Source organism: Callospermophilus lateralis, chromosome X (genome assembly GCF_048772815.1).
Source record: "Callospermophilus lateralis isolate mCalLat2 chromosome X, mCalLat2.hap1, whole genome shotgun sequence".
NCBI lineage: Eukaryota > Metazoa > Chordata > Mammalia > Rodentia > Sciuridae > Callospermophilus > Callospermophilus lateralis.
Genome location: NC_135325.1, coordinates 67,436,656 through 67,497,603, shown reverse-complemented (window position 1 = coordinate 67,497,603; position 60,948 = coordinate 67,436,656). Strand labels below are relative to the sequence as shown.

Sequence of the window (60,948 nt, the reverse complement as noted above, 5' to 3'; positions counted from 1 at the left end):
CTGCTCATTTCATGATAGCCAGGACAGACAAGAGGGCCAGAAGTAAGGGTTGTGAAACAAGATCCTTCCAGGCCACACCCCCAGCAACCTATTTCCTCCATACAGGTCCTCCCTCCCAATAACACATTCAAATTATTAATCCATCAAATTATTAACCCACTGATGAGGTTACAGCCTTCATGATCTAATCATTTACTAAAAGCCTTTCCTTCATCTTGTTGTCCTGGGGACCAAGGGTTTAAGTACATGAGCCTTTGAGGAAAGTTCCAGATCCAAATCATAACACTTGGTTGCTTCTCTTCACTGACCAATTTGCTGAGAATTTTCTAATATTTGTTATCACCTCCATTGCCTGAGTACTGTCCACTGAAGCAGGATGTAAAAGTTGTTGGAATATGAATATATGATTAAATTTGACCTGAGACATGGCAGGGACCATAATTCTGAAAGTTTTCTATACCTATCAATCAAATTCATAGAAGGCCAAGACCAGACACAGTTTAGGAGAATTTCTAGTAATGGGCTGAGCCTGGTAAATGATCATAGGGTGTTACATGCCCACAGTATCCATGTGACATTCACTGAGAATGCTGAGCCTCAGAGGACTGTGATGGCCATAAGGGGACAGTATCCTCATGACACATTGTGGTTCAGAGCCTACATTTTTCACCTGATAGTGCTCAACCCCTCTAATGAATACAGGGGAACACATGATCATAGTGCTAATATCTGAATATTAGTGTCCTCGAAAAATTTATATGATGAAGTCTTAACCTCCAAGGTGATGGTATCAGGAAATGGGTGTTGGGATGCAAATCAAGTCAAGATGGCGCCTGGCACTTTGCCAGGAGAAGTGGTTTGTGAAGCCAGCGAGCCATTAAGATGATGAGGATTCCTTATTGGCTGACTGCTGTATCTAGATGATTTTAATTAAGTCAAGCTGTGTGTAATTAGTTAAGCATATCTACCTCTGCTGTCCAGCAGAGAAGCGGCTCCTGCTATCTCGGGTGCCCGCTACCTTGATTTCTCGCCCAGTTCCTGCTGAGTTCACTCGCAATAAAGTAGTTCCCGCTTCAACCTTCAAGTTGCTTGTCACCTCCCGGTCGTTTGCCCAGCCGGACTACGGAAAGTGGGACCTTAAGATGGCTATTAGGTATCAATGGCATAACCTCATGAATGCAATTAGTTCCTTTATAAAAAGAGAGCCAATAGAAGTCCCTTGCTCATTCTTCCATATAAGGTTACAGTAATATGGCCAGGATCCTCATCAGACATTGAATCCGCTGGTGCCTTGATCTTGGACTTCCCAGCCTCCAGAACAGTAAGAAGTAAATTTCTGTTTTTTTATAAGCCACTGATTTATGATATCTTTTAGCAGTTCAAACAATCTAAAGACATATAGAATCCACATTATCAATGGCAGTAGTATACCTATACTGCTGAAAGGACTGTGAGTGCTTTACTTGTTACATGATGATGGCTGCAGTACACACATGATGCACAGCATTAGGAACCTGTAATATTCATTTGCCTGGAAAGGTTGTTGCTGCCTTATGACAATAGTGTTCAGTGACAATAGAGTCCTAATGATCTGGTGTAGGAGTCCATTCTTTTCATAAGACCTGTAGATCTTAGATTACTCACAGTTCACATTACTGCACTTCCCAGTGTTGGTGGTGCCTCCAGGTGACATTTGACAATACATAAGCTTAGATTTTAGCCCCCCCCCCATCACCTCATTCCCTTTTTGTAGTGTTGAGGATCAAATACAGGACCTTGTACATGCTGTGCAAGGGCTCTACCACTGAGCTACACTCCAGCTCTCCCATGTGTTCTTAAAAATTTTTTTATTTGTTCTAATTAGTTATCCATGACAGTAGAATGCATTTTGACATATTGTACACAAATGGAGCACGACTTCTCATTCCTCTGGCTGTGTATGGTGCAGAGTCACTCCCGTAGTGTAATTGTACATGTATATAGGGTAATAATGTCTGTCTTATTCTACTGTCCTTCCATCCCTACAGCCCCACCTCTCCCCTCACTCTCCTCTGCACAATACAATTTTTCTTCATTCTTCCCTACCCTGCCCCCAACCCCCCTATGGATCAGCATCCACTAATCAGAGGAAACATTCAGCTTTTGTTTTTGGGAGGATTGGATTATTTTACTTAGCATGGTATTCTTTAGTTCCATCCATTTACCTGCAAATGCTATCATTTCATTCTTCTTTAAGGCTGAGTAATATTCCACTGTGTATAACTACCACATTTTCTTTATCCATTCATCTGTTGAACGACGGCTAGGTTATTCCCATAGCTTAGATATTGTGAACCAACAATAGAGCTGCTATAAACATTGAAGTTGCTATGTCACTGTAGTATGCTGATTTTGAGTCCTTTGGGTATAAACCAAGAAGTGGAACAGTTGGGTCAATTGATGGTTCTATTCCAAGTTTTCTGAGGAATCTTCATACTGATTTTCAAAGTGGTTGCACCAATTTGCAGTCCCACCAGCAATGTATGAGTGAACATTTTTCCCCACATTCTTGCCAAAAATTTTTGTTGCTTGTATTGTTGATGATTGCCATTCTGAATGGAGTAAGATGGAATCTCAGTGTAGTTTTGATTTCATGTCTTTAATTCCTAGAGATATTGAACATTTTTTCATGTATTTTTGATTAATTATATTTCTTCTGTGAAGCATCTTTTCAGTTCCTTAGCCCATTATTGATTGGGTTATTTGTTTTTCTGGTGATAAGTTTTTTTAAGTTCTTTATATATCCTGGAGATTAGTGCTCTCTGAAGTGCATGTGGTAATGATTTTTTTTTCCCATTCTGTAGACTCTCTCATCATGTTATTGTTTCCTTTGCTGAGAAGAAGTTTTTCAGTTTGAATCCATTCCATTTATTGATTCTTGATTTTACTTCTTGCATTTTAGGAATATTGTTAAGGAAGTCAGGTCCTGAGCCAACATGATGAAGATTTGGGCCTACTTTTTTTTCTATTAGGCGCAGGGTCTCTGTTTTAGGGCTTAAGTCTTTGATCCACTTTGAGTTTATTTTTGTGTATGTTGAGAAATAGATGTTTAATTTCATTTTGCTACATATGGATTTTCAGTTTTCCCAGCACCATTTGTTGAATAGGCTATCTTTTCTCCAGAGTGTTTTTATCACCTTTGTCTGGTATGAGATAAATGTATTTGTGTGGATTTGTCTCTGTGTATTCTATTTTGTACCATTGATATACATGTCTATTTTGGTGCCAATACCATGCCACTTTTATTACTATTGCTCTGTAGTAAGTTTATGGTCTGGTATTGTGAGGCTTCCTGCTTTACTCTTGCTGAGAATTGCTTTGGCTATTCTGGGTTACTTATTATTTCCAAATGAATTTCATGATTGCTTTTTCTAGTTCTGTGAAAAATGTCATTGGGATTTTAATAGGAATTGCATTGAATCTGTATATGGTAGTATGGCCATTTTGACTATATTAATTCTGCCTATCCAAGAGCATGGGAGATCTTTCTGTTTTCTAAGGTCTTCTTCAATTTATTTCTTTAGTGTTCTGTAGTTTTTATTGTAGAGGTCTTTCACCTTTTTTGTTAGATTGATTCCCAAGTATTTTATTTTTTTGAAGCTATTGTGAATGGAGTGGTTTTCCTAATTTCTCTTGCAGTGGATTAATCACTGATGTATAGAAATGCATTTTGATTTATTGGTATTGATTTTACATCCTGCTACTTTGCTGAATTCATTTATCAGTTCTAGAAGTTTTCTGGTGGAATTTTTTGGATTTTATAAATATAGAATCATGTCCTTGGCAAATATTGATAGTTTGAATTCTTCTTTTCCTATTTGTATCCCTTTAATTTCTTTCATCTGTCTGATTACTTTAGCTAGAATTTTTAGGACTAAGTTGAATAGAAGTAGTGAAAGAGGGAATTCCTGTCTTGTTCCAGTTTTTAGAGGGAATGTTTTCAATTTTTCTCCATTTAGAATGATGTTGGCCTTGGGCTTAGCATAGATACCTTTTATAATGTTTTGGTGTATTCCTACTATCCCTACTTTTTCTAGTGTTTTGAACATGAAAAGGTGCTGTATGTTGTGAACTGCTTTCTCTTCCTCTGTTGAGATAATCATGTTTTTTGTCTTTAAGTCTATTGATGTGATGTATTATGTTTATTGATTTCTGTATGTTGAACCAACCTTGCATCCCTGGGATGAACCCCACTTGATCATGGTGCACTATCTTTTAATGTTTTTGTATGAAATTTGCCAGAATTTTATTGAGAATTTTCACATCAATGTTTCATCAGAGATTTTGGTCTGAAATTTTCTTTCCTTGACATGTCTTTGTCTAGTTTTGGTTACTGGGTGATACTAGCCTCACCAGAATGAGTTTAGAAGGATTCTCTCCTTTTCTATTTCATGGAATACTTTAAGAAATATTGGTGTTAATTCTTCTTTGAAGGTCTTGTAGAACTCAGCTGAGAATGCATCTTGTCCTGTGCTTTCCTTGGTTGGTAGGCTTTTGATGGCATTTTCTATTTCCTTGATTGAAATTGATGTGTTTAAATTGTGTATGTTCTCCTGGTTCTGTCTGGGCAGATCAGATGCCTCTATAAATTTGTTGGTGTCTTCAAGATTTTCTGTTTTACTGGAGTATAAATTTTCAAAATAGTTTCTAATTATCTTCTGTATTTCAATAGTGTCCATCATGATATTTTCTTTTTCATCATGAATTTTAGTATTTTGAGTTTTCTCTGTCCTTTTTGTTAGGGTGGCTAAGGGTTTATCAACTTTTTAAAAAAATATATTTAGTTATTTTTTTAGTTTTCGGTGGACACAACATTTTATTTTATTTTTATGTGGTGCTGACAATCGAACCCAGCACAACGCACATGCCAGGTGAGCGCGCTACTGCTTATGCCACATCCCCAGCCCCAGGGTTTATCAACTTTATTTGGTTTTTCAAAGAACCAACTTTTTGTTTTGTCAATTTTTTCAATTGTTTCTTTCATTTCAATTTTATTGTTTTCAGCCCTGATTTTAATTATTTCCTGTCTTCTACTGCTTTCAGTGTTGATTAGCTCTTCTTTTTCTAAAGCTTTGAGAGGTAATGTCAGATCATTTATTTGTTATCTTTTTATTCTTTTAAAAAATATTTTCTTAGATGTTGATGGACCTTTATTTTATTCATTTATTTATATGTGGTGCTAAGAATAAAAACCAGTGCCTCACACATGCTAGGCAAGTGCTCTACCACTGAGCCACAACCCAAGCCCCATTCTTCTTTTTTTTAATACTGAGGACTGAACTCAGGGGCACTTGACCACTGAGCCACATCCCCAGACCTATTTTGTATTTTATTTATAGACAGGGTCTTTCTGAGTTGCTTAGTGCCTTGCCATTGTTGAGGCTGGCTTTGAACTTGTGATCCTCCTGCCTCTGCCTCCTGAACTGCTGAGATTACAGGTGGGTGCCACCACACCAGGCTGACTTTTTATTATTTTAATGAATGAGCTCAATGCCACAAACTTCCCTCTTAGTACTGCCTTCATAGTGACCCAGAGATTTTGATATGTTGTATCAGAGTTCTCATTTACCTCTAAGAATTTTTTTAAATTTTTATTTTTTTTTAGTCATACATGACAGCAGAATGTATTTTGACATATAATACATACATGGAATGTATATACATCAATCATATTGTCTCTTCTGCTGCCCTTCCTATCCTCCCTACTCCTCCCCTCCTCTCCCATCCTTTCTCTCTATCCAATCTAATGTGACACACTTTTTTCCCCTTTTTCTCATTACAGCATCATATATGTATTCTGTATAACAAGAAGGTTCTCATTCCATCTTCTGTGCAACTCCCCTTCTTCCTCTTTTTCCCTCCCACTTCTCTTCCCTATTTAGTGGTAGTCTTTTTCTCATGCTCTTCCTCCCTATCCCATTTTGAGTCACCCCCCCTTATATCAGAGAAGACATTCGGCATTTGTTTTTTTTAGGGATTGGCTAACTTCACTTAGCATAATCTGCTCTAATGCCATCCATTTGCCTGTAAATGCCATGATTTTATTATTTTTTAGTGCTGAGTAAAAAAAATATTCCATTGTGTATAAATGCCACATTTTAAAATCCATTCATCTATTGAAGGGCATCTAGGTTGGTTCCACATTCTAGCTATTGTGAATTGTGCTGCTATAAACACTGATGTGGCTGTGTCCCTGTAGTATGCTCTTCTTAGATCTTTTGGGTATAGTCCGAGAAGGGGAATAGCTGGGTCAAATGGTGGTTCCATTCCCAGCTTTCCAAGGAATCTCCATACTGCTTTCCAAATTGGCTGCACCAATTTGCAGTCCCACCAGCAATGTATGAGTGTACCTTTTCCCCCACATCCTCACCAGCACTTATTGTTGTTTGACTTCATAATGGCTGTCATTCTTATTGGAGTGAGATGGTATCTAAGAATTTTTTAAACCTTCTCCCTGATGTCTTCTGTTATCCATGCATAATTCAATAGCATATTGTTTTGTCTCCAGGTGTTGGAGTAGCTTTTATTTTATCATTGACTTCTAATTTCATTCCATTATGGTCTAATGGAATGCAGGGTATATCTCTATTTTTTTGTATTTGTTAAGACTTGCTTTGTAGCATAGCATATGGTCTATTTTAGAGTTCTATTTAGAATTCTGTATAGTTCTATTTAGAGTATTTTAGAGTTTATTTATGTGCTGCTGACAAAAAAAAGTGTATTCACTTGTTGATGGATGAAAAATTCTATATATGTCTGTTAAGTCTAAATTATTGATTGTATTATTTATTTCTACAATTTCTTTGTTTTTGTTTGGAAGGTCTATCCAGTGGTAAAAGAGATGTGCTAAAGTCACCCAGTGTTATTGTGTTGTGGTCTATTTGATTCATTCTTGATATTGAGAAGAATTTTTTTAATATGCGTAGATGCTCCATTGTTTGGGGCATAGATATTTATGTTATGTCTTGTTGATGTGATTCCCTTAAGCGGTATGAAATGACCTTCTTTATCCCTTCTGACTAACTTTGATTTGAAGTCCACTTTATCTGATATGAAGATGGAATCTCTTGCTTGTTTATGTAGTCAATGTGAGTGATATGTTTTTTTCCCATCCTTTCACCTTCAGTCTATGGATATATTTTCCTATGGAATGAGTCTCTTAAAGGCAGAATATTTGGGGTATTTTTTAAAAATCCAATCTGACAGTTTGTGTCTTTTAATTGATGAGTTTAGGCCATTCATATTCAGGGTTATTCTTGAAATATGTTTTTTATTCCTGGTCATTTTGGTTTATTTTTGGTTTCTAACTTGACCTGGTTTTTCCTTTGGTTGGCTTTTACTTTAGTGTAGTTCCTCCCTTTGCTAATTTTCATTGTTGTTTTTCATTTTCTCCTCCTGGAATGTTTTGCTGAGAATATTCTGTAGTGCAGGCTTTCTCATTTGTAAATTCTTTTAACTTTTGTTTATCATGGGAGGTTTTTATTTTCTATCAAATACGAAGCTTAATTTTGCTGCATATAAGATTCTTGGTTTTGGCATCCATTTTCTCTCAGAGGTTGGTATATGTTTTTCTAGGACCTCCTAGTTTTGAGAGTCTGGGTTGAAAAATCTGCTGAGATCCAAATTGTTTTCCCCCTATATGTAATCAGAAACTTTTCTCTTGGGACTTTTAAGATTCTATCCTTATTCTATATGCTAAACATTTTCATTATAATGTGGCTTGGTGTGTATCTGTTGTAATTTTGTGCATTTTGTGCCTGTAAGCCTCTTGTATTTGATTTTCTGATTCATTCTTCATGTGTGGGAAATTTTCTGATATTATTTCATTGACGAGATTGTTCATTCCTTTGGTTTGTATCTCTATGTCTTTCTCTATCCCAATAATTCTTAAATTTTGTCTTTTCATGTTATCCCATAATTCTTGGAGCTTCGGTTCATAGTTTCTTACCATTTTCACCATGTGATCAACTTTATTTCAAGATTATATATTTGTCTTCATTGTCTGAGGTTCTGTCTTCCAAGTGATCTAGTCTGTTGGTGATGCTTTCTATTAAATTTTTTATTTGGTTTATTGTTTCATTTCAAGGATTCTCTTTGATTTTTTTTAGAATCTGTATCTCTTTCTTGAAGTAATATTTTGCTAGCTGTATTTGCTCTCTTATGTCTTTGTTGGATTGATCAATTGTTGCCTGTATTTGTTCTCTTATATCATTCTCTGCTTTGCAGATCATTTTAAGTATGTACATTCTGAACTCCTTCTCTGGCATTTCATCTTCTGTAATGTTGATGGATTCTATTATTGCAGCATGTTGGTTTGTTTACGGTACTTTTTTCCCTTTTTTTTTTTCATGTTGTCCATATGTCTTCCTCTCTGGCAGTGTGAATCCAAGGTATTAGAGTTTCTACCCTATAATCTTGTAGTATCCCTACAGGTTACCATTACCTCACCTTTAAAAGGGAGATCAATATTTACAGCACCCAATACAACAGTATGCAGCCTTTAACCAAAAAGCTCCTATTTAGACAATTACAGTTTTGTTGCAATGGACAGAAATTATGTGTTTAATTAATATCTACAATATAAATAGTAGGTTTGCATAAGGGCCTACAGTTTCTAATTGAGGACAAAGAGAGAGTCAGGGGGAAGGTGGGGCATAGGATGTGGGGTTTATGAGGTAGGAGGTGAGAATGTAGATGTATTAGATCATACAAAGAGTGAAAGAGGAATCAAGAGAAGTAGGCTAGCAGGGATGCCTCTGGTGTCACCAAGCCTGCAGGGCCCTTGATGATGGTCTTCTAGGTCCTGGCTATTGTGTCTAAATGGAAGTGGGCATGTTCCTACTTGGTGGTGTCAGTCCTGTAGTTACCTTGATGTTAGGCTTCCAGGCCCTAGCCAATGTTCTGAGATGGATGCTTCCCCAACTGGTAGTGGTGGCAGTGGAGGTAACCCAAGATGGCAGTGGAAGTGTCCCAAGATGGAGGTGACTTCTTTCAGAGATGAGGCTGAGAGGGTAGACTGTGTGGTGGTTTTGGGCAGCCTGTTTGCTGATGCAGCACTGTGGCATGCAATGCTGTGGTGGACTACTGCCTTCAGTCCCTGTCCATTGTCCCAAGGTGGAGGCTAACATGTGTGTGTGGGGGGGTTATGGAGGTGACTGCCCCCCCCCATTATTTTTTGTGGTGCTGGAGATTGAACCCAGTGCCTGTACATTCAAGGCAAGTGCTCTACCAATTGAGCTATATCCCCAGCCCCCCATCCATTTTTAATGTGAAAATTTTGTGGTTTTTTTCCTATGAACATTAAACTTAATGTATAGAAAATTAAGATTTAATAGTAAACAGTATCTTTCTAAAAATACAATCACAAAATAGGAAGTATTGCAAGAATCAAAGACATTGGTTCACAAATGTATTGTCAATTTAATTTTATGTAGGCTTAGAGGAAATTAAAGCAAACCTAATAAGTCATTTTAAATTATTATTTTGAAAAAAGTATATGATGATTACTCTAGGTACTTAAATATTTTTTTAAAGAGAGAGAGAGGGGGAGAGAGAGAGAGAGAGAGAGAGAGAGAGAGAGAGAGAGAGAGAATGAATTTTTTTTTAATATTTATTTTTTAGTTTTCGGCGGACACAACATCTTTGTTTGTATGTGGTGCTGAGGATCGAACCCAGGCCGCACGCATGCCAGGCGAGCGCGCCACTGCTTGAGCCACATCCCTAGCCCAGGTACTTAAATATTAACTCATTTAATTGTGTTAATTTTAGAATATACTATTTCAATTTTACAGATGACAAAGTTGAATCATGGAAATGTTAGATCTTAGCTAAGAGGTTACCAAGAATATGTGAAATGAAGTAGATTTGTCTCCAGTTAGCCTGACTCTACACTCTCTGTCTTAATTATCCAATAAGTACCCAGGATTGAATTTATATAAATTTATACTTACTAATTTAAACTAATGGGAAAGTCAGCCCCAGTTTCTAAAAATTTGAAATCATAAAATATCTCTTTGAAATGCCATTTAAATAACTTCAATAACAGTAATTTAATCAAAGTTGAATCTAAGAATCACAGAAAATTTGTTTTAATGTACAGATATAAATTTATCATCACAATATGAAATATTTGTATATAAAAGGGATATAAAATGCTTGACATTTAGTTAAAACAATTCTTTTAAAAAAAAATAAACACTAAAACCAGAAATATTACAAAGTTTAAAAGGAATACCTGGTTATCACGATTGTAAAAATATAAGGAATAGAATCTATATTAATTATATTTTACTGCATTTATGTTCTATTTATGCCACTCCAGAAAGAACAGGAAAAGGAGGAGAATGAATATTCACTGCAGATTTTTTTAAAGCTGAAATTTTAGCAATGCCTCTTTTTCTGATTTGGTGAGGAATCTGCAGCTTTGTAAATTCAAAGTAAACTTGTTGTCATCTTTCTAATTTGTTTCATTAGAATTCTGTACAAGTGATGGGATTATTGATTACTAAAATGTGTCAGATGCAAAAATAGCTGCGGAAAACTTAAAAAAAAAAACAGTTGTAACCACAGACCAATATCAGTATACTACTAGGGACAACAGACTATGTTTACTGTTTCATGTCTACTGAAGAAAAAGTCTCAAATATTGTTGAAATGAAACTTGGAAGATAAGACATTAGTTTAAAATCTGTGGGTTTCTGATAATTTTGGGACATTATTTATGAAATTCATGTAAAATACAAGTTATAAAAATGTAGTCACACATTTACATTATAACCTATTATGAAACTTTAGTTTGAATTTAGCATGTATCTACACATGGTCATAGGATGGAATCACATCCTATGTATTTAATCTTTATTTCTATAATTACATGCCTATAGATACATCAGCAGTGAAAGATATAGAATTATATCTAGGTCACCAATGCCCAAGTGAGCCTTAAAGAATATTGATGGTAATTGGGATTAACTTTCTAAATTGAGAAATTATTCATGTATGATTAAATTTACTATTAAAGAATGTTCAGTTTTGAATAATGTTACTATCAACATTTGTGTACAAGTTTAATGTGGATATTATGTTTTCAATTCTCTGGCATCCATGTTGAAGAGTAAAATTGCTAGATCATATAGTAACTATACATTTAGTCATTTGAGAAATTGCCAGACATTTTCTGATGTATCCACACTATATTACATTACCATTAGCAGTTTATGAGGACTCCAATTTCATCATTTTAACATGAGAGACAATATTTATCATGTTTCTTTCATAGTAATGAGGATTGAGCTCAGGTACCTTCTGCCACTGAGATACATTTTAGCCCTTTTTATTTTGAGTCTGGGTCTCACTAAATTGCCCAGAATGGCCTAAAATTTTTAATCTTGCTGCCTCAGCCTGACAAGTTTCTGGGATTATAGGAATGCAACATCAAGCAAAGTCTCTAGCTGTGGTTTTGATTTACATTTTCTTAATGACTAATGAGGTTTAACATTTTTATGTGCTTGTTGGGTATTTGTATTTTTCTTTATAGGAATATCTACTCGAAATTATTGCTCAATTTTAATCATTTTTATAATGTATTATAAGAATTATTTAGATATTCTAGGTATTAGACTTTTATCCCATAAAATATTTGTATTTTCTCCCATTCTGTAGGTTGTGCTTTCATTGTCTTTCTGGTGTTCTTTGATGTATAAAAGTTTTAAATTTTGATGAAGTAAATATGTTTTTTCTTTGGTTTCTTGCATTTTGATATTATATCTGTTATGGAATGAATTTTTGTGTCCTCTCAAATTCATATTTTGAAATCCTGACTCACCAGTGTATACTTGGAAGAGAGAACTCAGGAAGTCATTGGATCAAGAGGGTGGAACCCTCATGAATGAGATTAATGTCCCTGTAAGAAGAGACACATGAGGAGCTTACTCTCTGTCCTCCACTGTGTGAGGTTACAATAAGTTGGCAGTTTGCACCTATAAGAGGGCCTTTTCCAGAACATGAACTTGTTGGCATTGAAGACACTATTTGTGATGGATGTAGCTCTTGGTACAACCTTTAAAATCAGTCTTAGTGCCTTTGGGCTGAGTTTTCTCATAGCACCACTTTGCAAGCAGGCAAGCTAGGGAGTGAGAAAGAGGAAGAACAAGAGTGATAGTGAGAGATCTCTTACTCAAGACCAGGAAATCCTTTGAAGTGCTTCTAGGGCACTGCTGCCCTTTGATGCCACTTTCCTAGGTTTCAGGAAAAATCCTATGTCAGGAACCTAAAATGCCCTCTGTACTTTGCAGCCCATACTTTATTCTTTGTCAACTTAAAAGACTCTTGCTGGTGCGGAGATAAATGAAAACTAATCAAGGACAATAAACAATGAGTATTTATTCAGAGCTTACTATAGCAAGGAGTCAACCACCATTACTTGTGTTCTGGCAGGGACTAAAATGCAGGTAGAGGAGTGGGAATGTTTTATAGTGGGGAAAAGGGAAGGCAGCAGGTGTGCACAACTGGAAGCTGTTGGTATGGGGAAGCATGGGATAATTCTACATCATTGTTTAGGGAGATAATTGGTTTTCTCTGGTTGGTCCCCAAATTAGGGCATCTGTCAGTGATTGTTTTTGTCATATTTTTTGCTATTGTGACAAAAAGACACAATATGGAGAATGGATGAACCCCTGGTCATTGGTTGATCCTGCATTGTCAGCAAAAGCCAAGCCTGGGAAAGATTTCTTGCCAAAAGGCAAGGGTTTTAACAGCCTTGACACTCAGCTCTGATGTTAACAGTTATCAGATATTCCAATACAATGGGCTTCCTGGGTGCAGCAGGATAATAGCAGGATGTTCCTAGCTCTGTAATAGTAAGATAGCTGCAAAAATGTTTCTAGCTCTAACATTTTAGTGCACAAAGAAGTCTCTTGAAAACTGACAAGCTTTGAACAATTTATAATGCCCCTATAGTTTAATTTACTGATTATGAGACAGTATATAATAATAATAAACTTGCCAAGATAGTTCTGGGTCATTGTTTCTCCATCAGAGGGCAATGTCCCACCTGACCCCAGCTTTCCTTAAAAATGTCTGTATTTTCTTTGTTTTTTCCATCTCCCATCACCCTACTAGAGATCTTTTGTTGATGCTGTGTGTGTTAGGACAAAATGCTGAAAGAAATCTCTGGAGACAGAGTCTCATGCTCAGAAAGGAAAGTTTATTAACATATAAAGCCTATCAGGCTTCCCAGTAGAGTGGCACAGCAGTCAGAGTTACTTGAATAGTGTTTTTATATCTTTTTAAACAAGGAACAAGAGCAAGCTGGAAATGGCCATAAGTGCAGCAAGCTAGAATTGATCTTGAGTGCAGGTGGTTGGTTAATAACAGAATTTTGTATTTAGGGACGTTGGAGTAGAGTGTTATGGGAATAGGGTATCTTAAGTTTCTTTTTCTTGCAGTTTATAAGCCCTGGCCCTGGGCTAAGATGTAGTTCCAGAATCAAAATGGAGTCACTGATGTTCAGGATATCCCATTATACGCGCCCCCCCTTTTGTTTTATTATGGCAGAGGGCTGAAGGAAATGGAGAGGCTTAAATTGAGTTAGCAGACATCCCAAAGGGGAGTCAGAGGAAATTTGGATGGACTTGTTCCCATGGTGAGTCTAAACACTAGGAGGAGGAAAGCTAAGTGTCCTTGTGTCTCTGAGTCCTAGTAGAGTTAATGGAAGCAGCCCAGCAAGGGTCATCAACTGTCTTTGAGAGTTTCCGCACTTGGACTTACCCCAGCGGAAACTCTTCCAGGGGTGGTCCTGTGGAAGTCTAGACGCAGCACCAGGGTTTCCCACTGTGTGAGAGAGGGGAGAGAACTAGACTCCAGGCACAAGGGAAGACTCATCAGGGGATAGTCCATCTGGAGATCAATTAACCAGTGTTGGATGAGTGACTGAAGTGCTCCAAAGAAAGAAGGAGGAGACTTCCTGAGAGATTTGAGTGCCCTATTTGAATTGGGGATTCACCAAAGCAGCTCAGATCCCCAGAGGGACAGCAGGGTTAATGGTGAGATGTTCCCGATTCCTGGCCAATACATCAAATGCTAGGGCAGAATGCTCAAAGAAATCTCTGGAGACAGAGTCTCATGCTCAGAAAGGACAATTTATTGACACATAAAGTCTGCCAGGCTGCCTAGTAGAGTGGCACAGCAGCCAGAGTTACTTGAATAGTTTTTTTTTTTAATTATATTTTTAGTTGTAGTTGGACAAAATACCTTTATTTTATTTATTTTTACATGGTGCTGAGGATTGAACCCAGGGCCTCACATGTGCCAGGTGAGCATTCTACCACTGAGCCACAATCCCAGCCGTTGAATAGGGTTTTTATATGTTTTTTAAATAAGGAACACGAGCAAACTGGAAATGGCCTTGAGTGCATCAAGCTAAATTGACCTTGAGAGCAGGTGGCTGGTTAATAGCAGAATTTTGTATATAGGGAGCTTGGAGTGGGGGGTTATAGGAACAGGGTATCTTAGGTTTCTATTTCTTGTCAGCTTATAGGCCCAGAACCTATAGTTCCAGAACCAAAATGGAGTCACTAATGTTCAGGATATCTCATTAGCATGGGTCACAGCAACCCAATAAGAAAAATATTAGAGGAGGAAAAGTTTATTTGACACTCCTGGTTTCAGAGCTCTCAGTCTATAGACAGTTGATTCCATTGCTATGGCTCAGGGTGAGGCAGAACATCATGGCAGAAAGGTGCAGAGGATTATACCAGCTCAGGATATGGTAAATAGGAAGCAGAGAGAGACTAAACTCTGCTCAGTAATTGTGGGGAGCCATTCATGAAAAACACATGAGGATCTTCTCTTAACATGAAGCCAGGGAGATTTTAGGTTTAACCTTGAGAACTATCCGTGGCCCTCCAACAAAACAGATTGCCCAAGGCACATGCACTTTATCTTCCCTCTCCTAGAAAGAGCTCTCATGGTCACTGGGAAGATGGGCATAACCTGTTGGGAACTGGACAGCTCATCTTTAACCCTTTTTAGAGAACATTCTCTGGAAGGCCTTTGGTGTCCCCCCAATATAAATAAAGTAGGCGTGGGCTCCATTTTGCCATAGTATAGAAGCTTGATCCATATGATTGGCCTGCCTGCCATGCCTCCATTTTTTGAAATTATTTTCTGTGTCCTGTGTTTTTTTTCATCCTATTTTTCTTAGCTTTTATTTCTCGGCCAGCCCATTCCACCGAGGGGAACCCCATTCCCACTGCCCACACGGCATGCAGGCAGTATTCTGTGTAGAGACAGATGATATTTTGTACTCATTTAATAAGCAAACAAACTAGTGATAAGAGAGATTAGGTAAATAATGTGTTCAGAAATCAAGTTAGGGTAAAAGAGAGAGATGGAATAGTGTAGTGTGGTAACATATTTTTAAAAAACCCAAAACTGTAAACAGACCAATTAAGTGTCTTCATATCAGTATGGTAACCATCCAGTGGAATGACAATAAAGACAAAGACTAAAACTTAAGAAACACAAGACCCTAGGCTTGTCTATTCCAGCATCCTCTGATTATACATCACTTCCTATGTGAATAATTAGATTGTAATGGAGAACATGCCAGGAATTCAGGTGGAAGAACCCAAACCAAAATTTAAGTTCTCAATCTGGCTTAGAATCTTGATCGTTCACTACATAAATTCTATAACCAGCCCTTTAAAATTATTCTTGGTTTTTATATTTGTAAAAGGAGAGTTATATCACCTCACCTCTCTGATCTTGGGTGGATTTGCTTACCTAAATGAAAAAAAGAAATTAAACAATTCTAGAATTTGTAATTGTGCTGGCCCTTCACTTTAAATGACTAATGGTGACCTAAGGGAGAGGGACTTCATGAACAGCTTAAAGTGGAACAAATAAAAATGTAATGTTCCTTTTCCTTTTTAGATATGTAAATGGTATTTTGAGGGGTGTGGGGGAGGGGATAAACGCTTTGAACATTTCCTCTCCTGTGGGGGAAGAAAAGGATTTGGGAAGATTAATTCCAAGCTCCTGTAGGGATTCTAGCCTGCAAGGGAGGGTATGAGTCTGAAATATCTGTCTCTGTAACCTCTGCTTGCCTCCTCTTATCACCTAGGGGTGTTAGCCTGCTTGCCTTTTTGGCTCTCTGGGTTCCCAAGCATCCTGGCCCTGCTCCCCAGGCAACCCACCACCCTTTGTTTCATGTTTTGGACTCTCTTATCTAGCATCATGGGTAGGGGTGTGCTCCCTGTAGACCTCATCATCTCCATGGTTCTGTCCCACCCTCCCTGATTATCTCCCCCTCTGTCAGGACACCATGGTATATCCCAAGACCAGACTGGGAAGATTAAGAGGTGTCACTATCAGATGCACCCACGGTCCAGCTGGTCAAGGACTGTGAAAAGGTGAGGGACCAGGTTCCTGGGGGATATGGGGTCTGGGGAGAGGTATCCTGCTGCCTGAGTTCAGATCACTATCCCTCTTCAGGCAGATCTGATGTGGAATTTCACAAGGAAGGGGATGTTATGGGATTAATTAAAGGTAGCCAGATTTGAGGAAGGTCTCTTTCCTAGCTTGGACTGTAGCTCGCAGTGTGCCCTCTTTCTGGGGAGGCATTGTCTGTTCTGGGCCTTGGCTTACCTTCTGCTTGTGAAATGCTAGGTTTTCAGTAAAGACAGTCACATTAGTCCCAAATTCCTTTCCTCAAGGCATGTTTGAAGAACCTAAATGTTCCTTTTAGAGGGTCTTGAAGCACTTTTCCCCTCAACTGGGAGCACCAGGGCACACAGTAGCATTTGAAGAGCCCTTTAGCTCCTTGTCCCTGGGTCAGAGCCAGACGTTATATAACTTGCCTCTTTTCTTCCTGAATCTAGATAACATCAAGATGCCAAAAATTGAAAAAGCTGTGCTCCAGAATGACCCTAGTGAAACAGAGAGTGGGGCTCATAAGCCTAAAACACCAGAGCAGAGCCAAGAAGACAATACCTTACATTTAGGTGACTACTTTCTAGGTGGGTCTAGAATAATGTTATCACTTCTTTAGGTGCTTCTTCATAGCAGTTAGGTTTAAGGTATAGGCAACCCACTGCTTATGTGCCTTTAAAGGAAATAGAGGGCTTCTGCAACCTTGTATTTTTCTGTCTCATTTTCCTGCTAGTCCTTTTTTAAATTATTCTTTTCCTTGTCTTTTTGTTCCTTCTATCTTTATGGATAGGATTTAGGCCTATGGTTGGCAAGTAAAATTAAAAGGATTTGGTTCCAGAGAAAGAGGCCAACAAAGCATAATTATTTGTGTTTGATAAGACTTGAGAGTGATGTAGTCAGTTCAAAACATGGTAGATAGCATTAGTATTTTTTTTTTTTTTTGAAGAGGGTAAGTGATTGATCTGGAACTGAATTGCAATAATCAAAAGTATGTGGTCCTGGGGCTGGGGATGTGGCTCAAGCGATAACATGCTCGCCTGGCATGCTCGGGGCTCTGGGTTTGATCCTCAGCACCACATAAAAATAAAATAAAGATGTTGTGTCCACCAAAAATTGAAAAATAAATATTTAAAAAATTCTCTCTCTCTCTCTCTCTCTCTCTCTCTCTCTCAAAAAGTATCTGGTGCTGGAATTGTGTTGTATCCTTTTCTAGGAGTGCTTTATTGACATATAAATTATCACTACTCTAGGTAAAATTTTTTTAGGTGTGTAATAACAGTATTTTCATGTAAATATTGGGATATGAGGTCTTTTATACCTTATGTTGGGCATTTGAGGTTTTGGTTTGATAGTCCACCCTCACAAGAACTCAAATTGTAATCCTTTAATAACCTCTGTGAATCTCACTGAACATTAATCAGCAGACCTGTCCAAAGGTAACAACTTGATCTAAACTCTTGAAGATGGAAATGAAGAAAAATAAGAGTTGGAGGCCATGATGCTATTGTATTGAAACATATGTTTCTTTGGTGGGCACTTAAGGTTTCTGCTATTAAACAGAATAATGGAATAGCATAATTCTTATTTCATAGTGCCTCTTAAATATCTAAATATATTGATTAGACGGTATATTTTAACACATGTAGCTTTTTAATTGTTAGGGTAAAAAGGAAATGTGAGTGGATGAGACTCGTGTTGAAAAATTTTTGTTTTTCCTTGTACCAGGGATTGAACCCAGGGGTGTTTAAAAACTTGAGCCACATCCACAGTCTTTTTTATTTTTTTATTTTTTTATCTTGCTAAGTTGCTCAGGACCTCATCACGTTGCCGAGGCTGGCCTTGAACTTTTAATCCTCCTGCCTCAGCCTCTCAAGTTTGTGGGATTACAGGCATGTGCTACCAAGCCTGGCTAAAGACTATTTTTGAATGAAAAATAAATGTACATAATCAGATCATATTGGAGGCATTTTAGGATTCTTATATGTGAGTTTTATTGTATCTTGGAGACAAACAGTTCTCTCTGAACAAATTATGAATCTACATTGAAAGTGAATGAGAAAATAGTTTTATTGCATGTTTATTTTATATACCAAGTAATAATTTAACTACTGAATGTGCTTGCTGTATAATATTGCTGTAAGCAGTTTGTATAATAAACTTAGAACCTTGGCCTCCCTAATTTCAAACTGGTCTGTGGCATGATTGCTACCATTATTGATGAAATAAGACAATAAAGATGATGTAATGAATTTTAAAAATAAAGTTGATTTAAGTCTATTTTAAGACTGATTTTATTTGTGCTTTGGGGGGTACCAAAGATACATTATATGAAATGATTTTTTTTGTTGATGGTAGGGTGTGGTTTTTTTTTATTGTAGGCAGACACAATACCTTTATTTTATTTTTTATGTGGTGCTAAGGATTGAACCCAGTGCCTCCCATGCGCCAGGCAAGCACTCTACCACTAAGCCACAACCCCAGCCCTGTCCTTATTCTTAATATATATTTTTCTAGATATTTAGATAAACTATAGTTGATAATCTATAAAATAATTAGCACATGTTTAATTGTTTAGTTAATATATATTTGTCTAATTGTTTTTCTTCAACAGAAAACCCATAATTTATACATTTTATATGTACATTTATCTGATACTCTGCCTTTTAGTTAGATATTTGAGATAAATGTATTTTACTATAAATTTGCTTTTAAGTAAAAATACAATCTTCAAGTAGTTTCTAATTCTCAAGTTATTGTACAAACTTATAAGATGATAAACAAATATAATTCTGTCTACAGAAATATCCAAAGATTTTAACTATTTTCATTGATATTTCTTATCAAAGTACAATAATTTGTTTATAAATTCTAAGGTTTTCAGAAATTGTTCCAAAGTATAATTAGGAAAAATTCTAGAAAATAAAGATGCTTCAACAGAGAGAAAGCACACATTGGAGATCCTAAAAAAGAAAAAATAAATCATCTTTGAGTAAAATAAGGTCTTGATATTCTAAATTTTAATGATAAACATATTTTTAAATAGAAAAATATTTATATCATTATCTAACCAGATGATATAAAAAATTAGAACAATTCAAAAAGAGATTTATATGTACCAGACTAACTATAAAAATTTTAAATGATTAATTCAAGGATATTTCAGACTATTTTTCTAATTTGATTATATGATGTGAGCTAAGATTTTGTCCATATTTTGTATGATAAAAACCTATTAAAATGTTAAGTTTATTTCTTTTAAAAAAGGTCTTTATTGCCTAATGATTCTTGCTATTTAAGACAAAGATTAATTTTGGTAAATAAATTTACATCATTGATTAAACACTAAGTATATTAAACTGCTGACTTAGATCCCAATTCTGACAATTATCCTTGGAGACTAAATTTGATTGATTCAAAGACACTGTTAATTCTTATATTTTGTTTTTTAGATAATTATATGAATTTGGAAAAACATTTTATTAGGACTGAGTTTCTCCAAATTAAAGTTGTATGTTACTTTTGTGCAATAAAGGTTACAAACTTTAAAAAATTCACTGATATTAAATAAGTTCTCTAGCTGGACCTATTGTCTATAAAAAATACAGTAAGATTTTTATACTGCTCCCTACACTGGGAAATAACCTTAATCATATTTTTTAAAGACAATTGAGAGATACCTATTTAAAGAAATAATATTCTAAAATATAAAAATATTTTGAGATCTTCTCTCAAAGATATTGAGAGTTCTTTCTAAATTGTTAGGATAAATCTACTTATCTATATTGGGAAATTATAACAATCAATAAAAGGTTAGTCTATTCTTATTTAAATATTTGTACTATAATATATAACTCAAACTGACGATACTATGACTTATACCAAGCCTTTACTCAATTTTATTAAATAAAAAAGGGGGGAATACAGGACCCCAGGGAGACACATAGATTTTATAAAATATTTTTAATATTTTAAATTTGTTTTCTTAAAATTATAATATTGAGAGTCTTAATGTTACTGAACATGATTCAGTAAATTAAATCAGATATCAAAGGAAAGTTTGAACCAGTCATCATGATCATGACTGAGAAACCTGGCTCAGGAAGGTAAACTTTCAGCTACAGAGTTTATGGCCATGCAGCTTCACAAGCTTATCAGGTAAGTAAAAATTATAAAAAGACTTGTATGGACCCATTTCCCAGGTCCATCTTTAATGTGTCTTGCAGTGTGGACTGGAAAGTCCACCCATGAAACTCGATTAATTGTCCTGACTGTAATGGTCAGTTATACCTATATATTGATTCTATGGTAAACAGACTGTCTGGAAGTATCTTTTGAGAAAAAGACAGTGTTGGAATAATGGATTGTTCTGCATCTGTATGGATGGCGGCTGTGGACAGATTTAAGTAACACCAACTAAGAGCCAGTTCTTTATGAGGGATCATGCCATGAGTCTTAGCACTTCTCTCCTCTTCATCTATCTTTGTCTCTCAGCTTTGTCACTATATTACTATTTGTCTGTCTATGGCCTGTCTCCTTCCTTCCTGAAGGCAGCCTCACCAGCCCAGTGCTATGAGCTGGGCCCTCCACGGAGAACAAACCTGAGTTTGCTGATCCTAGGGTAAATGCTGGCGTGGAGGCCTCGGGGGCATTATCTATCAAGGAGACAGAGAGCCCCCTTGGGGGCAATGCTTTGCACACTCCACATCACCCTGTTTGGCCCCGGAGGATGGCTGGTTAGTCAATGACAGGTAAGATTCCTCAAGGGAGGAACAACTTTTTTGGTCACAGAGGGGCCATCAGGAGAAAACTTGGGGGCAAACAGAGGGGAGGCACAGAATCTCACTCCCTCACCTGTGCAAAGGCCTAATTCTTCACCCCTTATGAGAGAGGTCTCCTTCCCCCCCCCCCCCCCCGGGCTGCTTTGCTCCCCACGTTCAGCTCAGATCAGAACCCAAGTGACAGACAGAGACCTAGTCAACAGTGACTGCCTGCTCACTATAGCAGGAAACAACTGCAGCTACAGGAAAAGGCCATGTCTGGATGTTTCCCTTTTTTTTTCTGTGCTTTTCCCTTTTCCTTTCTTCTCTCATCATGGTTCTCCTTTGGCAACAAATTTAATATAAGGGGAGGAAATGTTGGAATAACTTTCAGTTACAACTAGCAGCTATGAGCAGCTTGGAGTGCTTGAGGAATCCACATTCCTTCAGGCCTGACAGGAACACCTTGCAGGATGGGGTGCTCTGCTCTAGCGAGCCATCAATGAAACCACATGCTTAGCACTTGTGGTTAGCATTGCCAAACTACCCTGACTCAGTAACCCCCTTCCCTTAGGGACAAAGACCCTTCCAGATTGCTTTCCACCATGACAACAATATTTTAGCGTTTCCTCACAGTGCAGTTACATTAGGCAGAAGATGATTGGTTTATGGATATTATCTTGCTTATGTATGATTGACTGGCACACCCCACTCAAACCCTATAACAGTTGTGTGCATTCCAAAAAGAAACTGAGATACTGGCTGTTGACTTGAGATTTGTCACCAGCCAGTTCTCACCAGCTCCCAGAATCTGTGTGTTGATTCCATGTCTCTACCCCCCCCCCCCCCCCGTGACTGAGGTAGCTGAACAACTTATTGACCATACTAGTAACAAAAACATATGCAAGACAGCAGATGAGAAACCAAAGCCAGCCAATTATACTGAACTTTAGTGACTAAGACTACATTTACCTATATGGACAATTGTTGGAAAGATTATTAAAATAAATTTTTCCAAGAGTATGTATGTTACTGACAGACCTAATTAACTCTTTAAATGTGAGGATTAAAAAAAAAAAGGATGATAAATATCCTGTAGCCTATAAGAATACAACTTATTGTATCATTAGTTATAGCCAGCTAATATTTCAGAGCTATAATATGCTGAAGTTAATATTCAGGCTTTAAAACAGGTGTATGTCAATTAACCAGACCTATCTAGGCAAACTGCTGGTCTCATAATCCCTGAAGTGACTACTTTAAATATTATTCCTTATTTATTCAATTGTAGCCTTTGTGGCTATGTCTTAAAACTTACAATGTATGGATTTTCTTAATGTTTGATTTAAATTACTTCCAAGATCCTTCATGGTCAGATAAGTGCTGATGGATGGATGAAAACTAAGTAATAATGCTCTAAAAGACAATGTAATAAATAATGTGAATGAGCCCTTTGTTCTGTGGTTTAGGGAGAGGCCTAAATGCCAAGCCAATGAGAATGTCTGTGTTACTCTGGCCAAACGCAATGCCTCCCAATAAAATCGGGAAAAGGTTAAGAATCTTCTGATGAGTGTTTGGTAAAGTAATAATAATAACCTGGATTTCCAAGTTAATTGTGTTATGAAGATGATATGCTTTCTACTAATTCCTATTGTGTTTCAATAGCAGATCGTGATGACCTTGGACCAAGAGTCAAGTGACTGAAAGATAAAATTTCCCAGTTACAATTTTTTATATATTTTAAGAAAGGGGGAATATGTGGGAGACCAACCTTGCACTTGACTGAGTCACACTCCTGGCTGGGTGCTGAGGTGCTCAGTCACAGAAATGTGGCAGAGCTTTCCCCACAAAAACTGTTGGTGTCTCCTGCAAGGGTGTGTCTTGCTACAGCCCCATGGGTGAAGCTATGCTCACCTGTTCCTTTGTAATATAACCCCTTGCCCTGTTTAGGATAGAATCTTCCATGGAAGTGCCTTATGTGTGTCCCCATCTCTTACTGTGCCCTTGGGTGTGGCCTACCCAGATGTCAGTCAACCTGCTGACAGTGGACATCATGAAGATAGACTCAGCCCCCTGAAACCTGACCCCTTGCCTCATTTGAATAGCTTCTCTTTAATAAAAGGGGTCAGCGCGTGTGCGCTCGCTCTCTCTCTCTCTCTCTCTCTCTCTCTCTCTTTCTGCGGACCCTTAAGGTCAGAGGAGCCATCACAGCGACCCCAAAGAAAAAGATATTTGTGTCTCTTGTGTGGTTATTTCGTGCAGCCCAGTCAGCCCAGTTTCTCTGGAGTAACCCCTGAGCCTTTTAGTCATGAACAGAAACCCAGCAGTAGGGTGAGTTTTTTAAATTTAAGAGTAATTTTATTGGTTCATATTACTTGTATAGAATAATGGGTTTTATTATGGCATATTTATACAAGCATATATAATATTATTTGATCAGTTTAACTCCTCAGTAACCCTCCTTACCTTCTTCCTGCTGCCTCCTTCTTATCTTTCTCTATACTAATGGTTTCTCTTCTACCTTTATGATGTCCTTTTATAACCTGTAGTAATCACATATGAGGGAAAATATGCAATACTTGTGTTTCTAAGTTTGGACTATTTGGCTTAACATGATGATCTCCAGTTACATCCATTTTCCTATAAATGACACAATTTTGTTCTTTATGGGTATATAATACTCCATTTTGTATATATAGCATATTTTTCTTCATCCATCATCTATTGGCATACACACCTAGGCTATTGTGACTCATGCTGAAATAAACATGGGTATGCATGCATCTGAAAGTATGCTGACTTTCAGATAAACACTGAGAAGTGGTAGCTAGATCGTATCACTAAGCTACAGTCCCAGCCCTATTTTTAGATTTTGAGAGGCTTCAATAATGATTTTCATATTGGCTGTACTGATTTACATTTTCACCAACAGTGTCTAGAGTTCTTTTCCCTTTCACATCCTTCCCACATTTATTGTTATTTGCATTTTTTTTTTTTGAGAGAGAGAGAGAGAGAGAGGGAATTTTTTAAATATTTTTTTTCGGTGGACACAACATCTTTATTTTTATGTGGTGCTGAGGATCGAACCCAGAGCCCCACGCATGCCAGGTGAGCGCATTACCACTTGAGCCACATCCCCAGACCTGTTATTTGTATTTTTGATGATTGCTGTCTGACAGAAACAAGATGAAATCTCAGTACAGTTTGGATTTAGATTTCCTCAATGGCTAAGGAAGAACACTTTTTTTCATACAATTTTTGGACATTTTTACTTCTTCTTTTGAGAAGTATGTCTGGATCATTTGACCATTTATTGAATGTGTTGCGTTTTTAAAGTTCTTTATCTATTCTAGTTATTAGTCACCTGTCAGAATAGTAGCTGTAGGCTCTGTATTCATTCTGTTAATTGTTTCCTTTGCCCTGCAGAAGATCTTTATTCCTTGCTACTACTACCTGAACTAAAGGAGTCCTGTTCAGGAAATTGTTGCCTGTGCTTTTATGTTGAAGTGTTTCCTCATAGAAATTGCAGAGTCTCTGATCTTATACTTTAGGTTTTTTTATCCATTTTGAATTGAATTTTTTACAGGGTGGGAGATGGGGAAGGATAAGTTTTTCTTTTGTCTGAATGTCTATATGTGGGAAAATAAAATGAACAAGTCTTATTTATTTATTTTAGAAATTTTATTGGTCTGCTGAATTCTCAGATTTGAAATTACTATTTTAAAAGCCTGTTTCAGCTTTAGAACCATCAAATAAGACCTATGGTATTATTTATAGGGAGACTTTAACTGTCATCTTGTAGGTAGTTTCAGAGGTATGAAATGGATATTGGAAACACAATACATTTTATAGAAATGTTTATTTTACAAGCAACAATGTATTCATTATTCCTTTGCTATATTTTGCTTATTTTGATGTTTCAAGTAGAAGGTTTTGAAAATAGTTTCACTTTCTGCTTTTCATAATAAACTGACATCTTCTCATGCCTGATTTCTCTGAGTTTTCAGTGCTGTTGAAAGGCAGAATTCAGAAAGCCCCCAATACTGAAATGATTGAGTGAATCTGTGTAAGATTCAGTTGATGAATCTAAATTTGAAGGCTTTTCTTACTTGTCTTAATGGATCTCTGAATAAAATAGAAATTCTCTTTTGTATGGGTTCCCTTTTGATGATTGCTGTGCTTTTTTCTAGAGAGTCAACCAAAAGCACTTTCTATCACTCCTCTTACCGAGAGAGTTAATGTAGTTTCCAACCTGAGCATTGCTCATGAAATCATGGTGAACAAAGATTTCTATGTGGAAGAGAAGGATTTACCTCCAAACAGGTACAGACTATTCTAATTTTTCTGTTTCATATTTCCTGGTACAGTCATACCACAATGGGTTTTTGAACATTTTTGAAGCATTTTATGAATAACTTTAATGTTTATGTCTTGAGTAGTATCAACAAATGAAACAGCAGATCAATCGGTATTATTATTAGTTAAAAAGGGTCAAAGTAGCAATATATATATTAATACCTTTATTTTAATGTGTTGCTAAGGATTGAACCCAGTGCCTCACGCATGCCAGGTGAACACTCTACCACTGGGCCAAAACCCCAGCCCAGCATATTATATTTGAATAAGGAATAAATCAGTGCTAATTACTGTCAAAATGTTCATTCCAGGCTCTCAGTTAATAATGAAATATAGAATGAATTTCAGATCTTTTTAGACAGAATGGGAAGGTATAGTTTGTCTGTAGATTAAACAGGTACAGATGAATAATCATTTTTCTTTTTTAATTTATTTTTTTAGTTGTAGTTGGACACAACACTTTTGTTTTATTTATTTATTTTTATGTGGTGCTGAGGATTGAACCCAGGACCTCATACGCGCTAGGCAAGCGCTCTATCACTGAGCCACAACCTTAGCCCTGAATAATCATTTTTTCTAATAGTGGTATTCAGTACTCTTCATGTGATAAGAGATTTTATGGATCATTTTTCCTTCATAATTGACTTACTAAAGATATTAATGAATCAGATTCAGAACCCAATTGATAAATAATATCCTTCTAAAATTAGGCTTTGGGGCTGGGGATGTGGCTCACGGTGGTAGATTGCTTGCCTGGCATAGTGAAGCCCTTGGTTCAATTCTCAGCACCAAAAAATAAAATAAAGTTAAAATAATAAAATAAACTTAGGCTTTGTTTTTGTTTCTTTTAAGTATGTTGATATTTCAGTGCATGAATAAGAGTCATTCAGCAAGTATGAATTGAATGCATCTAATGGATTATTAATAGTTAAATGGGTAGATTCTTCATAAGAATCTGTATTCTATAACACTTATAATTTACCACTTTAAATGCTTCTGTTATGTTGCTACTTTAATGAGTCTGTTAATGAAGCACCTTGGTCTGACAGTGGTTCTTTTTATCTTCAAACATCTTAGATTTGTCTTGCCTGTCGCCAGCAGTGACCCAGGTCAAACAAAATAAGTTTTCGCCAAAATAAGTTTTCGCCAAAACACGGGTCTCCTAGCATCATCTTCATTGAATTCATTTGAAGCTTGATTTAGACTAGTACAAAAAGCAAAACTAGGAGAGTGAAGATTTGTTAAAGTAGTCATTGGTGGTGGTAATGAGGTGTCAATAAATGAAGCAGGTGGAATAATATTATCCATAGCTTGAATTTCATTACTTTGTTACTAACAGCCTTCTTCAAGTGTAGTAATGCACAAAGTATACTAGAAAAAAGGCTGAAATAGAGTTTGGGATCATCTATTATCTATAGATATTGACAACTGGTTTCACTTTGGGCTTATAAAACAATACTAATTACAATGATAGACTCTTCGTATTCTTTTGTTGTTGTTGTTTTTTTAAAAATAGTATGTGTTCTTTACAGCTATACATGACAGTAGAATCTATTTTGATACATTTGTACAATAATATGCTCTGTCATACATTCATTCAACAAACATTAAATACTTATTAGGTGGAAAGCAGTTTTTGATGGGTGAAATGGTGTCTTTGCCATCAAGAAGCTTCTCTAGGGGAGACAGTCAATTAGTTATTATGTAGAGTGATAAATTCTCTCATATCTAGTGTATGGAGTTTTATGTTAGTGCTTAGCTGCCTGGAGAATGTCAAAGAACACTTTCCTGAAAAAGTAATATTTGAGTTTAATTTTGGAGTATGAATAGACACTTTTTAGATGGTCTAGGGAGAAGGACTCTTAAAAGAGAAAGAGGCTCTTCAGAGGCATAGAATGGTAGAAAACAATTATGCATTTATTGTAGTAGAATGTTACTGTTGGAGGCACAAAATTAGAAGAGGTGGCAGAATAGGATTATGAAGGATCTTAGAGACCATGTGTCCAGCTGGTGGTAGGGAGCTCCTGAAAGGCTTTGAAGGACCATGACATCATGGTCAGATTTGTATCTGAAGAAAATTAATGAGTTTGGCAAGAATATATGGCATTATGGTAGGGGTAAGACCATGTGGGGCAAGGTAGCCATATAGGAGACTCTTGCAATAGTCCAGGTAGGAGATTGTAGTAGGTGGGGATGGATTCCAGAGATAGGTAAAGAGCAGCATCTATGGAATTTGGTGACTAAGTGGGTAAAAGGGATGAGGAGAAAGGAATTAAGGACTCTGGTATATACCAGACAGATAATAGTTGATGACTTCTCACAAATTATATTGGTGTGTGAAAGGATGAACTCTGACATTTTTTCCATTTATTTTTGTATTGTTTATATTTTTAAAATAAAAACCCATTACTTTTTACTTAAAAAGTAATGTTTTTAGGGAAAAAAAGGCTTAGCTTTCTGGTTTGCAGGACCAAATATAAATAAAGAATAGTTTTGAAGCACGAAAATAATGAGCTCCTTTTTGGACTTGATGAAGTGCTTGAAAGAGCTTTCAGTGTCATAAAGAAGGAAAACCTTTCCCCATATTTCAGGCCTAAAGGAAAAAGATCATCTAGTTCAAACGTATAAGTATATGGAAATAGAAACAGCTCACATCTAGTTAGATGCAGGACTAGGGTCAGAACTCAGGGTCTAAGCCTCTAGTTCATAGTTCTTCCTACTGCAGGAAGAAAGTGTCTCTGGAACCACGAGGTGCCCTTGTGAGAGGATTTGGCCCATGTATTTGCATTTGAGACTAACTTAAGTTTATTCAACCCTTCTCAAATCTAAACATAGTTCCTCCTTTCCTGTTGATTTAATGATTTTTTATGATTTTAAATGTTGTTTGGGAGATTATTATCCTATTTTATTTTTCTAAGTAAAGTGGAATTTGCACATTTAACCTTCTTAACAGTCTGGAAAGCAGGTTTGTGGAGACAATGTACAATGCTTTTTGGGAACATCTACATGAGCAGTTATCAAGTACTCCTCCTGACTTCTCTTGTGCCCTTGAACTTCTGAAAAAAGTTAAGGAGGTGAGTAATCAACTTCTATCCATCAGGGTTTTTTTGTTGTTATTTTTGCTTTTTATTTATTTGCTTGTTTGTTTGTACTGTAGTTTGAACCCAGGAGTGGCTTTACCACTGCACTATATCCTCAGTCCATTTTATTTTTCATTCTGAGATAGTGTTTTGCTAAATTTCTCAGGCTGTCTTTACAATCCTCCTGTCTCAGGCTTCCCAGTATCTGGGATTATAGGTATGCACCACTGAGTGTGGTTCCTTCCTTTAGATGACTTGAAGTTCCTGGGTATCCTAGACCCTTAGATTGTTAATATTAATATCCTAAGCAGCATACTTTCTGAACATGGGTAGTATAGAGTGGTTCTATTTTATTTGTATAATTATGAACAGTTAGGATATTACTATAAAAACATCATATATTTTCAATTAAATAAATTTTTACTGAACTCTGACTATGTTTTATGTGCTTCAGAAACACAGAGATGAGTAAGAATACCTTTGTTCACAGGGAACTTGTACTTTTGAGTCAAAAGGCTATTTGAAGTGAACCTTAAAGGGTCCTTTGGTTATTCCATCCTTGCGTTTTGGAGTAAAACAACCTAAAATGTCATTATCCTTTATTAAGAATACTTTATCACTTTGTTGTGGTGTGAATTTTGTATTTCTCATATCCTTCACTTTCTTTTTATCACACCTTTACTTTTGTTCCTATCTTTATCTCATTCTGCCTTGAAAATAATAACTGCTACTATAAATAACCCAATGAAGCCTTGCATTGTAATTGCACCCTAAACAGAAGGAAACAATACTAAGAAATTTAGAGATCCACGTTCCTGACCCCCTAAAAATATGGTCAGACATTTGGCCTAAAAGTTTTGTTCACTAAAGAAAGTTCATGATTTTAAAGAGAATTTGTTTCTTTGATTTCCTTTTCTGGGCAGATCTTGCTATCACTGCTATTACCACGCCAGAATCGTTTAAGAAATGAGATTGAAAAAGCTCTGGACATGGATCTCCTCAAACAGGAAACAGAGCGTGGAGCCCTAAATGTTTATCATCTCTCCAAATTTATTCTCGATTTGATGAGCCTGCTATGTGCACCAGTTCGAGATGAAGCAGTACAGAATCTAAAGAGCATAACAGATCCAGTACAATTGCTTAGGTGAGAATCTAGACATGCTGTCTCAGTCTGTTTTCTATAATATTATGTGTAATACCACAGACTGGATAATTTACAAAGAAAATAATTTTATTTTGCCTCATGCTTGGAGGCCCAATGCTAATAAGCCCCATATGTTGATAGCCTTGTTGCCGGCACAGACCAAAGGTGGTATAGGTATCACATTGTGAATGATAGATTATGTGTCGTAGCCTCTCTTTTTCCTTTTTTTTTTTTTTTTTTTTTTTTTGGAGGGGGGAGCCGGGTACTGGGATTGAACTCTGGGACATATTCCCAGCCCTATTTTGTATTTTTTTTTTTTTTTAGAAGCAAGGTCTTACTGAGTTGCTTAGTGTAAGGCTGTTTTATTTTCACAATCCACCTGCCTCAGCCTTACAAGCTGCTGAGATTACAGGTATATGCCATCACGCCTGGTTCTTTTTTCTTATGAAACCACTAATATTCATTTATGGGGTTTTCACTCTGATAACCTTATATAATCCTAATCACCTCCCAAAGGCCTCACCTATAAACACCATAGTTGGATTGTTTCCACCCTCTTAATACCTCATAATGGTATTAAAATTTCACATGAGTTTTAGAGGAGGCAAACCATATTCAAATCATAGCATGTACTGTTCCTGAAATCTAGTCTAGATACCATGCCAGAAAACTATGAGCCAGATACTATGATATAACTCCTGTCTTGTTTAGCTCTTCTGTCCTGAAGACCTGACTAACATCTCTTTTCTTCCTGGACTGTTGGATTTTATTTTACAATGATAATCTCTCATGGTTCCTTTCATAATCTTTACAACATTTAAGGCCCCATTTATGACATGACAACTTAATGTGATACTGTTAAGACATTAAAGTACAGTAATTATTATATCTATAGATTTCAAACCACTCTTTCCCAGATATTCTCCTGTTTGTCTAACCCAAATTCTATGAGGGAACAGGAATGAAGGTTATTCTTGTTTCTTAGATAGAAAAACCCAAACCTAGAAAAGCAAAATGATTTGCCCATTGGGTTAGAAATTTAACAACCTACATTTCAAATATCCACATATAGTTGTCAGCATTTTGATGATATTCTTCCTCCCTTTTTCTAAAGTGATGGTGTAGCTACAGTGCAATGAATTCGGGCTGGTAGCTAAGAGTTCAAATATATCTGTTCTTTTCTCTGCCACCAATTCAGTTTGTGGCCTTAGGTCCCTGGCCAGTGCCTTTGGGTCTTAGTCTGTTGTATGTTGCTGTAATAGAATATCTGAGGATGGGTAATTTGTAAATAAAGAGATTTATTTCTTACAGTACTTGAGGCTAGAAAGTCTACAAGTGAGGGACTGCATCAGTTGATGGTAGAAGACATCAAATGGCCAGAGAGAACTGGAGATCAAACTCAGAGCCTCAACCCTTTGTATAATCAGTATTAATCCTTTCATGAGGGTGAAGCCCTCATAAGCAAATCACCTTCCAGTAGGCTCCATTTCCAACACTGTTGCATTGGGTATTAAGTTTTCAACACAGGCTTTTTTGGGGATACACTCAAACCATACCAAATTATAAACTGTAATAGGACCATTGTCTCAAAGGCTTCACCTAACTCTAAGTACTATGACTATATGATTCTTTGAGTCCCACCTCTCCATACTAGAATTTCTTTTCATGGTGTAAATATTCTGTTTCTCCCTATGACAGGGGCATCTTCCATGTTCTGGGCCTGATGAAGATGGACATGGTAAACTACACTATACAGAGCCTTCGACCCTACATCCAGGAACATTCGGTCCAGTATGAACGAGCTAAATTTCAGGAACTCCTTGATAAACAGCCCAGTATGAGAAAAATTTAAGAGCAGGAGTGGGGAAAATTTGACACTGGGCTTGCTTTCTTATAGTGATTTTTCTGTTCTTATCTTTTGCTTTGTTTTTTTTTAAATAAAAAAATTTCTTCCTTAGGGAAGAAGTAGGGATAAAGATCATTTCTCTAAATCAGAAAGGCCTACAAAATCACTTCTTTATTCACCAAGACTATATTTCAAAATCTTAATCTTCAAGCCTTGGAGTTTGAAATTATATATTCTATTCTCTTTCATAGATCTTCTCAATTATACCACAAAATGGCTAACCAAAGCAGCCATAGACCTCACTACACCATTTCCAAGTTCTGACTCTCCAAGCTTCTCCTCCAGCATAGAATATTCATCTCCAGATCAGGAACCTAATAACCCAGAGCTTCCCAGTCTCACAATGGTGCTATACCAGGGGTACTTGAACCTCCTTCTCTGGGGTCATGGAAATGAAGAATTCCCTGAGGTAGGATTCTGTGTTGGGTCATTGTCCTGTTATTTTGTAGTCCTTGCCTCCTTTTACTGACAGCTTGTTTTTATTCTACCTCACCAGACTCTGCTGATGGACAGGATCCGGCTCCGGGAGATGGAGTCCAAATTGCATCGCTTAACTATCCTGGCCTCAGTCTTGTTGGTGGCAAGAAGTTTCTCTGGCAGTGTTTTATTCAGCTCACCTGAATTTGTAGATAAAATAAAATATATAACTAAGGCCCTAACTGAAGAATTTAACTCCAGGTATGTTACATAGATCTTTCTTAAATAGAAAATAATGGGGGCATTTGGGACATAGGTAGACAATATAATATTATTCATTGCAAACCACACAGAGCAGAGGCTTTTGGGGACCATCTCCAAAGATAGTCAGCGTTTTTGATAAGCCATATTGAAACTTGGGATAGAAAACATTTCTTATTGTATTTGCTATTTAATTGGGTAAGTTGGAAAACAGCCATGGAAAATATCCAAGAAAATCTTAATACAGATTTAAAGTTTACAATAATAAGAATATTGAGTGGATCCAAGAATGGAAATAACCCTTGTTTCCTTTGAAGATGGAGTATGGTATTGTATGTATGAATTAGCTGATATCTTGAAGGTAACAGCAAAAGTATTTCACCTGCTGGAGGTAGAGAAACAGAATTCTTCCTTGAGTGGCTTAGCCGCTGCTATGGGGCTTTCTGGGCTTTGCTCTTATGCTAGGGCTGCTCTGTTTTCTATCCTTCATTATCTAGGCCTGAAGAGACTATGCAGAATGTGAGTGAACAGGTATCTGAGGAAATTCATAAAGGTCTTAAGAACATGGGCCTCACTGCTCTGAGTAGTGAAAATACAGCATCTCTTATAGGCCAACTCCAGAACATTGCCAAGAAAGGGAATTGCATGCGTTGCATCATTGGTAAGAGTTCCTGTGATAATGGTGGGGAAGAGTGGTGATAATATGTGGGGTGGATAGGTAAACTTGACTGGGGAATGGAACAACACGATAATTTAGGAAGTATTTTAGCTTTAGCTTTCCTTATCTATTATGTGCAGAGTTGAAATGGACTTCTTTCAATATGAAGAGTGAATATATGGTTTTAGGTTGGATCTACACCCAATTTAACTCAAAGGGGTGATCTATTATGACACCAACCCTATTAAGTCATCCTGGTAATTCTCTAACTATAGCCTAAGATCTATGTTGGAAAACCCTGTCTCTATCCCATGCTTTAAGCTACCATGTGGGACCCTACTGTCTTCCATGAGATTGATAATGAGGCTGTAGACAATGTGCAACTGTGGAATGGAAACAATTAACTTGGCCAGTTTGCTTTGAACTGCAATATCTTATCATAGTTTGGTTTCTGTGTTATGGTCTGAACTTGCTGCACTGACTTTAACATGGACTTTAACTTTGGAGTTTCAGGTATGATGTCTAGAATCCTTTTGTTAGGTCAAATGTGCACTATGATCTCACATATAGATATCTAAAGTAATCTTATGAACAGATGGTACTGGGGATCAAACCCAAGTTCCTGCACATGCTAGGCAAACACTCTACCACTGAGAAAGGCCCTCACTGTGTTTTGATCATGCTTTATCTTTGAAAGCTTGATGGCATTCCCTCTTCAAAACAGAGCTTACAGAAATCTCATTATATGGTTTATGCAAATGAGCAGATAGGTTGGTTAATAACTCAGTTAATTTAAAACTCTGGTGATCAGAGAGTGCATTATAAATTTTCATTCCCCTTTTTATTGTTTTTTTTCCCCTGCTCACAGAACAGAGGATCCATTTGTTTCTGAAATGCTGTTTGGTTCGTGGCATGCAGGAGTCTTTGCTGGACTTTCCTGGAGGCCTTCTTTTCATTGAGGGGGAGTTGGCAGAACTGGGTTGGAAGTTTATCACTCTGATGCATCACAATCAGCAGGTATTTAGTCCGTACTATACTGAGATCCTAAATAATGTCATCCTTCCTGCTCAGGCACAAGAAACAGAAGTAGAGCCTATCTAATTGTGCTGGACCCAGCCATGGCAACAGGGACCCAGAAGAGAGGGTTCAGCATGTTCCTGGAATAACATCACCTATGGCCAACAAAGCAGGCAGCTATCTCCCTTACTACAGCTGCAAGGGTCAAGTATATAAACACCAATTGGCTCTTAAATACCACCTTCCCTTAATAAATTTATGAGCTGCAAGAAAACCTCAATTCCTTCTGTGAAACATCTGAAGCCAGGTCTTATGTTCTCATTTCCTTACTAGCTAAGAAATGGTGGGCCCAAAATTCTCCTTCACTGGCTAATCACTCCTAATATTCTGGTTTGAGCAGGCATTGTAATGTCAGATGCTAGCATTTTTTTTAGTGGAAAATCATTTCCCTGAGGGCTGTGCAAACTGTGGGAGTAACCAGAGTGTGATATAAGGTCTCCTGGAAGTCAGAAATTTTACTGAATTGCAGGTTAAGAGAGAATGTAGAGGGCTGGGGTTGTGGCTCAGTGGTAGAGCGCTCACCCAACATGTGTGAGGCCCTGGGTTCGATCCTCAGCATCACATAAAAATAAATTTAAAAAATAAAGATAAAAAAAGAGAGAGAATGTAGAACCACATTTCTGATATAAATTTTCCATATTTTAATTAAATAATTAATTATTTTGGTACCAAGGATGAAACCAGGGACACTTAACCACTAAGCCACATCCCTAGCCCTTGCCCTTGTTTATTTATTTATTTTTTAAAATTTTGAGACAGGGTCTTGCTAAATTGCTTAGGGCCTTGCTGAGTTTCCGAGGCTGGCTTTGAACTTGCAGTCCTGCTTCAGCATCCCAAGCTGCTTGAATTACCAGTATGGGCCACTGAGCCTGGCCTAAACCTATTTATTTTTATTATTTAAAAAAAATTTTTTTAGTTGTTGATGGGCCTTTATTATTTATTTAATTTATTTGTATGTGGTGCCTAGAATTGAACCCAGTGCCTCAAGTATGCTAGGCAAGCGCTCCACCGCTGAGCCAAAACCCTGGCCCCTAAACTTACTTATAATTTAAATAAAGATACAGCAATAGTAAGGGTCTTAACTCCTGTTCTAGCATTTGGTTTGAAGAAGTATAAAAAATGGAGACTAGATGAGAGTTGCTGTTATCTGCTAGTATGCATTCAGCTAAGGATAGGCCTCAGCCTCCATAGAATTTCTCTTGCTCAAGTGATCCAACATTCCAGGCTTGGTGTCTCTGATAGTGATATCAAACTTGAACACTTAGGTCAGTTACTGACTTGTATTATGCCTTGTTCTATTTTATAGTGAAATGAATCTTCTGTTTCCACATTTCTAGGCTCAGAACACCCCATTTTTAATAGATAATGTGAGTATTCAAAGCTGGGGCAGCCACCATACTTTTTCCTACTTCTAGTCTGGGGCTAATAACTGCTAGGTTATTATTATCAACTCAGTTAAGCATCACAAATGACAAGTGTTCTAGGTTCACAAGGATATGAGCTTATTTTCTGAAATTTTAGATATTCCTCATATTCCCAGGCAAAGTGAAACATACCAAAAGCAGTATAGGAAATTAGGAAAAAGTTGCATTTGAATTTGGGCTTGTTTAGAATGAACAGAGGAAAATAGGATTTAACTTATCAGATACCTAAGTGGGTGAAAAAAATGTCCTTACCATTTCAGGAGATTGTGGGGAGCTGTGTACAATTTACTTTGCCCAAGAGATGAGACTTGAATTCTATTAGTCCCATGGTAAATTTCTAATTGATTTCTCTGGACAGTAGATCCAGATCGGCAATACAGCTAGTTGAACAGGGTGTTTTTAAATTGAGATATAAGTACATCTTTATAGGACACATAATATCAGGATAATAAGCATTTCTATCTTTTGAAACATTAATCATTTTTATGTATTGGGGATTTTGTAGTCTTCTAGTCATTTTGAAATATAGATTGTTTTACCCAATAATTACCCAGAAGTGCTGAAAAAGAGCAAGGAGTAATTCCTTCACTATGTTTTGTGCCCTTTTTGAACTTTTTTCCATCCCCACTGCCCCTGCCCTTTCCAGTCTCTAGTGACCGCTCTTCCATTCCATTCTTCTATGAGATTGGCTTATTATTTATCACAAATAAGTGAGAACATTTGGCGTCTGGCTTATATAACTTAGCATAATGACCTCCAGTTCCATCCATATTGCTGAAAATGACAGGATTTATATCAGATTAAACAGACTTTAAATTAAAAAAAATACAGTAAACAGAGACAAATGAGGTCATTATTCATCACTAAAAGGATCAATTAATCAAGAAGCTATACCAATTGTAAATATGTGCATACCCAACATGGGACCATCCAAATATATAAAGTAAATATCAAGTCTAAAGGGAGAGAGAAACTCTAATACCCACTTTCCTCAATGAACAGATAAACCAGACATAAAATCAACAAAGAAACACTTTAAGTGGACTGTACTATAGAGCAAATGGACCTAAGGGATATTTATAGGACTTTTCATCTAATAGCATCAGAATATGCATTCTTCTCAATAGCACATGGAACATTCTCCAGGATAGATCATATATTAGGCCACAAATAATTTTCAATAAATATTAAAAATTTGAAATAATATCATTGTCTTCTCAGACCCCAATGGAATAAAACTAGAAAGTAACAAGAGGAATAAAAGTACACAAATACCTACTTCCAATTTACCAAGTGTGCTTGAAGAAATGAAAACAGAGTGATACTTTCACTTTGGCTAGAAGTGGGTTACCACAGAAAATCTGGGGAATTAATCAAGTATTCTAATCATGTGAACAGAGAGTCTCAAGAATAGATTATGGGAAGGTAAAAGTTGTATATCAAATAAATAGGCAAAGGGCCTTGCTTAATTAGATTTTCCAATATGAATATAATTTAAAAATCTTAATATTGGAAATCACAGTATCTTAAGAGGCAAATGTGCTTAAAGGGATCTCTGTGGTGACCACAAAGGAGTTGATGGATGTTCTAAAGTGAAACTTTTCTTTATACTTTATAATTTAAATCTGTTTGACTTTGTAGGGATTTGAACTGGTTCTTTTGAGCTTCCATATGGAGGAGATGGGAATTTGATACTAAACAAGGAAAGCTAACTCCATTTAGTCCTGTTCATCCTTTTGAGAGGGAGGGATGAATGGATGGAAGGATGGAAGGATAGATACATAAATGTGCATGGTTAGAAATGACATATAGTGAAGTTGGTTTCTCTTTCACCCTGTGTCTGATTTTCCATACCCAGAGGAAACTATTATCAGATTTTTTGTGTTTACTTCCCAAAATATTCTGTGTGTATTTGGGTATACATTATAATAATAATTAACATTTATCAGTCTTCATATAATATAAATATGATATATAATAATACATTATAAAATAGATTTTATAGCATGCATGTATTAATAATAATGAATATTTATGCATGTTTATGTGCCAGAGACTTTTTAAAGCTTCTTACATATATTATTTTATTTATTCTTCAACAATTTATCTTCAGTCTACTTTCTTGATTCTAGAGTAGCATGACATTAGAAGATTTAATTGAGAGTAAAGAACCTGTGTTTTACTTTTTCATTTGTATTTTATGATTGAGTAAGGGAAAATCATTTTACTTTTCTGAGATTTTTCCTTATGTATAAAATTGTGTACTGGACTAAATCTGTGATTTTGTTGTTTAATCCCATATAGCCATGTTTCAGAAAAATGAAATATCTCCAGAAGGCTGTAAATATGAAAGACCAAAGCTAGGTAGCTTGAGTTGAAGCAGAGATGGAAGAAGTTTTGAGAACTGAAAACAAGTAGAGGAGATTATCTCTGAAGTTTCCTATATTGTTTTCTTATGGCTACTGTAAAAAAATTTCCAAAACCATTGCAGCTTAAAATAACTTGCAGTTATTCTCCTATAAATCCTGGAGGTCAAAAGTTCAAAATCAGTTTTATTGGGTCAAAAATCAAGGTGTCAGCAAAGCCACAATCCTTCTGGATGTTCTAGGGGGGAGAATCCATTGCCTTGCTTTTTCTAGCTTCTTTAGCTGTATTCTTTTTTTTTTTTTTTTGAGAGAGAGAGAGAGAGAGAATTTTTTAATGTTTATTTATTTATTTATTTATTTTGCGGACACGACATCTTTGTTTGTATGTGGTGCTGAGGATCGAACCTGGGCCGCACGCATGCCAAGCGAGCGAGCTACGGCTTGAGCCACATCCCTAGCCCAAGCTGTATTCTTTATTCCTTAGTAAGGCAATGGATTTTCCATTAGTGCTTCCAGAGTTACCATTCCTCCATCATGCAAACCAGCAGCATAGTATCTTGCTTTAATCATCACATTACCACCTTATTCTGTGTCAGCTTTTCTCTCTTTCTCTTACTAGAGATACATATTGTTACACTTAGGGCCCTTTAGGATAATCTAAATCTCAAGATTCTTAATCACATCCATAGTGTCTCTTTTGCCATGTAAGCTAACATTCAGAGGTTCCAGTGAATAGGAATGGATATCTTTGGGGGCCAGTATTCATTTTACCACAGTTTCTCCTCTGATTCTTGGATGTGTTGCCATCTTATGTGCGAAATATATTTACCTCATCCCAGTATTCCCCCAAATATCAACACATTATGTATCAACTCATACCTAAAATCTCATCTGTAAATCATCTGAATTAGGTTTAAGAGAGTCTCTGGGTATGATCTTTCTTTTTTAATTTTTATTTTTTTAGTTGTCAATGGACCTTTATTTTATTTATATGTAGTGCTGAGAATCGAACCCAGTGCCTCACACATGCTAGGCTAGTGCTCTACCACTGAGCCACAACCCCAGCTCTTGGATGTGATCTTTCTTGAAGCAAAATTTCTCTTCAACAGTAGACTGGTGAATTACAAAAAAATATTCTTACCTGCTTATACTGGTAGCAGAAATATAGGATAATAGTTATAAACTTTCCTACTCCAAATGGGAGAAATTGAAAGGAAAATGAAATCCAACAAAACTTCATTAATTTCAAGACTTGGGAATATTCCTGTGTGGTTAGAGGCTTGACCTCTCTGTACTTGGGGGTTTGCCATTTTGGTCCAAGTTTTTTTTTTTCCTCAGGGCCATTCTTCATTTTTTCTTAAAGGATAGTATATGTTTACAGCAGAGTATGTCTATCAGCTCAATTCCTACCTGTAGAATTTTGGGAGTCCAATAGCCTTCCTTTATTTCATTTTTCTCTGTGTCCCTTTCAGTTCAAGTTGGCACTGTTTTTACTATTGTACCATTATTTCAATATATCTTGTTTCTACTGTATATGTTCATTCCATTTGAAAACAGGATCCTTCACAGATCTTTCCTGAATAATTCCTCTCTCTATTCCTGGACTCTGCTGAGAATGGATTCATGAATCATATGCCTAATTTTAAAGAGCTCTCTGCATTAATTAATATTCTGACCTTTTTAATCTTTTCAAAGCTCCAGCAATATTTTCCAGCCATATCATTGACTTTACATTTAGGACACAATTTTCTGATAATAAATCTAATTTCAGCATATTGTGTAATTTGAACACACTAAGAATTTCCCAAATCATGATGTCCTGGTTCTTTCATGCTTAATAGCTCTTTCCTCAATTTATTACTGTTTATTTCCTCAATTTATTTCTATTTATTTCCTCAATTTATTACTATTACTTCTTAAACAAGAAGATGAAACCAAGTCACATTTTCAACATTTTATTTGGAAATCTCAAATGAATATTCAATTTTTTTCTTTAAAGTTCTGCTTCCTGGCACTGGGGTTGTGGCTCAGTGGTAGAGTGCTTGCCTCACACGTGCAAGGCCCTGGGTTCGATCCTTAACACCACATAAAAATAAATAAAGTTATAAAAAAAATTCTGCTTCCTATACAAAGGTTGAGCTTTCTGTCACTGTAAAACAAGAATACCCTTTCTTCCAAGTTCCAAAAACATGTTTCTTATTTACTTCTGAGCCTTTACCAGTAGTGCCTATAATATCCATATTTCTACCAAGAGTCTGTGACAATTTAGACATATTCTGTAAGATTGTCTGTTGTATTTTTATTGAGATATAATTCACATGAAAAAATTCCCTGTTCTAAAATGCACAACTCAAATGTTTTTTAGTATATTCACTATGTTTTGCATTCATCACCACAATTGAATTCAATAACATTTCTATCATCCTAAAAGGGAATCCTATATCTCTCAGCAGTCAGTTCCATTTCCCTCATGTCCCCAGCCCTGATATTCACTAATCTACAGTATTAATGGCTCCTCTGTAAGGCATGTTTCACATAGCCTCATAGTGCCTTGGTCCTGTGAAGAATTCAGCCAGAGACAGGGATAGAACAAATCACTGTGGCTGACCATTGTCTATTTTGTACTGGTGTTGCAGCTGTCTTCTTAAGGTAAGGACCTTAGCAGCAGGTTAAGTAGTTATGAAGGAAGTGTTTTGAGGGGAACATTTCTGAAAGTGTTAGAAGACACTCTTAAACATTCAGCCATACCTCAAGACCTCACATCCTAGCTTTGGAGAGGGGATAGAGAACATTGGTAAATGAAGTCTATGTAGTGTCCATTTCTTCAGGTAAAATTGAAGCTTAAATACTAATTTGGAAAATTTTGTTCCAGTTTCCCAGCTGCAGAGTTCACCTTTGGCATGAACTTCTTGGCCTTTAGGAGTAGCTGATAGGTCACTTTAATGCTTTCCCGTAAATTTTAGGATTATCCTTAAGTCAGATCCCGGGAGAAAACATATCACAACAAAATGAATCTTGGATTTATGATCTGTTTCTTCACTTTTAGATGCATGTCCTAGCACCATACTCCTAAGCAGAGAATAGACATAGTCCTACTCTGTACAAGAGCAATTACACTGACAATGTGAACTACAGTTTATGTGATCTATAATAAAATCAGCCCATTTAATTTTTAAAACACCATCATAAGGGTGGTTGTATTTTATCCCCCTTTTTACAGATGAAGAATAGGGCAAGATTAAGTTACACAAAGTCATACAGCTAGTGAATGACAGAACCTAACCATCTTGCTGACAAAAGGCAGGTGCCCATAAGTTCCTATTGATGTTGGGTATGACAAGGGCTGTCTGGGTTCCCAGAGCCACAGATCTTTTGTGAATAGTTACTTTCCCTGACACTGAACAATATCCACCCAGTATTCTGAGGGCAGCGTGGAGCTCTGCAGAAAAGGTATATTTGAAGGAGAAATAATCTTCCAGGGCTGTGTGAAAGTTGTCTGAATCAAAATGGAGTTATTTGTGTCAACTGTAATACAAAATAAAGCTCGAAGATTATGGTTTATATGCAGTTTCCTGATAGTAATTATTACAAAGCACTTCTAGAATCATAACCTTGCACAAAGGCCTTTACAACATCACACAAGGAATATTTCTGTAAGGCCATCTGCTCCACAGCTGTCTGTTCAACCTTGGACTGGCATTGTCCATGTTATGAATCCTTGCAGACAAGGATTATTGTTTCAAAATATCTTATGTAATACTCTTCATTTTTGTCTTAAAAAAACTTCCCTTTCTTTAACCTCCTTGAATGTGCTCATAGTTTAACTGAGGCATGTGTATTTCCATTGCAATGTTATACTAATCTCAAATAAATATCATTATTCTTTGTAAAAATCTATTTGTTGCTTAGGTTGACAGCTTCCATAATAAAGCACACAAACTGAGTGGCTTAAATAATAGAAATGGGTTTTCTCACAGTTCTGGAGGCTAGATATCTGAAATTAAGGTGTCAGCAGGGTTGATTTCCTTCTGTTCTTCCATATTCTTTAGCCAGAAAACTATGAAGAGTATACCTCACAGGAAGTATCTGAGGTCAGTTTTCTTCATTTATCTTTCCCCTATGGTGTCTATCTTCTTCCTATGCTTCTTCACATGATCTTCACTTTATGTGTGTCACTATACCCATTTTCTCCTTTTATAAAGACACTGGTTATATTTGATAGGGGATTACATAGTATGACCTTATCTTAACTAATTACACTGCAACAATTCTATTTTTAAATAAAGGGGCATTCTGAAGTAGTGTGGGTTAGAACTTCAACATACAAATTTTTGAGTGGGTGACACAATCCAATCCATAATCAGAGAGCATTCTCATTTCATGGACTCTGTCATTTCTCTTCCATCTCACTGTGGATGATGTGTGTGTGTAAGGATAAACTTCCTCCTCAGAGGTTGGTGGCATCCATAAGTAAGCTGGAACAAAAAATTGAAGAAAGCAAATCTATTGTGAGTGAGATCATACATGCTCCAAGGAAGAAAACTGGAAGCAACTTCAGATAAACCATCAGATAAGGTTTGATAAATAGAGTAAGACTGTTGATAAGAGGAATGTTGGGCAATATTAGCCCTTTGCCTGACTTTGGAGATAATTGCCTAGAAATGGGAGATCCTTCTGTCATTAGAACTTTGGACAAATCACTTCCTTCCTCTGTGCTTCATTGTCACAAATTTTTATGTACTATGTTTCCCTCAAATTCATAAGTTCAAACCTTAACCCATGGTGCCTCACAATGTGACTGTACTTGAAGATAGGACTATTGAAGAGGTAATTATGTTAAAATGAGGTCCCAGAACATGCCCTAATCCAATGTAATTCGTGCCCTTGTAAGAAGAGATTAGGACACACAAGTGATTTATATGCATAGATGCATGATCATGTAAAGAGGCAGCAAGAAGGTAGCCATCTGCCAGCCAAGGACAGAGGCCTCAAAAAAAAAACAAACATACCAACACCTTAATCTTGGATTCCAGTTTCCAGAAGTGAAAGAAAATACATTTTTGTTGTTTAAGTCACCCAGTCTCTGGTGTTTTATGTCAGCTATAATATAATAATATATGACTGAGTACAGAAGAATTGGATTGGATTATAATTGAGGATTTATTTGTGCACCAAGCAACTGCTAGTTGCTAGCAAGAAGCCAGACAGATGAGTCACTCCTGTAGATCTCATGCTTAATAATGATATTGCTCTAGGGTAAGAGCGTGGGGAGCAAGTCAGACCCCAGGATCACCGGTTACTGGTTGTCCTCATGTCATGCCTTTATCACTCCCCATTCTCAATCCATAGAAATTGTATCCTCCTACTATTATATCACCTTCTACGTTTGATGTGGTTTATGGTCTGAGAACACCCAGACACATCTTCCCACATTCATTTAATTCTGATGGGGTGGGGAACAGTGTCTAAATTTGTATGATCTAGGTTTGAACTTTCTGCCCTTCAGTATCGCCACTGAGGGGGTGAAGTGTTCATATCTAACCACCAGCTTTCTTCAACAAAGGGGTTACAGGAGGGTAGGAACATAAGGGGTAGTACCTGGAATGGAATCAGCAATCATTAAAGAAATTATGCCTTTAAAGCTTTCTGTGCAGCCAAATAAAGTCAGTAGAATCCATATTTAGGGAGGTACAGAGCTATACAAAGGCTGAGGGTGAGTGCTATAGATAGGATTCTCCGGGGTAAGGGTATCAGTTTGGAAACAAGTTCTAGGACAGTGTGTTGGGAATGGAGAGTAATAACCAGAAGCCAGAGATATTCTGAGGAAAGACACTAAAGCTAGTAGAAGATTAAGAATGGCAAAGGATATACTCCTGGATATCCTACTGCTAACTTCTTGAGCTCCTTCCCAACAGAAGCTTGAAGGATCTTATGGGCTATTGGGGGAGGTGAACCACTCAACTCCACCAACAACCTTTGTAAGAAGTGAAATTCATTGTAGATGCCCATGTACTTGATGCCTTTATACATGATGGTCAGAAAGGGAAATGGACTAAGAAAATGATACCTCTTTTTTATAGCTAAGCTCATTTGAGTTCCATAGTTCCAGCCTTCCTCCCACCATATCCCTAAGCAGAGTGTACCAGGGTCCAAAATGAACAGAGCAGGTGCAGTTGGATGCTTTTGGCTTAGCTGCCATTGTTTTGTCTTCTGTCCTAATCAGCTCTTTCACCCCGCACTCCATATAATGCCATACTCCAATCAACCTCCACCTTGGTATAGTTGTCTGTGATGGGCTCTGTCCCTTGTAGATTACTGGTTAGCATGGAGCCCAGATACTGTCAGAACAAGGAGTAATGAGGTTAAGATAGCTTTGCTTTCCCACCCTGGAGTGGCTGCCCAATTTTGATACACTCTTCTATGTTCTATAGCCCAAAAACTATGAGGAGTATACCTGCCATCAGTATTCTCTATCTACCCAACCATAAGGAACATACCTATAGCTAACCAAGTTGAATTTTTACTCAGTAACAGAGAAAGTAAAGGAGAAAATAAATGGTGGAGATTCAAGGTGTGTCCCAATAAGAGTGTATTAGAGATGATGTGTTTTATGATTTGGGCTTTACATTTTTGATTTTGTGGAGGGTTTAAGGAAATGGGGATTTTCTTTGAATGAGGTGCTCATAGGATGTGGAGATAATTCTAGAAAAATAAGTAGAAATGACAATGTGCAACTTTAAAGACTGGGTCAAAAAAGGTGCTGCACCTCCCAACTTGTTCTGGAGACAGCTAACTGCCCTGTTGTGTGGACACTCAGGCAGCCTTTGGAGAGACCCACATGACAAGGAATTGATGTCACACATTGCAGAATCCGTAAGTCTGAATAGTGCTTATGTTAATTAATATTATTTCAGTACTGCCACAGTCTGGCTGGGCACAATTCAGGAGCCACTTGTCAAAAGAAACAGACTTTATTTTTAGAACCACACACCAAACCACACAGCTCCTCAGGAAAAAACCTTCAGAGCCCAACTGCCACCACCGGCTTCCCACAAGCCTCTCAACCTCCCCCACTCCTCCTGTTCTTGAGGCCGATTGGCTGAGTCGTGTGGGCAGAGCCAAAAAAAGTCCCCTAATGAGCAGCTCTGTGGTTTGAAAGGGCGGGGAAACAGCCCAATGAGCATCACCTCAGAGGAGCCAATCAGTTGGCAGCTAGAAGTTTGCTGGGGCTGCTGTGAGCCAATCATCAAGTGGCAGCTGGAAGTTTGCTGGCAGCTGGAAGTTTGCTGGGGCCCCTTCGGCTGTGGTTCTCAACATCTCTCCCTCTCTATTTAAGCAACAAGCATGTGGCTTAGGGACTGTGCCTGCCTTAGGTTGTCCAATAGTACATATGGTCCTTACCCGTTATTGGATGAGCTGACCTCAAGGCGTCAGCCTCCTTAGGTTGGTACCATTGCAATTGGATCTTACCCGTCACTGACTACCAGTCCAGTATACAGCCACACCTGTGGATAGGTCTTTGTACCAGCGGGGGGGGCGGGGTGAGGTTCTTTGCCTCACCTCTGTTGGCCCCCAAATTTTAGCTGAACGAACATGACAAGCAGAAGGGAGGAAGATACACCAAGCCAATTGACAGCTCCTTTTGGAAAAATTGTACCACCAATGACATCATGAGCAAAAATACCCCAACACTACCACAAGTCGCTGTACCAACAGATAGTTCACAATGCATACAGGTGAGTTCACAATGCATACAAGTGATTCATAGTCCAGGCAAGTTCTGCAAGCAGTTCAGTGATGGCTCCTTTTGGAAAAATTGTACCACTGATGACACCATCAACATAAATACCCCAACACTACCACAAGTCGCTGCACCAACAGATAGTTCACAAAGCATACAAGTGAGTTCACAATGCATAGAAGTGATACATACTCCAGGCAAGTTCTGCAAGCAGTTCAGTGATGGCTATTGCAGAAGCTGTACATTGGTTTTATCTTTGTCTTCACTGGCACTGGGATGAAGATAGGAATTTTGGCAATAATGGCTAAAGAAAAAATTATATAACATTCCAGAAGGCACTAAAAGAAAACAATTTTCTTTTAGAAAACAATTTTCTTAACAATGCACCTTATCTTCAACAGAATTATTAAATATAATGAAAAGGAAAGGTGAAAGTAAACAAACAGATCTGTTAACCTCCTTTTTTGTTCATATATTAAAACAATCCTCAACAGCTGTTTACCCAACTTAAATTAAACCATTTAAATCACGTGAAAAAAAATATTTGGATCCATTTTTTCATGAGCGCTCATCATATATGATATATGGACCTACGTACATTCAAACATAACAAAACACAAGTGTGCACACATAATATAACACAACACATAACATAATAGTAAAGGCCTTATAACTTTTTACAGGTGAAATCTCCATTGCAGTGTTTAAAAACTCTATAGTCAAAAAATAGAACTGATCAGCAAAACATTAACCTAGGTCTGTATGAGTTCAAAAAACAAAATAGAACTTCATGATGTGGGAAAGGGGAATAATAAAATAGATATTGAAAAAAACATCCTGGTTCTGTCGCAGATGTAAGGGTAGCCAAACTGGAGTTCTGGATATCAGCTGTTATGGATTTGAGCCAAATCATCTTCTTTTTGGTCTGTAGAAATCGCTTTAGTTAATCTTTCTGGAATCCAAATTGGCTGCTGTTCTCCCTGTGGAAACATACAAACAGACCCCCGACTCCAGACAATCACTGGGTCAGAACTTTAGTTAATCTCTCCGGAATCCAAATCGGTTGCTATTCTCCCTGTGGAAACACACAAACAGACCCCCGACTCCAGTCACTGGGTCAGGACCTTTCCATTGTCCTGTTAGAATATCCTTCCAAAGTACCTTGGGTTTATGCACATTTTTTGGACACATGTGCCTTTCTGCAGCACTAAGCCCTGATGAATCCAAATTTTAAAAGTTTAGAGTAAAAAGGGTTATTTTAAGTTTATCTTTGGGGGATATATACCCCTTTTCAATTCCCTCTTTTTGTTTTAATAAGTACATTTTAATAGTTTGATGAGCTCTTTCAACTATGCCTTGTCCCTAAGGATTGTATGGAATTCCTGTTATGTGAGTAATGCCAAATGATGAGCAAAATTGTTTAAGGGAGGTGGAAGTATAACCAGGACCATTATCTATTTTTAACTGTTTGGAACGCCCACAGTGGCAAAATTTTGTAAGCAATGAGCTATAATATCTTTAGTTTTTTTCTCCGGCATGAAGGGAGCCCATCAAAAATCCAGAAGAAGTATTAACTGTAACATGCAAATATTTTAATTTTCAAAATATGGCAAGTGTGTGACATCCATCTGCCAAATATGGTTAGGTATCAGTCCTCTAGGATTGACTCCAAGATTAACTTGTCACAAAATTTTGACATTGTTTTATTATTTGTCTAGCTTGTTCCTTAGTTATTTTAAAACACTTTTGTATAGTATTAGCATTGACTTGGAACCTTTTATGAAAATTTGTAGCTTCTTCTAGTGTAGAGAAAATATGTATGTCATGTGTAGTTTTATCTGCGAAATCATTGCCCAAACTAAGGGCTCCAGGCAATCCTGTATGTGCCCTGATATGTCCTATAAAGAATGAATCTTCATCTTAAGTTCTTTTAAAGTGTTTTCAATCTGCTCTCCTTACTTCTTGGTGAATCCTTAATCTTCAAGACCAGGAAAAAAAAAGTTAGTTTTAGAATAAGGTTTGTATAAAAAAAATTCCCCATCATTTTCCTACTGTTTTCTAATTTACAGAAAAATAAAATTGAAGCAAAAATAAAAAAAAATGGATGTTTTCTGTCCCAGATTAGACTTTGTATAGTGGAAAGCAAAGAGAAAACAGTAGAGGAAGGGGAAATCCTACCAGCATCTTCAAGGGATACTATAGCATTAATTATATACTGACTATCGGAAAATAAATTAAATACAGAATCTTTAAACATCACGAAAGCTTGTAATACTGCATTAAGCTCTACCTTTTGAGCTGATTGTTTGGGTACTAAAAATGTAAAAGTTTGATCAGGTGTAACTATTGTTGCTGTACCATTATTTGACCCATCAGTGAATATATTTGGAGCATTCATGATAGGTGTTTTTCTTGACATTTTTGGAAAAATTACAGGATGCAGTGACCAAAAAGACAATAAAGGATTATATGGTAAGTGGTTATCAAATGAAACATGAGATTTGCACATGATTATTGCCCAAGTATTTAATTCATTAGCTAACTCATCAATTTGATTCATAGTATATGGAGTAATAATTTTATTGGGAGAAATTCCAAACACTCCCTTTGCTTCTTTTATTCCTTTGAGTATTAATTGTCCTACAGCCTCAGGATACCTAGTAAGAATAGTGTTAGGAGAATAAGATAAATGTATCCATAATAATGGACCTTCTTGCCAAAATACTCCTGTAGGAATATTTTTTTATTGGTAGTACAATAAATAATAAAGACAAACTTATATCAATTCTATCCAAATGCATATTTTCCATATATGTTTCAATGATTTTTAATGCCTTTCTTGCTTTAGGCGTTAACATTCGGGGTGAATTTGGATCTGATGGACCTTTTAGGATATCAAATAAAGGTCCCAACTCTCCTGTTGGTATACCTAGATAAGGCCTTATCCAATTTATGTCTCCTAATAACTTTTGAAAGTCATTAAGTGATTTGAGTTGATCTACTTGTATTTGAATTTTTGGTAGACGGACCATGGTTGAGGATAATAGAACTCCTAAATAATTAATTGGAAAATTTAATTGTACTTTATCTATTGCTATCTCTAGATTATAATTTTTTTAATAAGTTTGTAAGTGTGGCATAACATTCTAGCAATGTGTTTTTAGCTTTGTGTGCTATAATACATCATCCATATAGTGAAATATTTGTAGTTCAGGATTTTAATTTCTAAGTGGCTGGATTACTTTGTTAACATAAATTTGACACATAGTTGGACTGTTAGCCATCCCTTGAGGGAGTACTTTCCATTCATATCTCTGATCAGGACCTTCATGATTCAGTGCAGGGATAGTAAATGCAAAACGTGGACTATCCTCAGGATGAGTTGGAATTGAAAAAAAAACACAATCTTTAATATCTATAACTAAAACATACCAGGTTTTTGGCAAAGCAGACAATTGAGGAATCCCCAATTGAGCAGGTTCCATAATAACCATCTCATTATTAATGGCTCTTAAATCTTGCAATAATCTCCATTTACCAGATTTCTTTTTGATGACAAAAATGGGAGTATTATGGGGAGATAAAGAAGGTTGTATATGTCCTTCCGCTAATTGTTGTTTGACCAGGTCATGGGCTGCTTGTATCTTTTCTTTAGTCAGGGGCCACTGAGGAACCCATACTGGTCTTTCTGATTTCCAAGTAATTTTTATTGTCTCAGTGGCCCTTTCTGAAAATCCAACCCATGTCTGTCTGTTTCTTGATCTATTTGTATTGGTGCTGCTATACCTTGTTCTTGTTTTTCTAATATTTTTCCTTTCCTAAAACCTTGTCTAGTCATAATAGTGGGTGCATTTTGGTTGATGTTATTTGTTAATGTCAAACCTAATTGATCTAGGACATCTCGTCCCCATAAATTTACTGGAAGATGATCCAATACATATGGCTGTATAGTTCCTTCACATCCTTCAGGATCCTTCCAATCTAATACCATTGCACTTCTATGGGGATTAGTTGCCACTCCTAGGCCTCGAAGCATTTGAGTGGCTTGTTGTAATGGCTAATGTTTTGGCCATTCTTGACGAGAGATGATGCTAAGGTCTGCACCTGTATCCAGTAGCCCATTAAATTCATGTCCTTGAATATTTAGTTTTAGCATGGGGCGAGAATCTAAATTTAAAGAAAGCATAGCCCAATCTACACCTGTGGAGCCCAATCCCTTGGAACCTCTTTCTACAGCACGACTGGAAAATTTATCATGTAGGCTGGGTATTATTAGTAACTCTGCTATTCTATCTCCTGGTGAAATTACTGATATATCCTTTGGAGAGCTGGCTATAATTTTTATTTCACCTTCATAATTGGGATCAATTACCCCAGGACTTATCATAAGTCCTTTTAGAGTAGAAGAGCTGCGTCCCAATAATAAGCCTACTGTTCCTTTGGGAAGAGGTCCTTTTACTCCTGTGGGAATGATTTGAACTCCCATCTCTGGAGTTAGTACTGCTCTGGCAGAGGCGCAGATGTCCAACCCTGCGCTGGTTTGTCTGATGAGGGATCTGATGGACAATGTGTCCTGGGCACTACCCTGATGGGGTTGCTGAGTTCCTCCATATATTTGTGGTTTTGGACCCCAGAGCATTGGGCCCCCCTGTCCATTTTTTGGCAATGGATCCCGGTGCCTTTCTCCATGATATTGTGGATAAATACCTGGTCCTTGTTCATTTTTTGATAATGGAGTACCCTCTATGGTGGTTTGAGAACGGCATTCATTAGCCCAATGTCTCCCTCTACGGCATCGTGGGCAAATACCGGTATTCTACTCCTTTGATACCTAGTTTTGTTAAACCCTCCTCCTATGGGGCAATTCCTTTTAAAATATCCTGTTTGTTCACAATTGTATCATGTTCTTGGCCTGGCATCTAAAGCCTGTTTTAGTGCAGCTGCCACGACTTGCCCTTGTTCTAAAGCCTGTTTTACTGCAGCTGCCATGACTTGCTCTTGTTCATTAATGTCTCTACATAATTTAATATATGTGTTTAAATCTTCATGTTTCCATGGTCTAATGACTTCTCTGCACCAAGGATTCGCTTGCTCATAAGCCAGTTGTTTTAGTAATGGCATTGCTTGTTCTGTATTCCCCAAAACTCTGGTAGCTGTTTGAATAAGCCTATCTACAAATTCAGCATAAGGTTCATTAGCTCCTTGTATTACCTTAGATAATTGACCTTGTAAACCTCCATGTCCTTGTAAAGTCTTCCATGCCTTAACTGCATCTACAGCAATTTGTAAATATACACCAGGATCATATGCAATTTGTTGCTGCTGATCCTCATAACGTCCCTTTCCTAACAACATATCTAGATTTCTCTGAGGATAACCAGCTGCTGCATTTCGCCTAGCCGTCTCCTTGAAAAATTCCTCATTGGTAACCTTCCATAACAGGTATTGTCCTCCATTTAGCACAGCTTTACACATATTAGCCCAATTTTCTGGCGTCATGTTCAAGTTGTTAATGGATTCGACCAAGCTTACAGTGAAGGGTGCTTGAGGACCATAGGTTGTTACAGCCTCTTTTAGCTGCTTCACTGTTTCGAAATTTAAAGCATGGTGAATTCACTGCCCTCCTGCCTCAAATACAGGGCATGTTAATATTTGAGATCTTGTCTCAGGATCCCAACTATCAACTGCGGGGGTTGAGGGCCTCCCAGCATATGGAGGTGGCCTTGTTGGTTGGACACTTACGTCCTCTGGCGATAGAAAGGTGTTAGTAGCAGTCTCCTGTAGAGGTGGTGCTGTTGGTTGTACAGTTACACCCTCTGGTGATAGAAAGGTGTTAGTAGCAGTCTCCTGTAGAGGTGGTGCTGTTGGTTGGACACTTACACCCTCTGGTGATAGAAAGGTATTAGTAGCAGTCTCCTGTTGTAACTTTCCCCCTGATGGTTTTTTCTGCTTTACACTTTCTTTCTCTGTCTGACTAGCTTGAGAGGCCTTCTCTTTTACTTGAATTTTTTCCTCTGTCTGACTAGTTCGAGAGATCTTCTCTTTTAATTGAATTTTTTCCTCTGACTAGTTCGAGAGACCTTCTCTTTTACTTGAATTTTTTCCTCTGTCTGACTAGCTTGAGAGACCTTCTTTTTTACTTGAATTTTTTTCTCTGTCTGACTAGCTTGAGAGACCTTCTCTTTTACTTGAATATTTCTACTATAATACAACCCAAGAAGATAACACCAAACAAAACTGAAACAGAGTGAAACAAAATTGGAACAACAGAAAATCATTATACCCTTTCTATCCTCCTGAAATGTCCATCCGTCCTTTCTCCCTATCTGTTCCTCAGATGTGAGTGGTTTTTCTTCCATCTCCAGGGACAGACAACTTAAAACAAAAGTGAAGCAAAACAAAAGAAGAATCTTAAAATGGCTACCCATCCTCTCTCCCTGCCCTCAGGGGCGAGCAGTTTACCTTATCACTTACCCTCAGTCGTTCCCCATGCGAGCCACCAAATGCCACAGTCTGGCTGGGCACAATTCAGGAGCCACTTGTCAAAAGAAACAAACTTTATTTTTAGAACCACACACCAAACCACACAGCTCTTCAGGAATTCCCTCAGAGCCCAACTGCCACCAGCGGCTTCCCACAAGCCTCTCCACCTCCTCCACTCCTCTTGCTCTTGAGGCTGATTGGCTGGGTTGCGTGGGCAGAGCCAAAAAAAGTCCCCCAATGAGCAGCTCCTTGGTCTGAAAGGGCGGGGAAACAGCCCAATGAGCATCACTGCAGAGGAGTCAATCAGTTGACAGCTAGAAGTTTGCTGGGGCCGCTGTGAGCCATTCATCAAGTGGCAGCTGGAAGTTTGCTGGGGCCCCTTCGGCTGTGGCTCTCAACACAGTACCTTAAATATTCAGGCAGGACTTTGCCTGAAAGGTTTAATCATACTTCTTTCCATTAAACAGGTCCATTTAGCAGCAACCATCTTAAGCTTTCACAATTAATTGGCACTCTGAATCTTCAGGCAGAAAAGCCAATTACTCACTCTTTCCAGAATTCAAGGTAGAGCATGTAGAAATGTTAACAGCTTTAAAAAACTGCATCATCTAAAATGCCAACCACTAATCTAATTCCCAGGACCCTCTTCTCAATTCCAAATGCTTATTTCCAATTTTACATAGAACTAGAACAAGGTGAGTGTTAGTCCCTGCCACCCCATGCAGGCTGATCCAGGACAAGGTATCACAACTGGGGACCTATAACAGATATTTGGACCACTATTAATATACCTCCATCTTCATTGAGCATAAAAGTCCCTTGATCTCCTTTCTGTCTTTCCGGCTGTGTGTGTATGTATAGGGTGGGTACAAACTGAGTATCCTAATGTGGTGATAAGCTTTAGTTTCAAGGAATACAGAGCTGAGTCAGCCTGCACACCATGGTCATTGCTGACTACAAAGTCCATTAGGAATTTAGTTATGGAGTGAATGCCAAACTCATAAAAGGGACATGGGGAGGAGTCTTGTGAGTATAGAGGCTCTGGGGAAAGAATTGCACAGATATGGAATCTGAGTGTTGGCCTCTGTATGGGGTCCTTCATATAGGATATTTTATCAGCATACTGGGAAAATTTTATCACCCAATCTTTGATAGCAGAGTCAATGTTAGCAAGAATACCAGGCATAAGGAGTTTCTAAAGGGTTCCATGCTGTGCTGGGCTCTCCTTCTATTATCAACGTTTCCTAAAAATGGCATAAAGCTTAAATTTTTTTTACAAACAGTATGAGCATCTTAAATTTGAATGGATTCTGCCAAGTAAAATTTAAACTCAAAAATTTGATGTGAAAACCCACAGTATGGGCTGGGATTGTGGCTCAGTGGTAGAGCACTCACCTAGCTTGGGCAGGACCCAGGTTTGATTCTCAGCACCACATAAAAATAAAGGCGTTGTGTTGTGTCTATCTAACCTAAAACTATTTTTTAAAAAAGAAAACCCACAGTATGAGAAGGGCTTGTATCATAACACTCCTTCCATCCAAAAAATAGTCTCTGCCTTTACACTTTTGAAAATCTATGTTATCATTTATTATGTTATCACAAGTTTTGATTTATAATTGCTAAAGATAATGTGGCTTTATTTTGTATTTCTGTTGCTCTTAAGGAGAATTCTAGTTTGACATCATTTTCTTACTTTTTAGTTGTTTGTATATTAAGAACACTAATATTTTGTCTATAATGTATATGTCAATTTTCTTCCCAATTTTCCATATACATTTCATGTTTTTGCAAGCAAACTATTTTTCAATTTATTAGATTTTTATGATTAAGGAAGTCACATGGTTCAGTGTTTAAAAAGTTAATGAGATGCCGGGTACAATGGCATATGGCTGTAATCCCAGTGACTAGGGAAGCTGATGCAGGAGGATCGTGAGTTCAAAGGCAGCCTCAGCAAAAGTGAGGCACTAAGCAATTCAGTGAGACCTTGTCTCTGAATAAAATACAAAATAGGGTTAGGAATGTAGCTCAGTGGTTGAGTGCCCCTGAGTTCAATTCCCGGTAACCTCCCGCCCCCACCCCACCAAAGAAAAAACAGAGTTAATGAAAAATATTTGGAAGTCTTAGAACTTCAACCTCTGGGCTTATCAGTGTTAGAGAACATCAGCCATAGTGGAGGCTCCAGGAGACATTTAAAAACAACTTGGGTTTTAAGGTAAGTCCAGTATTTGATTTCCTAGTGTGTTTTCTTACTATTGTGCTCTGTAGCAAATCACTAACCAACTCTCACTAACCAACTTTTCCCTCCCTTGTAGGTAGGACAGTAGTAATACCCATTATGAAAGATGTAATAAGGAATGGAGGAAATCAAATGACAAGTTTCATTCACATAGAAGCAGATGGATGACTTTATATCTGCTCCTCATGTCTTCCCAAAATCCAAATTTAGGCTTGTCCCTGTGTGCTACACTTTCTTAGGAACAAGCCACATAGTGGTTATTGCTGAGTAGAGAATTAGTCATTACTTCTAGTTTTTACTTGTATTTTATATGTGTCCAAACTATAGAATATATTTTGTTATCTTAATAGAAATCACATGTGCTACCTTTGCCCTGATTTCAGTCCTATTATAGCCGCTGGTCCCTTCAGCAGAGTGTCATACCATTGATATGATATTCATCTATGATACAACAGAGAAGAAAATGTATGAATAAGGATATTTCATCATGAGTTCCTTTTTTATCCAGTATTTCCATTTTTTTCATTTTCCCCAACATCATTTATCTGTGGAGCAAACTTTCAAAATCTTTTCTTCTAGCTTTTTGAAATATGCAGTATTATTATTATCTATAGTCACTACACTGTGCAAAAGTAAACCAGAACTTCTTGCTTCTATCTAACTGTATCATGGTCCTCATTGACCAACCTTTCACATTCCTTCTCTGCCTACTGTATCCAGCTTCTGATAATCATTATTATATTCTCAACTTCTATGAGATCAGGTTTTTAGATTTAAGTGAGATCATGTGATACTTATATTTCTGTGTCTGACTTATTTCATTTAACACAATAATCTCCAGTTCCATCCATGTTGGCAGAAGTGACAGGATTTAATATTTTTTAATGGCCAATAATATTCCATTGTGCTCATGTATCACATTTCCTTTTATCACTCATCAGTTGATAGACACTTAGGTTGTTTCAATTTCTTTGCTATTGTGAATAGTATTATAATGAACATGGGAGCACAAATGTATCTTTGACATACTGATTTCAATTCCTTTGAATATATACTCAGTAGGGGGATTACTGGATCTTATGGTAGTTCTAGTTTTAATTTTTAAGAAACCTTCATACTATTTTCTATAATTGCTGCACTAATGTACATTGCCATGAACAGCATGAAAGAGTTCCTTTCCTTCCACAATCTCACCAGCAATTGTTATCTTTAGTCTTTTTTTATGTAATTCATTCTTATTGGAATAAGGTGATATTTCATTATGGTTTTGATTAAAAAAAACCATAATGAAATATCACCTTGAACATTTTTTCATGTACCTGTTGGCTATTTGAATTATTATTCTGAGCGATGTCATTTCTATCTATTGTCTATTTTTAATTGGGTTATATTTGTGTGTGTGTGTGTGTGTGTGTGTGTGTGTGTGTGTGTTTATTTATTTATTTAGGTACTGGGGATTTAACCCAGGGACAATTTACCACTGAACTACATCCCCAGCCCTATTTGCTTATTTATTTAGAGACAGGATTATTTTTAATGGCCTAAGTTGCTTAGGGCCTCACTAAGCTGAGGCTGGACTTGAATTGTGATCCTCCTGCCTCGGCCTCCCAAAATGCAGGGATTACAAGTACGAGCCACTGTGCCTGGCTTGTTTTTGTTTCTTGATATTGTTTTTTTATTCATCATTTTTTTCTGGATGTGAACCCATTGTCAGATATATATCATTGCAAACATGTTCTTCAATTCTGTAGGTTATCTCTGCACTCTGTTGAGTGTTTTCCTTTGCTGTGGAGAAGCTTTTTATTTTTATGTAATCCTATTTATCTATTTTTGCTTTCATTTCCTATGCTTTTTGGGTCTTGTCCAAAAAGTACTTGCCCATTCCAATGCTTTAAGGCATTTTTTCCCTATTTTCTTCAAGTAGTTTCACAGATTTAAGTCTTATATTTAAGTTGCTAATTCATTCTCAATTGATCTCTGTGATTGGGAATGAATAGGGAGTCTAGATTTATTCTTCTGTATGTGGATATCCAGTTTTTTCAATGCCATTTATTTTTAAAAAATGTTCTTTATCCAGTGCAGCGTCTTAGCATCTTTGTAAAAAAAAATCAGTTGGCTGAGCCAGGTGCAATGGCACATGCCTATAATCCCAGCATCTCAGGAGGCTGAGGCAGGAGGATAACGAGTTCAAAGTCAGTCAGCAAAAGAAAGGCGCTGAGCAACTCAGTGAGACCCTATTTTTAAATAAATACGAAATAGGGCTGTGAATGTGGCTCAGTTGTTGAGTGCCCCTGAGTTCAATCCCCAACCAAAGGAAAAAATCATTTGGCTGTAGATATGTGGCTTTACTTCTAAACTCTGTATTGTGTTCCATTGGTCTGTGTGTCTCTTTATGCCAATACCACAATGTTTTGAGTAATGCAGCTTTGTAGTATGTTCTTTAAATTTTTTTTTGTGGGGGAAGAATGTTGTTTATTTTATTACAGTATTGTAGTAGTATTTGGTTTTCTTTGACATAATTATACACACAAGGAATTTGATTTTAATCCCCATTTTCCATCATCTTTCCTTCCCTCCTCCCCTCACTTATTCACCCTCCTACTTATCTTCCTTCTACACTTTCATTTATTTTTGATTGATACTTTCTACATATGCATAAAAGAAATATTCCTTTTGGTGTGTGTGAATTATATATATATATATATATATATATATATATATATATATATATATGTGTGTGTGTGTGTGTGTGTGTGTGTGTGTGTGTGTGTGTATCCATGATTCTGTTAGATTCATTCCATATTTGTTTCCCTATTCCTTCCTTTCTCCCTCCCTCTCATTCTCACCTCTGTATTCCACCAATATTCTCTATATATTTGTGATATATAATCCTCTCCCCCACTCTATTCTTTCCCTTGTTTTGCTTTAGCCTCCACATATGAGAGAAAACATTCAACCCTTAATTTTCACTTACCATAAAATTTATAGGAATTCAGATTTATTTCTTTTCATTATCTCTTTATTAAAATAGTCTTTCATATTCTGTATTTGCTCTTTCACTTCATTCCTTAGATATTCTTTTTGTTCATTGAACATTTTAATGATTAGTTTTTTGTAATCTTCCTCTGGAATTTCATCCTCTTCCATATCTGTGGGGTAATTTGTTGGGAGATTGTGAACTTTGGGGGTAGATTTGATTGCCTGCTTCCTCATGTATTCAGAAGTCCTGGATTTGTGCATCAATTGAAATGAACTCACCTTCCTCTTTTATATGCATGTCCTTACATGTATAGTTCTTTTTTATTGTAGGATTTTTCTGGTTTTGGTATATGAGTAGATTTCAAGTGGTAGGACATGAAGTTCCCATCTGGTTGTTTTCTACTTGGGGCCTGGTTTTTGGTTGGGGTTTTTCTCTCCCCAGTTCTATGAGTTGAAGTAAAGTTTAGGCTCAGGTGGTGTTAGATCATGTGTGGGGTGAGATTCACTGTTGCTTGGCTACTATAAGTTGCCGCAGTCTGGCTGGGCACAATTCAGGAGCCACTTGTCAAAAGAAAGAAACTTTATTTTTAGAACCACACACGCCAAACAAAACAACTCCTCAGGAAAAAACCCTCAGAGCCCAACTGCTACCACCGGCTTCCCACAAGCCACACTCCCCAACCACCAGCCTCCACACCTCCCACAATCCTCTTCCTCTTGAGGCCGATTGGCTGGGTTGCATGGGCGGAGCCAAAAAGTCCCCCAGTGAGCAGCTCCGTGGCCTGAAGGGGCAGGGAAACAGCCCAATGAGCTTCACCGCAGAGGAGCCAATCAGCTAGATGTTGCTGGGGCCGCTGTGAGCCAATCATCAGCTGGCAGTCTGAAAGTTTGCTGGGGCCCCTTCAGCTCATCAGCTGGCAGTCTGAAAGTTTGCTGGGGCCCCTTCGGCTGTGGCTCTCAACAATAAGTTCTGTTACTTTTCTCAGCAGCAGGAACTCTAATTTGTGGTCTTGAAGTGCTCCAGTCACTTCCAGGCCCTTTTAGAGGTGTATGGTGGGTAGCAGAGCCAGGAGTAGTACTAATGTCAACTGCATATGTACAGTTTTGAGATAAATGTCCAGTGTCTACTTTCACATCTATAATACTAATTGTCACCTATATAGAAATGGTGGGGTTGGCATTTAGCATTATTCTAGCAATACAAAACTGTGGACTAGATCAGGCATTCAACATCAGGTGTCATGCACTGTCTTAATCACAGCAACAAGAATGGGGGTATGAATTACATAAAAATATAATTTTATTATATAGTGGGATTACAGTTTCTTAAGCATAGAGATAGTAGGGTGGTAAAGTGAGAGAAATTTTGAAATATTTTTAAAAAGTGATCAAATTTAAGGCAGGTGGTAGTTAGTAGATGTTAGCTGTGAAAAAGAAGGAGTAAAAAATTTACAGAAGGTAATAAAGAAAAAGAGGACATGGGAACAGGAAAATTTGGTTGATTATGGGGAAGAGAATGATAAAGGGGAGATAATAGGGCTGACAGCAGAGGTATGGAGAAACCAGCAACTGTAAGATCAAAACAGCTTGAACCCAAATTTAATCAAACTCCAACTAAGACAAACCAAGGCTAAATAATAAACAGGTTAAAAAGAAAGTAATTATCTGAGTATACATGTATTTTTTTCAAATCAATCTATGTAATGAGTACATATACACCCCCCACAACCACGTACACACATAAAGGAAAAAAGTAAAAAGGAATACAATAGGATATGATGTTTGAAAAAAAATTTTTTTGTTTGTTTTGTATGTTAGATTTTATTAAAAATTCAACAATTCTTCTTATGCATGTCTGATATGCACATTTTATTTTAGCTTCATATTTTTATTTTATTGAGTTATAATTGACAAACATTAAATATATTTAAAGTGTACAACTTGAAATATTGATATACTTATTTATATATTATGAATGATAAGCAGTCAAGCTATTTAGTATAGCCATCACCCTAACATATTTACCATATTTTTATATGTATGTGTATGTGTTAGAACAATTAAGGTTTCTGCCCTCTTAGCACATTCCAAGTGTGCAATGCACAATGTTTAACTACAGTTGTCATACCATGCATGAAGTCTTCAGAATTTATTCATCTTCTATAAATAAAAAAATGTAGCCTTTGACCAACATCTCCACATTTTTCCCTCCCCCTCAGCCCATGGAAAACACCATTCCACTCCTCTCTGCTTTTGGAACTTTGACTGTTTTAGATTCCTCCTATAAGTGAGATAATGTAGTATTTTCCTTTTTATGTCTAGTCATTTCCATATAGCACAATGTCTTCCAGATTTATCCGCATTGTCATAAATAGCAAGAAATTAATTCCAGCTGCAACGAGACATATGATTGAATAAAACAAAAAGATTTTGCACCAATAACACACTTGTTTGCCCCTGAGTTTGGAGATGTTTTCATTGAGAAGTGTGAATTGCCTTGCTGTAGATAGGAGTTATTTGTTCCAAAAATGCATCATTACCCACACACATACATGTGTGCACAAAATTTTAAGTAAAAATTGATTGTTCTGAGTCCTGGAAAGCCCACCACTAGTACGTCCCAAAGGCTTAACATTGATATTTATACTTGGTTGCAAGCTGACCAAAAGGTCACATTTGTTAAGTCAAGTCCTTGCCTTCAGGCAGTATATCCCAGGCAAGAAAACAAGAGTTCTGCAGTTCCTATCTTTTCATTTTATTGCTCTGGAGGAATCTCTCTCCACAAACACAAAAGATCATAAAGGTTCACTTAGCCCACCCATCAACAGTTACGTTGACTCTTCCTCTAATGTTCTCCACAAAATACCCTTTATATCAGTTTTCATTCATTCACACACATAGTAATCATTTAATGCAGATTGTAATGTGGAAGATTCAATAGCCACTTTTCAAAGCTTTCACAGTGTATTAAAAAGACTGACCAGGACTCACACCTGGGCTTGACTGCTTCCTACCTGCCTGATCTAAAACAAATTATTTACCCCCTTGATCCACTGTTACCTTATTTTTTATTTGGGAATAGAATTATTTGTCATTAAGTTGACTCAAAATAAATGATGATTATTGTGCTAATTTTTATGAGAATTTTATCAGATAGAATAACTTGGCTTAAATGTCTCCATTTATTAAAATTATAGGGCTTCAGGGAAGATTAACTAAATTAATATATGAAAATGATATTTGGCACATAGTGAACATTTAATGAGTTATTTTAATGTATTATTTTTAAAAGTAAGCAAAGCTCACATTTATTTGAATGTCATTAATATTTTCAAATAAGGAACACCTCAATTGGGATAATGTAAGTTAAGAAAAACTTCTTAAAGGAAATTTAAACTAAATCATTCAGAAATTTAAAAGGAGGTGAGCTTTTATTCAATATGTCAACAATATATGGAACTAGAAAAACCTGCCCAAACATAGATGTGAATGATTCCACAATATGATGAAGTTAGGCACAATTCAGAAGCAATTTTTACTGGACTCATGCAATTTATATTCTTTTTCCCCTGTTTTTCCATCATGGGACTTAG

At 37.1% G+C, this 60,948-nt stretch overlaps 1 protein-coding gene across 2 annotated transcripts; it reads left to right on the top strand.

Moving 5' to 3' along the window:
- The first annotated feature begins 16,930 nt into the window (after nt 1–16,930).
- On the top strand, nt 16,931–34,150 carry LOC143638950 (T-complex protein 11-like X-linked protein 2). Of its 2 annotated transcripts, XM_077106984.1 has the most exons (9): nt 16,931–17,042; nt 25,433–25,550; nt 28,537–28,657; nt 29,587–29,807; nt 31,506–31,642; nt 31,905–32,122; nt 32,210–32,391; nt 32,889–33,052; nt 33,918–34,150. In XM_077106984.1, exons 1-9 carry the CDS (start codon nt 16,931–16,933, stop codon nt 34,148–34,150), a joined length of 1,506 nt encoding a protein of 501 aa, XP_076963099.1. The 2 variants fall into 2 exon arrangements, with proteins under 2 accessions (XP_076963099.1, XP_076963100.1); XM_077106985.1 differs by lacking the exons at nt 16,931–17,042; nt 25,433–25,550 and having other exon boundaries at nt 28,562–28,657; nt 29,617–29,807.
- Nucleotides 34,151–60,948: the final 26,798 nt, after the last annotated feature.

Bases quoted from the DNA above. Each gene is read 5' to 3' on its own strand.
- LOC143638950 (XM_077106984.1), top strand. From the start codon at position 16,931: ATGCCAAAAATTGAAAAAGCTGTGCTCCAGAATGACCCTAGTGAAACA. The intron at 17,043-25,432 runs GTGACTACTTTC...GTCAACCAAAAG, and splicing joins AGACAATACCTTACATTTAG to CACTTTCTATCACTCCTCTT. The intron at 29,808-31,505 runs GTGAGAATCTAG...TCCCTATGACAG, and splicing joins GATCCAGTACAATTGCTTAG to GGGCATCTTCCATGTTCTGG.